Source organism: Silene latifolia, chromosome Y, assembly GCF_048544455.1.
Source record: "Silene latifolia isolate original U9 population chromosome Y, ASM4854445v1, whole genome shotgun sequence".
In the NCBI taxonomy this organism is placed as follows: Eukaryota; Viridiplantae; Streptophyta; class Magnoliopsida; order Caryophyllales; family Caryophyllaceae; genus Silene; species Silene latifolia.
In genome coordinates, this window is record NC_133538.1 from 22,754,000 (window position 1) to 22,826,088 (window position 72,089).

General features: G+C 38.2%; 1 protein-coding gene and 1 non-coding gene across 2 annotated transcripts; both read left to right on the forward strand.

Annotated features, from left to right (window-relative positions):
* The first annotated feature begins 8,106 nt into the window (after positions 1-8,106).
* LOC141635217 (small nucleolar RNA R71) lies at positions 8,107-8,213 on the forward strand. Its single transcript, XR_012539919.1, has one exon. It is a non-coding gene; the product is annotated as a small nucleolar RNA R71 (small nucleolar RNA).
* A 23,776-nt stretch (positions 8,214-31,989) lies between these two features.
* LOC141627720 (uncharacterized) lies at positions 31,990-32,352 on the forward strand. The gene has a single exon (XM_074440945.1). The coding sequence runs from the start codon at positions 31,990-31,992 to the stop codon at positions 32,350-32,352; it is 363 nt and encodes a 120-aa protein (XP_074297046.1).
* The last annotated feature ends 39,737 nt before the right edge of the window (positions 32,353-72,089 follow it).

A 72,089-nucleotide genomic window follows, 5' to 3' on the forward strand; every position in this document is an offset into this window, starting at 1 on the left:
TAAACAACAAGGCATATAAAATGCATTGCAAAAATTGAATAATGTACAAGTTAAAAGAAATGCAAGTTAAGGGGTTAGAATATTTACAAATGATGGTTTAGGGAGGACTCCACCAAACTCTCCTTCTCTTGAGATGTGTCAAGGGGGTAAAGCAAGGACGTTGTTGATGTTTTTGGAGTGTCCCCGACAATAATGCGATCACAATTGTCGATCATGATGATCACATGTTTAAATCTCATTTTTAAGGATACGTAAGGGATTATTTGTTTTATAGTCAACTGATCAACATTAATCGGTAACGATTGGCTTGCTAGAGTTTGACGTTACTGTCGTGGGACGGTGGTGGTCAGTTGATCCCTTAAGGTCACACCTACAGGATGATGCCCTAATCTGTAAAGTTGATTAATTGTATGACGATACATGTTAATAAATTCCTTAAAATTGAACAATTCAATTTGTGAGAGAGAATATTGATATCTTATTATAATGGGATTAAATAAGATTTATTTTATTTATTGAAATATTTTATTACTAAAATTGTTTATTGTTTGTGAAACGATAGAGATGAGAATCAATAGTTAATTATAATTACAAGATGTTGTGAATTATATTTAAATGACCCATTTTATTTATGTGATCAAGTATTACTAGTCAATTTGTTGTATGTAATTTAATTAATTCATAAAATGATATTTATGTGATAAATATGCATTAAATTAATTAATAACATGTATCATACTACATGTGACATATTGTGTGACAAGTGACAAATTGACAAAAATAAAATGGTAGTCCATTTTAAGTTAATGGACCGAAATGAAGAGGGTTAGTGGATGGTGGTGTTTTATTTTAATAAGCTAAAAAAACATCATCATAACACTACTTACCTAGCCTTACATGCCTAAGGTTTTGATAAGAACAAAAGGGAAAAGGGAAGGACCATATATTGGTCTCCCAACCTCCCAAAAACCGTGACCCCCTTTAATATACTAGAGATTTTGTTCTCTACCTATTGAACTCATGCATGTTCATTCATACACATGCATAACTTTCCTCTCTCTCACATTATTGTTCATCTTTCTCTAAAAACTTGAGAAATGATGATCCAAATTGTTCAATCACATTACTAATATTATTAATGTAATATATGAGTATTAGTAATCAATTTTAAGGTAAACTACTAAACAAATATCTAGCACATATTATTTAGTAGAGATAAAGGATAATCTTGGGTGAAATCAAGAGGAGTGGCTTCTATACTTGATGTCTTTGGAGGATCATCCTATTACTCATCATAGCTCAAGAACAAGTGAAGGTAGGAGACCTTACTTGTGCCCATGAACCGAAATATTCAATGTAAGGAACCGGTTTTCCTCTACACTTATTTATATGTTTTGCATGCATAAGATCCTTATGTTTTTATGACTAAAACTTTAAACTAAAATATGTGATATTTACAATATGATTTCCAACAGATGTTGCTCAACGTCTTGAAGAAGTAGTCAAATGCTTGTTCATTATCATGATAGAGATCTTACATAGACTTTGGCACATTGTTGTCTTCATCAATGTAGGAATCCGAGTCAAAGACGTGACAAGGGTCTACATAGCCTTGGTCTAGAGTCATAGCATTCCCAATGTATAGGTTAACAAGTCATTCAAACTCGTCATCCCATAAACTATAAACTTCGCTTGCTTCTTTCCTTATGTTGGGTGGATCATGAGTTGACAAGAGCAACTCCTCTTCCTTGTTAACATGGTCAATGAGGCCTCCATCTATACTTGCCATGGGTGTGCTTTGAAAACTCTCATTCTTGTTGTGAAAAATCACATGCTCTCCGAATAGAGCCATTTCAACATCATCAATATCTTTCTTCCAATTGGGCGGTGTTTCTTTGCCCTTCTCTTTGAGATTTCCATTTTTCACTTAACTTTTGAATAGAGATTCCACCTTCTTCTTGTCACCTTCCCGAGTATAGTGATCAAACATAAAGCATGGCTCAAGCAAGTTGGGAGCTCTCACAGTTTTATCAAGATTAAAGGTGATTGTTTTATCACCAACTTCAAGTGTGAGCATCTCGTGCTTTACATCGATCACCGCTCCGGCGGTGTGTAGGAATGGTCTTCCTAGAATGATTGGAATGTTGGAATGTTCCTCCATGTCAAAAATAACAACGTCCACAAGTATGAAAATCTTTCCAACTCTCACGTGTACATCTTCCCATACCCCTAGTGGTTTCTTTGTTGTTCGGTCCGCCATTTGTAAGGTCATGTTAGTGTATTTAAGCTCTCCCACTCTTAGTCTTTCACATACCGAATATGGCATGACACTTATACTTGCACCTAGATCGCATAGTGCCTTGTTGATTATGGTTTCACCAATGATAAATGGAATGGAGAAGCTTCCCGGATCCTTGATTTTAGGTGGGGAATTCCCTTGAATAATTGCACTACTAATCTTTGTGAAGGCGATGGTTTCCAACTTCCTTATGGACTTCTTCTTGGTAAGGATATCTTTCATGTATTTTGCATAGGCCGTAACATGGTTGATTAGCTCCGTGAATGGTATAGAAAACTCTAAGTTCTTCACAATCTCCACGAACTTTCCAAGTTGCTCATCAACCTTGGCCTTGGCTTGGCGAATTGGGAATGGTACTCTAATTACAATAGGCACTTTCTCCACTTATTTGGCCTTCTCCTCATTTCTCTTCTTTGATGAGTCATTGGTAGTTGGCTCTACCACCTTAGGATTTCTTCTCAATGGTTCAATCACATCACTTTTCATGACATTCTCCTCAAAAATCACTACTACAATATTGATCAAAGAGAACGGTCAAATACCGTTCTTAAAGCCATTTTGGACCGTCCTGTGGCCAAGCGTTCTCTTTTATTTAAGAGCACGGTTAAAATAAAGTTAACCCGGTCATTTTGTAACAACAATAAGAACGGTTGTGCTCTAGAACCGTGCTCTTTGATATATCAAAGAGAACGGTTGAATATAAGATCCGGTCTCTTTGGTAAGGCAGGTCTCTTTGTTAGAGTTATAGATTTTTTGGCGCCTTTGTTCTACCTTTTCAAAGAGAGCAATTGTTATGCTACAACCGTCAAAGTTATTAATTTCAAAGAGAACAGATTTTACAAGTAACCGTTCTCTTTGATCCTGTCATTTTTTTAAAATATTTCTGCTTTTATCGTAACCCTACACACGATTGAATCGTATAGCTCATAAGAATTAAACCTGTTACAATTCAGAAACTCCAATAACTTTTACGCAACAAAAACCTTCAAATATAATTTGAACTATTAGGATAAAACATTAGAAAAAACATACAAAGTTGTTTCATGTTGTTATAAGTACCAAAGATACGCTATCTTGTGCAAAACATAAATAAAATCCTTTAATCCTCATCACTTCGCATCTGAGTGCAAATAAATCGAACATAAAAAAACTGTAATCATCATCTTCAATCACCATTGCTTTTAGGCTTTAATCCGAGTTTCAATTCCGCCCAAATATTCCGCACCTGTAATTGCTTATGTGGAACCGAACAAAAACACTACCTCACTAAACTTGGTGTTCTATTCCTCCTTAATTTTTCTAGAGTATCTACAATGTGTGTTCTGTAAAAGGTAAGGGTACTATGTCGAAAAGTGAAAATTTGAGGGGTAAATATAGAAAATCCCAAGAGTTTATTTATACATTTCGGGATAAGCTGCAATATACAAGTTATTGAAAAAAATATCAAATGCAAATTAGTAATATATATGAGATTTATTTAGAACAGAATAAGCATAATTTTAAACAAAAACACTGTACTTACAACTTTAATTTCAATCCATTCACATTCCGTTCATCTTGTGTTATGTGCTTATACAAGTCTTCTCGTGCTCATGTTCTCTGTATTGCTTCCGTCTCGTCGTATAGCCACTCACTGACTAAGGTGCATTTCCCACATTTCCATAAATTTCCTGCCTTCTGAAGACAACAATCATCACAGTGAAAGCGCCCTACATATATGACCAAATTAAATGAAGTTATCAAATTTTACCGTGATATTAATTTACAAGAAATTATAAAAGCAACACAAGCTTCATTTACAAAAAGAAACTAAAATAACATTGTGAAACTATTATAAACTATCATGTATAGAAGATGTACACAACCAAAGGTGAAACACTCAAAGCTCTTCCGCGATCAAAGTTCGAGCTGAACGGTCTACAACTTGCCAAAATACAAGAACATTGCGATTTTTTTGCTAGGATCACCATCCTCGAGTCTATATGAGTATATCCAAGTTAAACATGACCAAGGTCATTGGCCAAATGTGAGTATCCGACACAAAAGTGCCAATTACCAGGTCTAACCATGTTTTTTTTTTTCTGATAAAATGTAAGAAATAAATTAAAGAAAGAGGGAATATGTACTTCATGGGAATCGAACTTGGGACCATTGGTGTGAAACTTTGAAATTAAGGTACTAAGTGAGTGACTAATTTATGGTAGAAATAATCTTTGAAATGCCACGTCATTGTTTTGTTTCATTAAACGAGCATAAAAATCCCACAATATTTAGTGAGTTGCGATTGACACTCGACAGCTGCAAATACATGGCACATTTAATTACTTGTAAACAAATCATCATAGATTTAAATATTAAACATGTCATATGATTTGAATAAAATACCACCGCTACAAAACTAATGTTCTTGGTCACTCATTAGTGGGTTATTGTTGAGTACCATACTATCATATAACCCAGTTAAAATTCATATGGTGAAGTAGCTTAGTATAATACAATTCAGAATCTTGGCTTTACTCCGGTTAAAATTCAATAATATAGAGTAGAAGGAACGAACCTATTCAGTGAAAGTGCTTTGTCTGAAGGCAGTGTTTCCAGATCCAATATGTCACCTCTGGTAAAGAAATTCACATCTTCCTTGGACACAACAATGATACTAGTCACAATACTATTAGCTTTATTAGCTCAGATGACTGCAAAGTGCGTCCGTATATACATAAATAAGATCAAATACATGGTTATTATCAAATCATCAGTTCTTATCCAAATTCCCGGGGGAAACTTATGATTTTTGATGTTCAGAAACTACTTTAAAATCAACCTGTCTTTGTATTGTCAAATTTTTCAAATTCTTCAGAAACTGCCTGATAGCTTCAATTCTGGCACCCAACATTTATATTATAGGGATGTTGTAGCAACTTGGCTATTAGAATTAGAACAACGGATTTGGGGCTGTTTTGTTGGGCATTTATCAATGAAATAACAATGCACAAAATGATAACTAAATGTATAACTTTAGAGGTTTAGAAATCAGGTGTAAACAACTAAACACCAACAAACAAAAAAAAATCTACTGTTAAATCAGACTATAGTGATATATTGAAGGATTAAAATAATAAGAAGCTCTTTAATCTACACTACATTAATTAAATAGAAGTTCATCATTGAGCATTTTACTGTATAGAATTATGCATCAATTTAGTCTCAAAATGATTTGGGTCAACTTAACTCATCACCAAAATTTAACAACTTAGGTAACCACCAATATTTTAACGAATAGAATGTCGATTTTAGTATTGTCTTAAAGCAATAAACTATCGATTTTTCAGTGTGTCTAGAGTAGTTGTAGGAGCAAGTGATATATTATAGTTGTCTAACTCTAAGGGTTACACCACAATTTGGGTGGATTAACTTGAAAGGGAGTCCTATGTTGCTTCACTTACCCTTACATTCAAGGTAAGTACGTTATGTAACATACTGCTACCACCATGTACTGTCATAAGGAAGGGAATTGTATATTTCGTAGAGCTGTCAAACCGACCCGCTCAGGAGTATATACCCGAATATTACTTGAAATCTGAATTCATCTATTCTACTTGAGTTTTCATGTCTGAATTGACACATTTCCGTAAACATCTTGCTAGTAATAAACCTGATCTATACCCGAACCTGACAGTGACCAACCCCAAATAGACCTACATGAATGCAAAGAGAGTTGATGAGAGGGCACTGACTGACTTGTTTTATACGAACCAAAATGATCCGTCTACTAGTTCTAATAATGTAGGATTCGTGGTGAATGTAGAAAATTACTCTGTTTAACATTGCGAGTGTATATTAGAAGATATTGGAAAATCATGAATCAAGTCAATCAACCCCAATTGCGAGTCCTTCGTCTCACATTAGGCATGTTAACCCATTACTTATTTTGTGGAAATACGAAGTATTAACTTTGTTACATTGTTCATATCTCAACCAATTAACATTGGGCGACAGTGCGGTACAGACACAAACATATTCAACATAAGAAGACAATTATTAATCAATTAATAAACATTAGTCCAAATTTTGATTTTCATCATATAACCCATACCCCTTCTTTCCATTCAATTCGATACATTTTCCTTTTCATGTCAATTCGATTAATTCTATACCGTCACAATATTCAGTCCACCGATTAATTATCGCATTAAAGGGTTAAGAAATATGGTCTTACCTGTAGAATCAGCAGGAAGAAGGATCGGCGACGACGAAGGCGTGCATAACCCGGAGTACGAGAGACCAGGGACAACCAAGGGACGACAAAACGAGTATAGGGAAATCACACCGTGTAAGGGGGAAACCAAACCGTGCTATTGCGGAAAAGACGACGGAGGCGGTGGCAAGCAGCGACAAAGTAGAAGAGTCGGCGAGGGTGGGTTATTAGGCTGCGTGCGTTGGTGATTGGTAGTGGTGAAAGCGATGAAAAAAATAGAAGGGTAAACACAAAACGGCAAGTCAGGGATAGTCCTTAGGATTTAAACGAGAACGGGTGATAATATAAACCGTTCTCTTTGCTTTTTCAAAGAGAATGGTTCTCGATATTAACCGTTCTATTTGAGTTTTTAGGACGGTTGGTAAAACCTAACCGTGCTCTTTGTTAATGTACAAGCACGATTCAAACAAACGACCGTTCTCTATTGGAATTTTATATGCGCGCCCAAACTAAAAATAAAAAAGAGATCGGTTCCGCTTGCAACCGTTCTTTAAGTGGCGTTCTCAAAGCCTTAAATTGTAGTAGTGAATATTCTCTTCAATTGGCATCTTAGGTCCTTCATATCTTGCACCACTCCTCAAGTGGATGGTATTGATGGTCTAATGTCTTGTACAAGGATTACCTTGAGGAGGTAATTGTCTTTTTTGTCTTAGTGAACTTGAAGAAGCCAATTGGGACAATTGAGTCTCCAATATCTTGGTATGAGAAAAGATATTGTTGATGGTAGTGTCATTGACTTGGCTATCCCTTTGCATTTTAGCAAAGAAATCTTGTTGGCTCTTTGCATTGGAGGACCGCTTTTTGAACATCAAAAGCTTGGTCATGAGGTTGATTGTAAGAGGGTTGGTTTTGGTTGAAGTATGGTCTTTGAGTAGGATTTCTCATTGGAGGTGGGGTGTATGTAGGTTGAGGGTTTAGGACATTTTAGCTTTTGTATGAGAAGTTTGGGTGGAATTTGGTTTTTTCATTGTAATAGTTGGAGTAAGGGGTGCCATTCTTGTATGCTTGGAAAGCATTCACTTGCTCACTTGTGCCCCCACATTCTTGTTGATCATGTCCCAAGGTTTCACAATTCTCACATACTCCATTTGGGATAGAGGAAGTCGTCACCATGGCATTGACATGTTGTTTGGGTGATTCAGAAGCTTCATTGAGATTGGCCATGGCTTTCTCCTAATTTCAAGTTTATTGTGTCAATATGGGCACTTAGTTGGGCACCCAAATCAGCACTCAATTGTGTGACGCAGTCAACTTCATGTCTCCCTCCCCTAGTAGCTTTTCTTGGCCTACTATATTGAGAGTTATAAACCGCCTTCTACTCTGTAGCCGCGATGCCATTTAAAATTTAAGTTCATCTCGAATCCTTTTCGCTTCGACTTCAGTGGTAACTTCTTCTTGGTTGAGCAGCTGAACCAGGAGCTCCCTGACGCCAAGTTTGGGCAAGGAAGTTTCCTTCTCTTTAATGAATCTTCCATTATAGACCATGTTGAGCACATTCCTAGAATCTTTATATAACCCATTCCAAAATTGTTGAACAAGGAACCATTCACTTAGTCCATGATGAGGACAAAAGCGACATGTATCTTTGAATCTTTCCCATGCCTCATATAAAGACTCTTCATCTCTTTGTTTTAACCCAGTAATTTGGGCTCTTAACATGTTGGTTATCTCCGAAGGATAGAACTTCTTGTAAAAGGCAAGTGCTAACTTCTTCCATGAATCAATTGCAAGAGTTTCCTTGTCTAGGCTCTTCAACCATTGCTTTGCGGCTCCGATCAAGGAAAAAGGAAACAATACCCATCGAATTTGGTCTTGAGTTACCCCCATTTGATAAATTGCATCACAATAGTTACAGAAAGTCTCCATATACAAATGAGGATCCTTACTAGGCATCCCTCCAAATTGACTTCTCTCAACTGATTGTATGAATGCGGATTTGGTAATGAAATTACCGGTTAATTGGGGTGGTGTTGGAATACTATTTGGTAGGTTCTCCTCGGTTGGTACGGAATGAGATAAAAATTTATGCATTGTAGGTTGATTTTGTGGTTGGTTTGGAATTGGGTTTTCCTCTCCTTCTCTTGCAAAAGGGTTGGTAAACTCAACATTATCTGATTGGACAACACCAATGTGCACAAGTTCTCCAATAGCCAAACTCGTCGAAGTCCCTCTAACGGTTCTTCTAATGTTGGTCAAGGATCTTTCAATCTCAGGATCAATAGGTAAAAGACCGCCTTGTGATGTCCTAGACATGCAAAAAGAAAACAACTAGAAAACAATTAAAACTACCTTGAGGATTTTGACTTCCCCAAGGCTAAGAACGACACAAATAAAAACAACAAATGATAACAATTCAATTGAACACCGTCCCCGGAAACGTCGCCATTTTTTATTCGATCTAAACTTTGTCGTCTAAGCTTACCAATCAAAACAATGACGCAACTTACCTTCAAAAGTATCCATAATTTTTTGGAAGAAGAACTGAAGTTTTCGTAAAATATTTGTGTTTGGGGTTGATGAAAAAAGCAAGCATAAGTCGTTATATATGCAGGAAATAGCGGCGCATTTTTTCGAAAAAAGGTAGGGCCTCATTCACTCGCAGAAAGACTCGCGCTCCTTTGGGCTGCATTTATGGAGTCGCACCTGGACTTATCCTTTTCCAAATGTGTTTTCTCCTGACACACTCTATCCCCTTCCCAATAAACTCGCGCCTCTTATTTTAGTGTTTCACACCCTCACATTGTAAGATTCATTAACCTCTTATTAGACACTTCTAAGAACTTAATAATATTTAGTTTAATCATAAAATAACTAGATCTTATGCATGCATAACAAAATAATACAAAGTAAGAGGAAATCAATCAACTTACAAGGAGGGCCGAAATGGGTATACTAATTAGACATCTTCCAAATTAGTCTTCTTTAAGAAAATCCAAATGCTCCAAGAAAACCCTTAGATCCAATGGTAGGATCTACTCCATAAGGAATTGTACCAAGGTAATCATCCTTAATTCATATGCTAATTTATATACTAGAAATTAGAATACGAGCCCTTAAAATATAATAATATTATTTTATACTACTTCTAGTAATGGTGGAATAATATTAGAGATTTGTGAGATTTTCTTTCTAATTGTTCTTGACAATTTCTTAGAGAGATTATATTGAATTATCAATCTCATAATAATGTAAGAATGAATAATGAATAAGAAGAGAAAAACATCTCATCTTTTGCATAGGGTGGCCGGGTAGGTTGGGGGAAGAGTGCCCAGTCCTTTTTCAATTTTCTCTTCTCAAGAGTTTAGGAATGCAACCCTATGATTAGTAGGGCATCATTGTGTTTCTTCTAATTAAATGAACAAAAACAAAACCAAATCCATATCCACCCCATTTACACGGCACCCTTATGTTAATAAAAGTCTATTTTAAGTTTGTCTATTGTTGAATTTGTGTAGTGTTACGTTTTGGACATGTTACTAGACATGTTATTAAATAATGCATTTTTAACTTATTAAAAATCATTATTTAACAAAATAAATCACATACAAAAATTAACTAGTAATTCATGATTACAAGTACATAAAATGGGTCATAGAGTTATAAATCACAACAACTTGTATTTATAATAAACCATTCATTCTTATTTTAATTGTTTTATAAACAATAAATAAACCTAAGTAATAAAACAATTTAATTACTCAGTACGAATCTTATTTAATCAAATTACAATAAGATATGTATTCTCACTCACAAATTCATTTTTTCAATTTTAAGGAATTAATTAACTTGTGTCAACATACAATTAATTAATTAATCAATTAAGAGTGTTACCCTAGAGGTATGACCTTAAGGGATCAACTGATCACCACCGCCATACGACAGTAATGTCAAACTCTAGTCAGCCAATAATTACCGATTAATGTGGATCAATTGATAATGAAATATTACTTTCCCTCATGCATTCTTAATATGAGATTTAAACATGTGATCGCATTATTGTCGAGGACACATACTCCAACCATCTCCCACTTGTCTGCGACAAGTGTGCATCACCAATTTTCTTGTCCTATTACTATCTCCCGCTCAATGCAAGGTGTCTTGCAGGTTGTAGTTCTATTTGATCATATCATGTGGTTTCCTCAATATGGAGAATAACTGCCTGAACGGAATTAGCTACCATAGATACCTTCCGAGCGTGGCCACGCATTTCCAGTTCATTACTCCTCGAGTGGCCTTGAGATATACGATAAGCCTGACAGGGATGGACAATTCCTATTGCACTTTTCCCTTCGAATAGCCACAACTCATCATGACCCAAAACATGCTCATTTGACCCCAATTACGAAGGTCATAGAGCACGAATCAAAGTCACTCTAAAACTGTGCCATCTTAGGCGAATAGTCTTTAGTCCAAGAATTGACTCATAAGAATACAATAGTAGGTCTTGCCACGACTAGGCTATATAATTTTCCAGAACTATATATGCGATCATTTTCCCGACAGAGTGTCCTATACAGTCTGCCTATGTGATCGACTAGTCATCTCTCATGACTCTATGGCATTTGAACTCGCCATCAATCGGATCACACTCAAGTTACTTCGAGACGTCACCTCATATAAGCAACTAGGGCCGAACACTATGTTAATCCAGTTCACTTTAATGGGGTTCAATGTTGTCTCAACAACCCATTTGGATGTAACAAGGTATAGGATGAGTTAACGATAACTGAAACGATAAATGGGATTATCACATGCGAGTAGTCAATACCATATTACTACCCTATGCCTTATAATCATAAGTGTATTTATTTATACACTTGCCAAATGCAATAAAAGTTTAGCTTGTATGTGAACATACCATGTGTTCAATTGTTCAAACTCTATGAATTGCGATTTCCTTCAATTTCATGTTATCTCTTATAGCATGAACTTTACTAAGTACATATCTAGACTCCATGCTAGAGTCAGGTTCTTTAGCTTGAAAGCAGCTCCTGCTATTATCATATAACTTGTGATGTGGGTTTCGGTGGACATCACTACTTGTAGTTTTTAAAGTACACCACCTAATCACAACGTACTTAGGTTCATTTTGTAGAATCTTGCAATGATTGACAATAAAACACCATTTCTAGTCATTTTCTCCTTAATTCAATAAAATCAGCCTAGGATTTTCATAGATCCTAATGAGTTCGGAAACTTGAGTTTGTGTATCCTTAACACACAACTTAGTATACTTTCAAACTCTAGAACAGACCATTAGTTCTCCTTGAGAATTCATGACGGTTCCTTGAGGCTTACCAGTGACTCTCATATGGGTTAACTTGTTATCGACTTATCATGCTCCAAGCATGTGATTCATCTAGGACATGTTCATTATGGCATACATGATTATACTAATGGCGGAAACATTAGTAATTGAGTTCATGACTCTATCATGGTAATTCTATATTCATCGATATGAATAACCTACTTAACTTGTTGATATCATTAAGATGAAGGATCATTATCAACATAAGATACCCATCTAAGTGCCAATCCAACATCCCATGTTTTAATAGTTTCACATAATGTCCAATATCATCCAGAATTGAAAACCTAAATACTTGTTTATGAAAGACAGTATTTGCTCATCATTCCCAATGAGTAATATGTAATGCAATTCATGAAGGATGATTGCTCCCACTAAACTTCATGTCTAAACATGACTGTCACTAACTCCCACTCAATTCCACATGTTTCATTTTTGACAACTCATTCAAAACATTACATGAATTGGAATAATCATTGCTTTTCTAAGTATTACTTAAAACCATACAAATATGTCATTCACATATCCCTTTCTAAATACCCATTTGGAAAGAAGTTTTAATATCTAACTTATTCATTTTCACAATGAGGTATAGCAATGATTTTAGCATAGTTACCAATTAACATAGCCTTGTAGACATCAACATGCCTATCTATGCAACTCTTGATCATAAAGTTTTATTTACTTTGGATTGGTCTCAACAATCCCAAATAAATCCATTTACTTGCATAGATACCATTTTAGTTTTATAAGGCTCTTAAGTAAAATGTCGAATTTTAAAATCTCTAGGTATAACCACTTCATAGATCAAAATCTTATTTTCCAAGGACATATTCTTTTGTCTTTTCATAAGTCTTAAGTTATCTTAGGAACGCTTTCTTTTGGTCTCCTCACGTCACGAGTCTAACCTAAGAACATCTTCTTTTGGTCTCCTCATGTAGATCCCAAACCTAAGAACATCTTCTTTTGGTCTCCTCACGTAGATCCCATCTAGTCAAGGTTTGTGGCTAAATTTTCTCCCACTCTATCTTTAGAAAAATGCATGTATTTTCTTCAATGATAGCATTATAAGCCACAAACAACTTTGTGCTTATGATAGTAAAGGAGGAAAATATTACACATGATAAATTTAAGTGACTTATTTGAGACATATTGTAAATACATTTTAGTTTCCTAATATGTGAGTTCAATACCTAAACATAACTTTATAATTGATCTTACGCAAGTAAGTTGTTACTTTTAGTAACAATGGCATTGATACTGTCGTTTCATACCAAAAATAAATACCTAAGTACTACTAACAGAAGTCAGCGGTAAGTAGGGTCGATCTCCGCAGGGAGGCGGTTTACTATCTACTTGTCTATTTTATCTGCCTAATGTCACTAATGGGGGTTTGAAATGTTTTGATTAAACTAAAGAGACTAAAGCGAGAGGGAAAAGAATGCGAGAAATTAACAGTAAGAGAAGGGAATATGCCAGGGGTCGGTCTACCGTGGCAGCTACACTAACGGGTCAACTGAGTCAATTAAACTATTGATAAGAAGAGCTATGGTCGTCACCTTTCGGTCCTTGAACCGCCCTAGGGTCTCCTAAGTTAGCTTTCGCCCTAATTAGGTATCACTTATTATAATAAAGCAAGCCTTCCCTTCCAATCTTTCGATCCAGGTCGGGGTTAACTAGATAAATTGGTCTCCTGCATGCATTCATTCAACCTAATGACAATTATATTGCTTAATACAATTCTTATCGCAAGACTAATCTAATCAAGTCAATCCTAACATATTGCTACCACGGCTTCCCTAATCCTAACATATTAAAGGGAATTAGCTACGCATAATGAAATAGAGAACAAGAAATAAAGGAGAAGTAAACATTAAATAAAAGTAAAGAGAAAGAATGAATTACTGAATTATTGATCCTAAAAATAAGGAAGAAATGTGAGTAATAAAGAATAAAGTGTATATGAAAAATGATAAGAGAGGAGAAGCCCCTTAAACTCACGTCCTAACTCCTATTTATAAGAAAATAGGACTATTAATTAACCTAATGACGGAAATAAGCTAAAAAGCCCAAGCCCATAGCGAATCCACTCGATCGAGTGATTTAAAACCACTCGATCGAGTAACTAAAGCTTAAACCACTCGATTGAGTAGAAAATCTACTCGATCGAGTAAACCATAAATTGAATCTACTCGATCGAGTAGAAAAAGGACTCGATCGAGCAAAATTCTACTCGATCGAGCAAAATTCTACTCGATCGAGTACTTTCCAGCAACAGTTTCCTGCTATGCGCACTGAAATTCAAATGGCTACCATTTCTTTGTTACTTGGGCAAACAGGGCGATTTCGGTGGAGTTGGAAAGCTAAGAGGACAAGCTTTCATTTCCAATTGGAATCACCCGAAGATCTGTTGTAGAACTCAAGATATGGCTATTCAAAGTAGGCACTAGCAATTTGAAGGTCTTCCTTTGCTCGCCTAGCTATCTATCTTCTTTGCGCATCTCAAAATAGCTTCATTCCCGCTCCAAACTCACTCTTCCTCCAAATGCATGCTAAACAGACGGTAAAAGGCTTGATTTCACTACTTTCTAGTTCATTCCTGCAAATAAGACAAAACAAACCAAAGTAGCATATTCGGGGCATTTCGTAGCATAAACTACGATAAAAGCGTAGAAATACGTGCATAAATTAGGCTAAAAAGACTATATAAAACGCACGTATCAAATCTCCCCAAACCAAACCTTTACTCGTCCTCGAGTAAACTAAATGCAAACTAATGGAATGGAAAAGATAACTCAGAGCTAGCTACAAATGCCCACTTAACCAATTTAATGCAAGCAAACTAACACTTATAGCAAAGCAGTCAAATGCAAACGAGTTATAGGATGTTCATAAAATAGCTGAACCGTCGACCTTGCAAGACCTTTAATAATGGACTCTCACGGGTCACTCATCTCTCATGAAGCAAAGGGTTAACATATATATGTAAGAGAGAAAGGAAAAAAAAATAGTCGCTCACCTAAACTACGACCCACATAAACATGCATGCAACTAATATGATAGACAATTCTAGCTACCAAACATACATTCCAACCAAACAAGGTCTGTCACAAATAGAGGGCTTACAAAAATATGGTAAAGTGAGGCAATGTGTAAGAAAAGGCAAAACATTTATGGGAATGTGGGTATAGGTGATCAAGCTAGTACCTAAACAAAACCATATATCGACATCCGATTCCAACTCAATTATGAATTAAGCACATGCCCTTTATTTGGCATAAAATCTCACCAAACCGAACTGCAAAAACTCCTCAAATGATATAAGATAGAACATAGGAGCAGAAACAACATTTTTTTTCTCGAATTTTCTTTTCTTTTTCTTTTCCGGTTTCTTTCTCTGATTTTTTCGAATTCTTTTTTTTTTTCATTTATCACGTCCCTTTTTTTCATTTCTTTTTTTCATCATCCTCCTTTTCTTCATAAATTACCAACTCCGAATTAATAGATACAAGCCAAACTTGATACAATAGACAATATACCGCAGAACAATCTAACTAGCTTGACAAGGCAGGCTAAATTTGGGATGTAGCTAAGGGTCAACAGGAAAATTTGGCTAATGTGGAGTTAAATGGGTAAAAATGAAAGAAAGGGAAATTGTAAGCGCCTCCCTGCATGTGACACCAACCACTAACCCGAATGTATGAAGGCAAAAAGCAATTGAATTTCATATACGTGCAAATTAATGGACATGCTATGCAAGGAGTAACTACTCACAATCCTACATGAAACTGGTCATAAATGACACCAGTTTATACGGCTCTAATCCTTAGAAATTATAAGTAGGTTGCCAAAATTTCAGGTCGAGTCTATTCGTTCAGCTAAATTTTAACATAAACTCATAGATATGCAAAAGACAAAGCTAAAAGATAATAGTTCATGCAAGGCTTAAGCAAAAAGACAATTATAGTGCAATATCATTATTGAAATCTACCGTTCCGACTCAACCTATATGCAAAAATAAACGTGATTTCTTTGAATTTTTGAATTTTTCTAATTTTTAGGGAATTTTTAAATTTTTAAGAATAAAAGACAATGCATACATAAATTGAATGTGATAACAGAAATGCAATAAAAACAATATGCAGACGCAGATATAGATGCATAACCTCCCCAAACCAAACTGTACAATGCCCCCATTGTACCCAAACATGGAAAGGAAATGCAAACTAAAAGAGAAAGAGAGTAAATGCGGAAAACTTACAAGAGTACGCAAATAAGGGACCTCCCCAAACCAGCCAGCAACGTGGGAGGTCACTAATAGCTCTGAAACATCATCACAAGAAGCTAATCCAAGAAATGGGCGTCCAAAACAGCTCGATCGAGAGGAATAGTGGTCGATCGAGTAATTATAGTGGTCGATCGAGTAAAATATATATATATTTTTTTTTTATTTTTTTTTTTGAAAGTACTCGATCGAGTAGAATAAGTACTCGATCAAGTGATTTCAGCCGCAAAAGCTCTCGATCGAGTACAAAAAGTACTCGATCGAGTGATCCTTAGTATATTCCTGCAAAAGACGCAATAAAAACACGCATACTGATAAAGTCTATGGTATAAAAACCATTTATTACAACTAAAAAGAAATAGAAAAATAAAATAAATCTCCGGGTTGCCTCCCGGGTAGCGCTAGCTTCGACAGTCCCACTCGACCTTCTTTTTCTTCGAGCCTCCCTAATTAATCACAATCAAAACAGCTCAAAGCGCGCAGCATGATATCGTACATCTGCGCATGTGCTACACAGAAGCATAAGTAGCACCAAAGTGAATTACAAAAATAGGAAATAAAAATATGTAAACATTTAAGTCTAACAAATTTCATATGTGAGCTCCTAAATTTATCCACAAAATAAAGGAGCGCGGGAGCAATTGTCTATATATTAGGGTCACGTTTTAGTTTGACAAGATTAAAACGATAAGGGTGGTGAAAAATCGTTAAATTACGCGTCCACATATGAGGAGGTATAGCTTTAAAAGGAGAAGTACGAATCAAATTAGGCAAAATACTATCAAAACAAACAATAATAAAATTATCGTTCACTACCTCAGGTTGATCGCTCTCAATGACGGAATCATAGATAAAAGAATTTATTACCTCTTCCGTGCTAGGAGTAATTACCGACTCAGCTGCTTCTTCATCAACCTCCTCAATGGATTTCATCCCGTAAATCTCAGCCTCAAGCGCATCCAGCTTGGCTTTGAATAGGGGAGACTCACCGTATCCATTATTATCGTCAAAATTGTCGTCTAAAACGACCCCAAGTAACGCATCAAAGCTCCCAATGGCCAATTCAGTCGATCGAGCAAAATTATTACTCGATCGACCACTTTCCTCCTGATTTTCACTCGATCGAGTAGAAATATCACTCGATCGAGCACTTTCTCCCGGAAAATCACTCGAACGACTAATATTAGTCACTCGATCGAGTGATTCCTCCTGTACAGGGCTGAAATCTTCGTGTGAACTCTTGAAATACGATAGAAATTCGTCATCCGAGTCATAGAAATCATTCTCAGTATTGGGCAACACGGTTTCTTCATGGGAAAAACCGCTCTCGGCAAAATATACCTCTTCTGGTTGCCAATTATCCAACTCAGCTGCTAACTAAGAAATTTCAGACTCGAGCTTATCAATGCGCGCGAAAAATCGTCTATCATATTCCGATACACTGTTATCATAATCTTGCATTTGAGATGCAAGTGTCTCCATTAAAGATTTCAGCTCCGCAATTTCTTCTTTCTGTATATCAGGAAGATCTTGTTGCGGTGGCCATTGATAGGGTGGATGTGGCGGCACAACTACAGCTGCTTGACTAGCTCGACTGCGCTGCTTGAACGCGTAAACTTCGTCATTCTCTGCCAAACAAAAAACTGCATTATGCCTAGCAGCACCACATCTTCCGCAGTAAATCACCGGCTGTTCCATATAATAGGACATTGGTGATGGGTCAAAGGTACTCAAGTCTTCCCTTTGACGATATTTCACCTAGAACTGTCTAGGTAGTACCTGTAAGGCCTATCAAAACAGCACTAAAGAAAAGATTAGAACGACCTCAAGGGAAAAATCCCCTGAGGCTAAAAACAGACAAAAATTAAACAAGTAAATAATTATTTGCCTCCCCGGCAATGGCGCCAAAATTTGATACTGTCGTTTCATACCAAAAATAAATAACTAAGTACTACTAACAGAAGTTAGCGGTAAGTAGGGTCGATCTCCACAGGGAGGCGGTTTATTATCTACTTGTCTATTTTATCTGTCTAATGTCACTAATGGGGGTTTGAAATGTTTTGATTAAACTAAAGAGACTGAAGCGAGAGGGAAAAGAATGCGAGAAATTAACAGTAAGAGAATGGAATATGCTAGGGGTCGGTCTACCGTGGCAGCTACACTAACGGGTCAACTGAGTCAATTAAACTATTGATAAGAAGAGCTATGGTCGTCACCTTTCGGTCCTTGAACCGCCCTAGGGTCTCCTAACTTAGCTTTCGCCCTAATTAGGTATCACCTATTGTAATAAAGCAAGCCTTCCCTTCCAATCTTTCGATCCAGGTCGGGGTTAACTAGATAAATTGGTCTCCTGCATGCATTCATTCAACCTAATGACAATTATATTGCTTAATACAATTCTTATCGCAAGACGAATCTAATCAAGTCAATCCTAACATATTGCTACCACGGCTTCCCTAATCCTAACATATTAAAGGGAATTAGCTATGCATAATGAAATAGAGAACAAGAAATAAAGGAGAAGAAAACATTAAATAAAAGTAAAGAGAAAGAATGAATTACTGAATTATTGATCCGGAAAATAAGGAAGAACACTAGTAACAGTAACAGTGTATATGAAAAATGATAAGAGAGGAGAAGCCCCTTAAACTCACGTCCTAACTCCTATTTATAAGAAAATAGGATTATTAATTAACCTAATGACGAAAATAAGCTAAAAAGCCCAAGCCCATAGCGAATCCACTCGATCGAGTGATTTAAAACCACTCGATCGAGTAACTAAAGCTTAAACCACTCGATCGAGTAGAAAATCTACTCGATTGAGTAAACCATAAATTGAATCTACTTGATCGAGTAGAAAAAGGACTCGTTCGAGCAAAATTCTACTCGATCGAGCAAAATTCTACTCGATCGAGTACTTTCCAGCAAAAGTTTCCTGCTTTGCGCAGTGAAATTCAAATGGCTGTCATTTCTTCGTTACTTGAGAAAACAGGGCGATTCCGGTGGCGTTGGAAAGCTAAGAGGACAAGCTTTTATCTCCAATTGGAGTCACTTGAATATCTGTTGTAGAACTCAAGATATGGATCTTCAAAGTAGGCACTAGCAATTTGAAGTTCTTCCTTTGCTCGCCTAGCTATCTTTCTTCTTTGCGCATCTCAAAATAGCTTCATTCCCGCTCCAAACTCACTCTTCCTCCAAATGTATGCTAAATGGACGGTAAAAGGCTTGATTGCACTACTTTCTGGTTCATTCCTCGAAATAAGACAAAACAAACCAAAGTAGCATATTCGGGGCATTTCGTAGCATAAACTACGATAAAAGCGTAGAAATACGTGCATAAATTAGGCTAAAAAGACTATATAAAATGCACGTATCAGGCATAAGGAAAATCGAATTCATAGCTTATGGACATATAATGATTTAATCATTATAATTGTCTATTTGATCAATTTAAGTTGATAATTTTATGTTTCTCGATGCAAGTAGTGTATGATGACAAATTTAGAATAAACGATACGATAAAGTGACTGACTTGGGTTGCAAACCAAGTCACCTATATCCAAAATAGAACCATTGATTAATGGAAACAAACAAATTTCCAAGTCGAACGAGGAAATCAAAATAGTTCTAAAATTTCAAAAATACAACATGAAACTAAAGACAAAGTAAGCCCTAGCTTCCATAGATCTTGCATCATGGGGGCCTACATATAGCTTCCCTCAAGATCTTCTAGGCTTGCTTTTCTTTGCCCTTATCCTTTCTCGGATTCCCTAATTACAATAAAAAGGGTAAAATCACAACTTGTATCAAAATACAAAAGTTGAGATTGAAAAATAAAAGATGGGGATAGTTATTTACCTACTGGAACAACTTTTCCAGCTTTAATATCGCTAAGATACTTTGGACAATTCCTCTTCCAATGCCCAACACTATTACAATAGTGGCATTTGTCCCCGGACGGGGCACCCTTCTTGGGCTTAGAGGAGCTAGCTTCGAAGGCCTTTCCTTTGTTCTTGCAGGGAGTTTGCTTCTTTCCCTTATTGCCACCTTTCTTAAAATTCCCTTTGCTCCTATGATTAATGTTGAGCACATCCTTGGTGCTGCTAACACTTAGCCCCATGTCCTTCTCGGCTTGCACAAGAATTTTGTGCAATTCATCGAGGGAAACTTTCAAGTTTTGCATATTAAAAGTCACCCTGAATTGAACATATGCCTTAACCTTGCTCAAGGAGTGAAGAATTCGATCAATGATGAGTTCTTCGGGAATTTCTACCTTTTCCATCTTTAGAGTCTCAACATGCTCCATCAACTTGAGCAAATGAGGGCTAACTTTTTGGCCCTCCTTGATGTTGAGATCGAAGAATGCGGATGCGGCTTCATATTTAATGATCCTCGGAGCTTTTGAAAACATGGTCACAAGTTTCGTATAGATCTCATATGCGGTGCTATTCTTTATAGCACTCCTTTGGAGTTCGGCCTCCATAGAGAAGATCAACAAATTTTTAATCGCGGCTGACTCCTTTTGGTAAGTCTCGTAGGATTGCCTAGCGGCGGGGGTAGACCTTGCGGTAGGTGCGGCGGGAGAGGCCTCAGTAAGGTAACGAAACTTTTCGTCACCCTCCGCGGCCAAGCGAAGTTGTGCGTCCCTCGGAGAAATTGGACCCATTCTTTTTTAATTTATATCGATACATGAAGGATCGGAGCGAGGAAACATTGGTAAGAGTGTTCGAGCTAGTGTTTGCGGATGAATTTGGAGTTGTCATTGCGATTGAGAAACAATTTTTTGACTACAAAAAAAAGGAAGTGAAGGAATTAATAAACATCTATCGTTTTAATAATTCTTGTAAACATTTTAAACAAGTTTTTAAACATTTATATAGTGACCTCTACCCAACTACTCTAATTGATTCCGAGATCCAAATTCATATTAACTCGGGCACGGTGATACCCGTCGTGAGGTGTCAAAAATAAATTTATAATTTCCAACTACAACTATAGCTAGCGGCAGTCGGGTCGAACCACAGAGAGGCAGGCGTAAATTCTAGTTGTTTAAATTCAGTCTAAGGAAACAATAAGGTGGGGGGGTTTAATTGGATTGGTCTATAGCTAATGAGCGATAAAATAAAGTAAACTAAGCAAATAGATGAAATCAAATATAAAAGGAGGTACTAGGATGGTCGGTTCGTTATAGCTTCGACAAAGATACTAAACAGGTCTAAATCGAACACAAGTTAGGCGGGAAACAAGAGGTCCTCTCGGTCCACTCTTAACAAATAGCATCTTTCGATCTCGCTATAGGTCTCTAATATCACTAATACTGACTCTCGTCCTGAAAAGTGACTAACGGTCTAAACTCTACTTATCTTTCGATCTCAGCACAGTTTAGTCATCTTAATTGGTGATCTAACAACTTTCCCTATCTTTCGATCTAATGGGTCAGTCATAAATTAAGCATCTAACTGGTCGCATGCATTCGATTCGTTAAATACATCATTAAAATCAATTAAAACGGATGGTAACCTCACGTGGACAGTCGATCGACCGGGTAAGGCAGTCGATCGACTGACACGCGATTCAGTCTAATTTAATACTACGCCGCCTACGCCATAACTCCCCTACATCCAAGCACAAACTATTTAGCTACTCATGCTGAAGGTGATAACAACAATAATACTAGGGCATAAAAGTACTGAATTCATAATTAAAGCGGTAGGACAAACAATTAACATGCAACAATAAAATGGTTTCGGGAATCTAACTAGCAATTCTTTACTAATAACGAAATAGAAGTGAATTGAAATAGGGCAGAAGAATACCGAGAATAGCAGAAGAACGATTAAGAACAAGAGCGAAAATTCCAATGCTAAACAATATTCCAAACCCTAATAAAACTCAATGTTACTATGTAAAACTTAATGTAAAAACTTGATAAAAATCGGATCCCTAAAACTGGTGTTCTAAGTTACGTTATATAGCAAACATACGTAACTTTTATTTCCAAAACCTAAACTCAATGGGCTTGCGCTTCCTCGGTCTTTTAATTCTCGTCTGGAATAGCAGTTTGGTCGATCGACTGCTAGGACTGGTCGATCGACCGGTCTTCAGTATACAGTAGCTTCCGGAACCCGCAGGTTGGTCGATCGACTGATGGCAGTGGTCGATCGACTGCTTGAGCTGCTACTTGACTTCTATAATCTTGTGGATTTGTCTTTTGGGCCTTGAATTGCGCACCAAGCTCGTTCCTTAAGCGAATACTTCACGTCAAATGCAATGCAAGATACTCGGGGATGGATTTAGGTCGATTTCCGCTAGATTCTTCACATTTCTGCAATAATGTACAGAAATACGGAATTAGACGGAAATAGGGAGAAATGGCAGCTTAAACTACACAAATGAGCTCTGAAATGCGTGTAAAATGGGATGTAAAACATCATATAAAAGACACGCATCACACGGTGAGCCGATTCATCACTAATCAATATAACTCGGTGGATTAACTCTTTAATTGATTCTACTACTAGAACTCTCAGTCGATAAAATTACTTTAATATTTATCTTAAGCCCGGAAAACATGCGGCTATAGTCGCGAATATTTCCGTTGAGCTCAATCCAAATTTCGATGTAATAACAATTTACTACCCACTTACCCAACGTAACAAGTTTAGCATCCCGGTAAGCCGAGCCTACTTCCTTATGAAATTGGGATTCATGGTTCTACTATTTGGTAAGGCTAATTCTCAATTATAATTTAGTGAGAGGTCTTGTCAACTTATTATCTATCACGTTATAAGTGAACTAAAGCGGTGAACTACGATAATTATAATTGACACGGTCGATGACTCGATAAAATGATATGCATGTGTAGTTATGGCGATTTGGCTATGCATGCAAACATATAAAACAAATGCAAAGCAAAACAATAAAATCCTAGTGAAATTATTTAAACTTCCTAGCACGTAATCTCACACAAACTCATTTCTCTGAAATTTGTTTTTTAAATTTCACATTAAAATTTAGTGGCGACTCCTTTCAACGATGTATTTCCCTTTTCCACAATTTGGCGACTTCACTGGGACTGTGATACTCGAAAAGGAAAATGATGGCTATTAGGATTATCTAGGACATGTCTTTTTTTCATTTATCATGCATAAACCCAAATGAGACTCTGGGATTCGGACCATTTCTCCCCTTGGGTCGATTTCAAGATAGGGAAATGACGTCCACTGTGCCAGACTTAATGGTTAAGGTGGTTTTGCTAATCAGTGACTCGCCATATCGCACAGTGTGTATGGTGAGTTAGCCGTTTCCTGACAGAGTGGAATCATTGGCATGGACCCGATTTAGATGACCGACCGAGACTTAGAAGAGTCTACGCTCATGCATAACATCCTTAATATGCGAATGACTAATTGTGTTTGCTGAGTCGGTTTTTGTTTTTAAACCTTTTCGACATTTTTAGTCAAAATAGTTGTCTTTTTTGGAAAAAAATCAAGTCGTTTTTCAATGCCTGTCAATTTCGACAATTTTGGTCCCTTTTACCCATGATTTTCGAAAAATTCAAGCTCCACTTCGTTCGAACATTTTTGAAGCGAAATTCTATCCAAATTCGTTCGAATTTTCGGCCCAAAAATGAAGTTTTTAAGCCGTTATGTTGCCCATTTCAAATATGGATTTTAAAATATCTGTTTTCAAATCGATCCAATTCAGTTCCTGAACCACAACCGAGCATGAGATGCGTCAAGTATTGAGTAGTGTCTAAGCCATGTAAGGTCATTCGTTGTCATGTCCCACGAAGTCTAGGACACGATCCATGACGGTCACCCAAGTTCACATCTTGAATTCGAGTCGAGTAGGTCTAAGTTAAATCACGAGAAACGTCTCAACCAGGCTATTTTGGGCATTTTCAAGAAGCCCATGGGCCAAGCACGGTCCAATAAAGAGTTTAATAACACGAAGCCCAGTTTAGAATCGAGTCGTTATGTTGTCAGTCTCGTTTGAATCACGAGTCTAAGTCGAGTCGATGTCTAAATCAAACCACGAGTCGAATCGGTGTCTAATATGAACCGTGAGTCGAGCCCATGGCCAGATAAGCCCAAGTTCTTATTGAGTCGAGTCTTTGGGGTGTGCAGGTTTGTGTTCGATTATTGCTTGGTTCGAGGCTTTCTTGTAGAAAGGCCACCGAAAACTCGATTTCAAACAATAGAAGACGCTGTCAACAAGCTTACCCAGGCCGTAAACGTCATGATGGCTCAAATGGAACTAATTGAATCCAAGTTGAGAAGTAAAGCATCTTCACTCACCCCGCCCATGACTGATTTGGAGAAACGGTTCAAGTTCATCGAGGACCGTCTGAAACTGTCCTAGAGGAAGGACAACCATGATGAAAATGCTAGGGTGTATACCCCAATTCAAGGCAAGCTACCCACCAACTTTGTGCTCATTGATATCCCCAAATTCAAGGGCACAGAGAACCCAGTCCTTCATGCTAAAGCTTATAAGGAGTAAATATCCTTAAAGGGAGTGCCCGCTGATATGCTCTCCCAAATTTTTGCCCAATCCTTGGAAGAACACCCGAAGGCATGGTTTTACTATATTGAACATAAGAACTTCGCTATATTCGAAGATATCACCACGGAGTTCTGTAAATATTATGCTGATAATATGTAAATACAAACCAGCATGAGAACACTAGAAGTTCTGACCCAGAAAGAAAATGAAGTGTTTACTGATTTCCACTTGAGGTGGCACGCAGAAAGCGTGAAACTTGCTAGAAAGCCGTAATAAAGTGAAATGGTAGACAAGTTCGTAAAGAATCTATAGCCCGTTTACCATGAAGCAGTCAAGTATTAAAACTTTAATTCCTTTAAGGAGTTGGCCAAAATTGGGAGAAAAGTTGAAGATGATGTTATAAAGGAAGAAAATGGATGACCTAAGAGGTATACAGGGTCTCTTCCTGAAAGGGTAAGGCTTCAGTAACAAGTCATTTTGTGGAGGCTGTCCATCTGCTAGAAGGACAGTCGAAGGGGCCACAGCGCCATAATTTTTGGGCATTCACTGATATCGGATGTACCTATACTTATGCTCTCCAAAGGTTGATAGCCCAGGGAAAGCTGAAGCCTATTGGTCCAACTCCGGACCCTCCTATTGAAAAACAAGGTAAAGGGTGATAGCCAGATGCCCTAGTGTGTCTTTCACCAAGCGATTGGTCATGATACTAAAAGGTGCTTTAGATTAAAGCACGAAATCCAAGATATAATTGAGAACGGAATGCTCCCAATCCCAGCTTCAAGGCCCAATAACGTTACTAACCCATTCGGTGATCATGCTAATCACGTCACTGTTGGAGATATTGTTGATTATTCCCATCTCATTCGTCCATGTTTTCTAAAAGGGGTGTTTGTTGGGAAAATATTTATAGATTGCGCCAAATTCATGTTGAACTTCGAGAATGAAATTGAAGTCGAAAACTTTGCCGTTGACTGTACTCCTTATATTTTAGGGAGTGCTAATGAAATCAATTGGGTCTGGGCTGATGATGAAGATGATGTATACCTTACCAAAGGTGCCGCTTTTCCGCATACCCAAGAAGAAATATTGAAAGTGAGAAAGGATGCTCTCGAGTGTAACCACTTGACTCGTTCGAGGCGCCCATATCGCGTGGAGAGGGCTAGCCATACCTCTAATTTTAAGGATGTTTTCTAGAAAAGACGTCGTCTAAAGAGCCTGCAACAGTCGAGGTTCTTGGTTAAGGGTCGACCTCAAAGGATTCCCCTATCAAGCAATTCCAAAAGACTTAATCAGAAAATGCAGCTTGGGAACGATCACTCGAGCAAGAGTATGATAGGGTAAACAAGCTAATAAAGGACAGAGTTTCCCAACCTTGGTACATAGAACTTCAACGGTATCGAGAAGAAAACAGGCAGATACAAGCTTCACGCTATTTGGATTTCATCAAAAATCCCTCTGGACCTATGGTCCTTCATAGCGTGAATAAAAGATCACCAATACACCGAGTGCTCTCTTCAGAAGATTTGATGGTCGGGTACATATTACCCAGGTGTAGTTGGGATGCAGCCACTGTATGTAAAGCAACAAAGGTTTGGCTTCAATGGTTATTCAAATTGGCAAAGAGGATGTCAGACGTAGTATGGAAAGCAAACACGGACCAAGATATTTACTATGCCACGGAGAAGAGGTTCTATTGCCCCTGAGGCGAACTTTTCAAGCTAGATGATGATTCTGGATCTGAGCCTGAGTCTGAGTCTGGGTCTGATCTCCGTCTTAGGGTTGAGTCTAAGGAGTCAAGTGTTGAAAACACCCCTTACCCAGTCTTTCCTTCTCATCTACGCCTTCCTAGTCCTAGCAGTCCGGGGCCTGTCCCAAATGCTCATATCTCACAGCTGACCTCTGATCAGTTGGCTCAAATATTGGCACAATTTGCGCAGTTTCAAATCAATAATAATAAAAATCAGTTTGCTTACGACTCGTTTTATTTACATTGCAATTCAATTTTTGAAAATGATTGTTTTAGTAATGACATTGAGAATGAGGTCGAAGATGAAAAGATTGAAGATGATGATGAGCTTTCAGCACCTCCACAACTGGTTAAAGGGTTAGAGGAATAAAATCAGAAAAATTCGTTGGTCGAGGATACCAAAACAATCAATGTAGGAACCTTGATAGAACCACGAGAGCTCAAAATATGGTATACCTTAGATCCTACAGAAAAGCAAGGGTTTGTTAATCTATTGGGTTAGTTCAAGCATGTATTTGCATGGTCTTATAGAGATATGCCGGGAATCGACAGGGAAATCACGAATCATCAAATCCCAGTTAAACCAGGTTTTAAGCAAGTAAAACAGAAGCTACGCAGAATGCGAATCGAGTGGTCCATAAGAGTCAAAGAAGAAATTGACAAACAATTCAAAGCCGGGTTTATCAAAGTGTCGGAATACTCAGATTGTCTTGCTAACGTAGTGCCAGTGCCGAAGAAAGACGGGAAAGTTCGACTTTGTGTAGATTTTCGTGACCTGAACAATGCAAGTCCGAAGGAAGATTTCCCTCTACCTCACATTGATATATTGGTAGACAATACCGCCAATCATGCCCTCTTATCTTTCATGGATGGGTATGCTGGCTACAATCAGATAAAGATGGGGGAAGAAGATATACATAAAATAGTCTTTACCTCACAGTGGGGTACCTATTGTTACACGGTGATACCTTTCGGTTTGATAAATGCCGGGGTGACATGTCAAAGAACAGCAACGATGTTCCTACATGTCATGATGCACCAAGAAGTGGAATTTTATGTCGTTGACATGATCGTGAAGTCAAAAAAGCATAGTGGTCATCTCGAAGATTTGAGAATGTTTTTCGAGAGGTTACGAAAATACAAGATCAGACTGAACCCATAGAAATTCGCATTTGGAGTTACTTCTGGCAAATTTTTGGCCGAAATCGTTAGCCACCGAGGCATCAAATTTGACTCATCAAAGAGTAAGCCATAATGGAAATACCTTATCCCGAAACCGAGAAGCAAAACCGATGGTTTCTAGGCCGTGTACAGTACATAAGCCGATTTGTTGCTAAGTTAACGATGATATACGAGCCGATCTTTAAGAAATTGAGGGCCGTGGGACATGAAATATGGGATGATCAATGTCAAGCCGCATTTGACAAAGTCAAGGATGTTCTATCCTCACTGCCAGTTTTTAGCCCCACCTATATCTGGGCTACCTTTATCGTTTTATCTAACCGTAACAGATACCGCAAAGAAGGCAATGCTAGCCCAAACTGTCAACAAACAAGAAAGGGCTATTTACTACATTAGTAAAAAGTTTTTGGAATATGAAGTGAAGTACACACCTCTAGAGAAGACGTGTTTTTAATCAAGGCAACCAAGAAGTTAAGACACTATAAGCTCAATTATAGTGTGAGTGTCTATTCGATGAAGGATCTAATGAAGTACCTGTTTGAAAAACCGGTGCTCAATGGTAGAATGTAGAGATGGACTCTTATGCTATCCGAGTTTGATCTCAAATACGTACCCTTAAAAGCAATTAAGGGAAGGGTATAGCCGATTTCCTTGCGGATAACCCAATCGAAGAAATTCAGATAGTGGATACTTGGTCATTTCCCGACAATGATGTGATTCATATAGAAGATGATCTGTGGGAGCTATACTTTGATGGAACATCGAATTATATGGGATACGGGGTCGGAATTCTCACAATCTCTCCGAAGGGTGAACACGTTCCGGTTTCAATCAAATTGGACTTTAACGTGAAGAATTATGCCCCTAAATATGAGGCATGTTTGTTGGGCTTGCGTAGCGCGCTCGATTTGGGCGTGAAGAAGCTTTTGGTACACGGGGATTCCCCCCTTGTGATTAATCAAGTAGTTGGGTCGTGGAATATCAAAAGTGATAGTTTGGCCCCATTCCAAGCAAGGATCGAAGAATTAGAATGATACTTCGATGATGTCAAATATGTTCATCTTCCGCGAGATGAATATAAATTTGCAGATGCACTATCAAAACTGGCCGCGTTAATAAATATTCCCGAGTATATGGACCGTATGCCAATTCGTGTTGAAAGAAGATCATCACCCTCTTATGTGAATATAATTAATGATATCGAAGAAAGTGAAGCTGAGCCTTGGTATATAGCTATTCTAAGGTACAAAGAAACGGAAGAATACCCAATCGACCTTGATGTACGAGGGAAGCGTGCCTTAAGAATGCTGGCATCCTAATTCATTAAAGCTGATTATGGGCAGTAATACAAAAGAACGGCCCAAGGTGTTCTATTGCGATGTGTTGATAAATTGACCGCCGATAAAATTATGGAAGAATCCCATGACGGAGAGTATCGGCCACACATGAATGCGCACTTGTTGGTTTGAAAAATCATGAGGTTGGGTTACTATTGGACAACTATGGAGACAGATTGTCGGAGATGTGCCAGGCATTGCCATAATTACCAGACTTTTGCAAATGTTCAACATGTACCACCCTCTATGTTGTATACCATGACGTCACCCTGGCCATGTTCAACCTGGGGGATCGATATTATTGGAAAAGTAAACCCATCCGAAACGAGAGGACATTGCTTTATCCTTGTTGCAAACGACTACTTTACGAAATAGGTAGAAGCTAAGTCTTATAGAGAACTCAAGGCGAAGCAAGTGGCAAAATTCATTTAGAATGAGATCATTTGCCAATATAGAGTACCAAATGAGTTCATCAGTGATCACGGGAATCTTTTTCAAGCTGAAACTAAAACTATACTTTAGAAGTATAAGATAAAGCACCACATGTCGTCACCTTATCGACCATAGACAAATGGTGCGGTAGAGGCTGCTAACAAAATGGTTGCTGCTATTTTAAGAAAGATGTCGGATAATTACCATGAATGGCTCGATAAGATACCATTCGCATTGTGGGGGTACTGTACCTCAATTAGAAAAGCCACATGATTAACTCCCTATTACTTGGTTTATGGAATGGAGGCAGTTCAACCAATTGAATTGGAAGTACCGTCTTTCTGGAAAGTCAAGTTTCCGGAGTGGATTAGGTTAAAGCCCGATATGACTCTTTAGTGATGCTCAATGAACGTCATTTGAACGCGTTCTATCATATCTAACTCTATCAGAAGAGGATAGATAGAGCTTTTAACAAGAAGGTGAAACCACGAGGAATCAAGGAAGGAGATTTGATTCTAAAATCAGTTCACGCTCTAGTACCAGCGGACTCAAGGGATAAATTCAAGCCAAATTGGACTGGCCCATATTTGGTAAAGGAGATTTTATCGGGAGGTGTCGTTCGGTTGACAAATCTGGACGGAAATGACTTTGCAAATCCTACAAATTTGGATTAGTTGAAGAAGTACAACCCTTGAAAAGGTCTCATTCTCAAATGTTATGAAATAATATTCGAATTGCTTTGTTCTTAGAATAAGTCATAAGTTGTGGACATTTGTTGACGCTGCATGAAATATTTTCAATGGGAGAACTACGTACCCGGTTTGATTCTGTTGCAAAGAAGATATGTAGGCAACTCTCAAAAGAGTACAACCGGAAACTTTGTAATGCAAAAATGAATTTTTATGCATAAATTGGAATTTATAATAAATAGTAGTTTTTTATTTATTCTTTATTTCCTGGCGAAGCTCATTAAAAAGTTTATTTTGGGCTATGCTCATCACACACAAGTAGAAGGAAAGCACCCAACATAATAGAAGATAATAGAGAGAAGAAAAAGTTAAGCAGCTAAGTCCTAGCCTAAGCCGAACCCGGGTCGCGAGGCCCATCACGTCGAGATGATGTCTCACCCATCATCACCCTAGCCCGTTTCATCGAAGGAGTCACGTCTTCTTCACGCGGGCCAAGTCGGTTTTTCACACTCGGTCGAGGACCAAGCCTGTCAGCCAAAGATGGCCTATTGCTAGTCGTCGAACCCATCCTTTGCCACCAAACACTTGGAGGCTTAGGTTCAGTCCTAGAGTTCTTGTCGGTCCCAGTTCCAGACTAAGAAAGGGTCGAGAATTTTTCTTTGAAGTAAGATTGGTTCAGCAAGATATCTTGGTGATACTTCCATTCCACAGCATCATCCTTCCGCAGTTTCCTTCTACGCTTTGAGAATGTTTTTCGAGAGGTTACGAAAATACAAGATGAGACTGAACCTGCAGAAATGCGCATTTGGAGTTACTTCTGGCAAACTTTTGGCCGAAATCGTTAGCCACCATGGCATCAAAGTTGACCCGTCAAAGATTAAAGCCATAATGGGAATACCTTATCCCGAGACCGAGAAGCAAAACCGATGGTTTCTAGGCCGTGTACAGTACATAAGCCGCTTTGTTACTAAGTTAACGATGATATGCGAGCCGATCTTTAAGAAATTGAGGGCCGTGGGACATGAAATATGGGATGATCAATGTCAAGCCGCATTTGACAAAGTCAAGGATGTTCTATCCTCCCCGCCAGTTTTTAGCCCACCTATATCTGGGCTACCTTTATCGTTTTATCTAACCGTAACAGATACCGCAAAGGGGGCTATGCTAGCCCAAACTGTCAACAAAGAAGAAAGGGCTATTTACTACATTAGTAAAAAGTTCTTGGAATATGAAGTGAAGAACACACCTTTAGAAAAGACGTGTTTTTAATCAGGGCAACCAAGAAGTTAAGACACTATAAGCTCAGTTATGGTGTGAGTGTATTCGATGATGGATCGAATGAAGTAGCTGTTTGAAAAACCGGTGCGCAATGGTAGAATGTCGAGATGGACTCTTATGCTATCCTAGTTTGATCTCAAATACGTACCCTTAAAAGAAATTAAGGGAAGGGTAGTGTCCGATTTCCTTGCTGACAACCCAATCAAAGAAATTGAGATTGTGGATACTTGGTCATTTCCCAACGAAGATGTGATTCATATAGAAGATGATGTGTGAGAGCCATACTTTGATGGAACATTGAATTATATGGGATACGGGGTCGGAATTCTCCCAATCTCTCTGAAGGGTGAACACTTTCCGGTTTCAATCAAATTGGACATTAACGTGACGAATAATGCCCCGAAATATGAGGCATGTTTTTTGGGTTTACGTAGCGCGCTCGATTTGGGCGTGAATGAGCTTTAGGTACACGGGGATTCCTCCCTTGTGATTAATCAAGTAGTTGGGTCGTGAAAAATCAAAAGTGATAGTTTGGCCCCATACCAAGCAAGGATCGAAGAATTAGAATGATACTTCGATGATGTCAAATATGTTCATCTTCCGCGAGATGAAAATCAATTTGCAGATGCACTATCAAAACTGGCCGCGTTAATTAATATTCCCGAGTATATGGACCGTATGCCAATTTGTGTTGAAAGAAGATCGTCACCCTCTTATGTGAATGCAATTGATGATACCGATGAAAGTGAAGTTGAGCCTTGGTATATGGCTATTCTAAGGTACAAAGAAACGGAAGAATACCGTATCGACCTTGATGTACTAGGGAAGCGTGCCTTAAGAATTCTGGCATCCCAATTTGTTAATGCTGATGATGGGCAGTTATACAAAAGAACGACCCAAGGTGTTCTGTTGCGATGTGTTGATAAATTGACCGCCGATAAAGTTATGGAAGAAGCCCATGACGGAGAGTATCGGCCACACATGAATGCGCACATGTTGGTTCGAAAAATCATGAGGTTGGGTTACTATTGAACAACCATGGAGACAGATTGTCGTAGATGTGTCAGGCATTGCAATAATTACCAGATTTTCGCAAATGTTCAACATGTACCACCCTCTATGTTGTATACCATGACGTCACCCTGGCCATTTTCAACCTGGGGATCGATATTATTGGAAAGGTAACCCATCCGGAACGAGAGGACATTGCTGTATCCTTGTTGCAATCGACTACTTGACGAAATGGGTTGAAGCTAAGTCTTATAGAGAACTCAAGGCGAAGCAAGTGGCAAAATTCATTCAGAATGAGATCATTTGCCAATATAGAGTACCACATGAGTTCATCAGTGATCACGGGAATCATTTTTAAGCTAAAACTAAAACTATACTTTAGAGGTATAAGATAAAGCACCACAAGTCGTCACCCTATCGACCACAGACAAACGGTGCGGCAGAGGCTGCTATCAAAATGGCTGCTGCTATTTTGAGAAAGATGCCGGATAATTACCGTGAATGGCTCGATAAGATACCATTCGCGTTGTGGGGATACCGTACCTCAATTAGAAAAGCCACAGGAGTTACTCCCTACTACTTGGTTTATGGAATGGAGGCAGTTCAACCAGTTGAATTGGAAGTAATGTCTTTCTGGAAAGTCAAGTTGCCGAAGCGGATTGGGTTAAAGCCCGATATGACTCTTTAGTGATGGTCAATGAACGTCATTTGAATGCGTTCTATCATGTCTAACTCTATCAGAAGAGGATTGAGAGAGCTTTTAACAAGAAGGTGAAACCACGAGGAATCAAGGAAGGAGATTGATTCTAAAATCAGTTCGAGCTCTACTACCAGCAGACCCAAGGGGTATATTCAAGCCAAATTGGACAAGCCCATATTTGGTAAAGAAAATTTTGTCGGGAGGTGTTGTTCGGTTGACGGATCTGGACGGAAATGACTTTGGAAATCCTACAAATTTGGATCAGTTGAAGAAGTAAAACCCTTGAAAAGGCCTCATTCTCAAATATTATGAAATAATATTCGAATTGCTTTGTTTTTAGAATAAGTCATAAGTTGTTGACATTTGTTGACGCTGCATGAAATATTTTCAATGGGAGAACTACGTACCCGGTTTGATTCTGTTGCAAAGAAGATACGTAGGAAACTCTCTAAAAGAGTACAACCGTAAACTTTATAATGCAAAAATGAATTTTTATGCATAAATTGGAATTTATAATAAATAGTAGTTTTTTATTTATTCTTTATTTCCGAGCGAAGCTCACTACAAAGTTTATTTTGGGCTATGCCCATCACACACAAGCAGAAGGAAAGCACCCAACATAATAGAAGATAATAGATAGTAGAAAAAGCTAAGCTAAGTCCTAGCCTAAGCCGAACCCGGGTCGCGAGGCCCATCACGTCGAGATGATGTCTCACCCATCATCACCCTAGCCCGTTTCTTTGAATGAGTCACGTCTTCTTCACGTGGGCCCAGACGGTCTTTTACACTCGGTCGAGGACCAAGCCTGTCAGCCAAAGACGGCATATTGCTAGCCGTCGAACCCAACCTTTGCCAAACACTTGGAGGCTTAGGTTCAGTCCTAGAGTTCTTGTCGGTCCCAGGTCCTGACTGAGAAAGGGTCGAGAATTATTCTTTGAAGTAAGATTTGTTCAGCAAGATGTCTTGGTGATACTTCCAATCCACAGCATCGTCCTTCCGCAGTTTCCTTCTAACTTCAAACGTTGGTTCGGTATCCCATTTAAGATAAGAGGGAGAAACCCATGTCATTTCTGGTGGATCTATAATATGCCAAATAGTCCTACAATTCCAAGCCTAGAGCCAAGCTTAACACTTAGAGAGGGTAACATCGAATATTGGCCCACGAGCAGCTTCAACGGCTGGAACAGTCTGTCGGCGGCCGAATTGACGAAGTACTCGGTCGGGCTAGATATAGATGAACTGATCTTGGCCCGACAGTGTGATGTATATTATTTTATTAATATCTGAAAGACCCGTGAATGAGTCCATTGAAAGCCAAGGTAAGACCCCACGAATATGGGACCCTGCCCCAATAGTCAACATCTCAAGCAAATAAGGCGACCTTTGGCCGAATACGCACATCAGTGGTCGAGAGCTGAAGCTGCTCACATGATATTTCTTGGATGGTTGGGCAGATAATCGAAGTCTTTCAAAGAGCCATATTTGTTTAGCATAAGTAGTTAAAAAGCCGAAAAAAAGAAGAAGAAAAAGGGGTGAAAAAGAAAAAAAGAAGAAAAGAAAAAGAAAATAAGGAGGCAACACATCTAGGAAGCCCTAGAGTGCCGCCGAAGCAAGGTGTCATGTTGGCCTCGGTTTACACGCCCCTCAGGCCGGATGGCTGCCTGCCTCGGGCTTTGTGCTCAACTCATGTTGATGTCGTCGACTTTTGATTTACTTCGCGCGCCGGAATGGTCAATTTAGATTTGTACCCCTAGCGAGTTGATAGATGTTCACACACCTTTAGTAGGCTAAGTTTTTTTATGGGTCGTATGAAGTACGAGTCGCATCTCGATAGTTGCGTTCTGGGAATAATATCGTTGGAAAAATCAATAATCCTCAGCGGAAGATCTCTATCTCGAAATTCAAATTTAAAATTTTCAGGTCGAAGACCTAAGCTATTTTAAAGATCATCCAATCTTTTGCAAAATATCGATGATTAAAGTAATCATATATCCACGACGGATACTCCCGATTTCAAACTCAGAATCCAGGACTAAGGCCAGATTCTTCAAAAGTCGTTCAAATCCAAGGTCGAAGACTCAATCTTTTTCCGAAGTGATCTAATTTTCGAAGGTCGATGACCTTGCTGAAGGGTAATATCCGTATAATACCCTTTAATTATAGGATTATAACGCAAAAATTATATGTAGTTTATAGTCATGAAACGAAAATAACAAGGAAACGACAAAGATATAGAAATAACCTTCGGTCCTAGTGCAAAAGGCAATGAGAGATCAAGTTAGATCTCCTCCTAATCGTTGCACCCAAGATGTCCGAGTAATGCCCTTGTGCTAGAGAGAATCCCCTAATTGCCTTGCAATATCGAGGGGATTGTTTTGTGAGTTTGTGTTGGATGAGAGATCCGGGATTCAGGAGGCACAATTCCCAAAACCCTAATTATTTTAGCAAAATGAATTAGGTTAGACAAGAGGAGAAGACTCCCCTTTTGTCTATGGGAGCCTCGGCCAAACCGAGTGAGAGGAGCCCAAATGGGCTTTTCATTTTCTCTTCACTTAAACTCGTGGTCCGGTCCATAACTCGCTAAGTGTATATGACGCGGTTTCATTATAAATCACATTATCGGTTATCGGAAATTAAGGCATCAACTAATAATACGGGTTAGTTGAATTATTAATACATGTCCGACAAAACAGTATTGTATAATTATATTCAATATACATTTAATTAAATATAAAACGCTTATATTCAATTTTACAAATTAATTGCTTAATTCGCCTTAGCCATTTTTATTTAATCCGTATTAAATAAAATATCTCAACATCACATTTTAACTAATTATTAGTTAAATAACTCAGACTAACTGGTTAGTCAAAATTGGCATCTACATGACTGTATTTTCATACCGTCACATCACTCAAACGTATCCTATAGGTGTGACTTTTAGGGACCAGTTGATCACCGCCATCAATATGACAATAACGTCAAACTTATCTAGCAAGCCAACCGTTATTGATAAACGTGGATCAACTGATTATGATACAAAGTATACCCTTTGATCCTTTTAGAGATTTATAAGTCCTTGCACTAACTGTTAAGGACACCAACCCCAACAAGCTCCCACTTGTCCGTACAAGTGTATGTGCAATGACGTTATCCGCACTAACTGGAGGACACAGCTCCAACAAACTCCCACTTGTCCGTACAAGTGTATGTGCGATAACCGATTCTCATATTCATTTAAAATTTCTCCCACTCAATGTAAAACAATTTGCGGATCCGGATCCACAAAGGTCGTATTTTACAATCGATCTGGATCTAGAGTGGTTTCCCCGACTAGAGAGTAACTTAACCGATAAAACGAATCCGTATCCGAGCATGGCCATGCATTTCGATTCTGACTCCTCGAGTGGCCCTGAGAAATATCGAGTACCTGATAAAGGCTGAATATTTCCTTCAACTCGAACTCCTTCCGATCTAAGCACAGCATGAAATGACCCAGAAACAATCTACTTGGCCCCCTGTTACGGATGACCGTGAGAAAGAAACCAAAGTCACCCAAAATCTGCCTTTGTCTCTAGAGACAGTCGATAGTCAAAAGAATCGACTCTTAGGATCACTATGGAGGTCCTATCCACGACCGGGCACCGAATGTTATAAAACATTTAGGACTCCACGTCGTTGTCACAATTGTGTCCTGCGAAATATCCGTATAAATCGCCTCTGTGATTGGTCACCAACTTTGTTGACTTATGGCTCGTTGAACCCACCATCAACCAACGTCACAAAATAATTGCCAGAGTTATCAGCTCATGTGGGCAATTAAGGACTGAAAAATATAATGTTCGTTCAGTTCACTTTGTGGTGTTCAAAATTTGTCGTACAAATCCACATGAAAAACAAAATATATATAAAATATCAAAACGATGATGTTGTATAGGGTACAAAAGCGAATGAATCTAATCCATAAAAGAGTACTACAACTTAGGAACACGTTTAATTCCCATGGAATTTACGTGCCCTTCATGCTTATCTTGTCGTAATGCTTTAGTGAGAGGATCTGCTATGTTATCATCTGTAGCAATCTTTTCTATCACTACTGCCTTTTGCTCCACGTAATCCCGGATTAGATGAGCTTTCCGTTGTACATGTCTAGACTTGTTGCTAGACTTTGGCTCCTTAGCTTGGAAGATGGCACCACTATTGTCGCAATAGATGGTGATCGGGTCATTCGAACTGGGCACTACAGATAGCCCATGTAAGAATTGACGCATCCATATCGCTTCCTTTGTAGCTTCGTACGCGGCATAGTACTCGGACTCGATCGTAGAATCTGTAATAACATTTGTTTCGAACTCTTCCACTGATCGAAGGCGCCATTAAGAGTAAAAACGAATCCAGTCCGAGATTTCGAGTCATCACGATCCGTTTGGAAGCTAGCATCTGCACAGAATCGGTTCTTGCGCATAGCTTTTGTTCGCCTCCATAAGTCAATGCCCAATCTTTAGTCCTCCGTAGGTACTTAAGAATGTTCTTGACAGCCAACCAATGTGATTCACCTGGATGCTGTTGGAATCGACTTGTCATACTCAATGCATATGCCACGTCCGGACGTGTGCATATCATGGCATACATGATTGATCCTATTGCCGAGGCATAAGGTATCCGTGCCATGCGCTCTTTTTCTTCCGGTGTCTCTGGTGCCTGAGACTTGCTCAAATGCACCCCTGGAGACATATGAAGGAACCCCTTCTTGGAGTTAGTCATGCTGAATCTCTCTAGGACTTTGTCTATGTAAGACTCCTGACTGAGAGATAGCATCCGTCGTGATCTATCTCGATAGATACGGATGCCTAGAATTCTTTGTGCCTCTCCCAGATCTTTCATCTGGAAATGGTTTTTCAACCATACTTTCACCGAAGTTAAGAGAGGTATGTCATTCCCAATCAGGAGTATGTCGTCAACATACAATATTAGGAAGACAATCTTGCTCCCACTCGACTTGATATATAGACATGGTTCCTCGACCGATCGAGTAAATCCATTTTCTTTTATCACTTGGTCGAAGCGATGATTCCAACTCCTTGATGCTTGCTTAAGTCCATAAATGGAACGCTTAAGCTTGCACACTTTCTTAGGATGTGCTGGATCGATGAAACCTTCGGGTTGTACCATGTACAACTCTTCCTCCAAAAAACCGTTTAAGAAGGCGGTTTTCACGTCCATTTGCCAAATTTCATAGTCATGAAAAGCGGCAATCGCTAAGATAATCCGAATGGAACGCAGCATGACTACGGGTGCAAAAATCTCATCGTAGTGCAAACCTGGCACTTGGGTGAAACCTTTAGCAACTAGTCGTGCTTTGTAGATATCTTGTCGACCTTCCACAGAGAATGCTTTATCTTGTAAAGCCATTTGCATTGAAGGGGACGAACCTTGGCAGGTAAGTAAAAAAGATCCCATACGTTGTTCTCATACATAGAGTCCATCTCGGATTGCATGGCCTCAAGCCATAGCTTTGAGTCAGAACTAGTCATGGCACCTTTATAGGTTGCGGGTTCACTACTCGTTAAGAGTAGAATGTCATCTATGTCATGTTCCTCGACCAGACCAATGTATCTGTCTGGAGGAATAGAGACTCTTCCCGACCTCCTAGGTTCCTCAGGAATATTCACTGCAGCCGGGATTGAAGGAATAGGTTCTTCCAATGGTTGCTCGGTGTTTGGTTCTGGAATCTCCGACAGGGTCGAAGGTTCTATCACTCTTTGCATTCTCGAGAAATTCCTTCTCTAAGAATGTCGCACTAGCCGCAAAAAAAACACGTTGTTCGGTTGGCGAATAGAAGTAATGACCACGTGTTCCTTTAGGATAACCTATAAAGTATGTCTTGACCGATCGCGGGCCGAGCTTATCTTCAGGTCTCCACTTGACATAAGCCTCGCAGCCCCAAACCCGTATAAAGGACAAGTTAGGGACCGTTCCCTTCCATAGTTCATATGGAGTCTTGTCAACAGCTTTAGACGGACTTCGGTTAAGTATTAGAGCAAAATGACAAAGAGCATAACCCCATAATGAATCAGGTAAAACCGTGTGACTCATCATGGATCGAACCATATCAAGTAGTGTTCGATTTCTCCGTTCGGACACACCATTCAATTGAGGTGTTCCAGGTGGAGTTAACTGTAGGGCGATCCCACAGTCTTTAAGGTGTTGATCAAACTCGTGAGAAAGATACTCGCCACCACGATCTGAACGTAGTGTTTTTATCTTTCTACCAAGTAGGTTCTGTACCCTATTTTGGTATTCTTTGAATTTCTCAAAGGATTCACTTTTGTGCTTCATTAAGTAGACATAGCCATATCTACTTAAATCATCCGTGAAAGTGATGAAATACCTATAGCCTTCTCGTGCGGTGATTGACATAGGACCACATACATCCGTGTGTATGAGACCTAATAGGTCGCAGCCGCATTCCAACACCTTTGAAGGAAATACGAGTCATCTTACCGATGAGACATGATTCACACGTGCCAAATGATTGAAAATCAAAGGCCGAGATAGCTCCATTTTTAATGAGCTGTTTTACGCGTTTCTCATTAATGTGTCCCATACGGCAGTGCCATAGATACGTTTGATCTTTGTCACCAACCTTTAACTTTTTATTCATTACGTGTAATATTTCGGTTGCGTCGATCTAAAACATAAATTCCGTTCATGGAGACTGCCTTGCCATAAATCATATCGTGTAAAGAGAAAATGCAAGCATTATTTTCTATTACAAATGAAAAACCAAGTTTGTCAAGTGCGAAACGAAATAATGTTTTTGGAAAGACTAGGAACATAATAGCAGTCATATAATGACAACTCAAATCCGCTGGGAAGCTGGATCACATATGTCCCCTTTGAGATGGCAGCCACTCTTGCTCCATTCCCAACACGCAGGTCCACCTCACCCTTTACGAGAGGCTCGAGATTTCGGAGGCCCTGCACATGATTACACAGATGAGAACCACAACCAGTATCTAGTACCCAAGTTCCGTAACTTGCATGGTTAATCTCAATCATATGAATAAAAGTAGAAGAAGAAGACATACCAACAGGTTTAACGCGACCCGCTTTTATGTCCTCATGATAAACAGGACATGTCCGCCTCCAATGCCCATCTTGTGGCGGTGATGGCATTCCATGTTTTCATTCTTGCTCTTTGTCGCGCCTGATGAGTTGCTCGACTCACCAGGACCACTCTTTCCTGAACCCGACTTCTTGAACTTCGCCTTACCTACTGCTAGGTTTGCCTGAGCTTTGCCCTTACCCTTTCCCTTGTTTGTCACAACGAGAACATCCTGTTTCATGCTCCCACCGAACTTCATGTCCTTCTCGGTGCACGAGGAGGGAGTGCCATTCATGGGGAGTTTTCTTCAAATCATTCATATAGTAATTCGCTCTAAATTGCGAATAACCATCGTGGAGTGAGTGAAGTATGCGGTCGATCACAATGTTCTCGCCGATCTTACAATCAAAGGTCTCCGACTTCTCGACATTCTCAATCATGCGAGAATGTGTGGGCTAACAGTTGGCCCTTTCGAGTCTCGCATCAAAGAAGCGAGTGGTATGCTCATAGGTCACGATTCTCGGTGCTTTCGAGAATTCCTTGGTGAGCGTGGTGAAAATCTTGTTTGCACCTTGGGCTATGAAGCGTTTCTGCAAATTGGGTTCCATTGCAAAAATGAGTACGTTTTTAATCGCACCCGCTTCCAAGGCGAAATCGTTATACTTGTCGATCTCGTTAACTCCAGCCGTGGGCCTGGTGTGACGGCATGGGCTCAAGCAGAACTGAAGCTTCCGTCGCCAGCGGCAGCATTCCGTAATGCTGCCTCCCAGTCCGCGAAGTTTGATCCATCATTCTTCAGTCGAGTTGACTGATTCATCTGATTCATGAAGATCCGAAGCCAGGACTCACGGTCCAATGTGGCACTAGGCATTGGGTCGTTCAAGTGACCAGCCATTTGTTATTTGCAGTTAAAGAACGTGATCTACATTGAAAAAGAAAGAAAAACAAAACGAAATAAGCAACTCATCGAGGTGATTTAAGTCTATTTTAAAATTCATTTTAACGTGTAGACTCAATGCACTTGCATAATTGATCTCCCTCAAGAATGATACAAGTGATCCCAAGACTCAATTTCTGTAAATTGATAAGCCAACTGTTTAGCTAATTCTTCTGGAAGAACTCTTGGTCGATAGATTTCCGTATATCCTATCTATAGTCCACCATAGTCACAGGATCGTACGAGTGACCATAGTGTTGAGATAAAATAGGTCAATCGGTTCCAACTTACCCGACGTAGAAGGGGTCATATTATGCCTACCGACGAAGAAGGGACTCATTGGAGTTTGACCTATAAAGACCGTTCTCAATTTTTGTTTATACGAGGAAGATCCCATCAACTTAGTTATAATTCATTTTAAGTGAACGAATAACTAGCGTCTGCGTGAATGAATTAATTTGGGTGATGGCTTAAAATCGTGTGACATGCGAATGTCAAAGAAAACTAACTCGTGACCTCTATATGTGTCAGTTTTCATGCAATTATTAGGTGGTTTGGTTTTTAGGCGGAATATGATGCATACTATCGTTACAAGAATAAATAAATGAATGCAATACGTAAATAAAATTTCCTAGTGTGGCCTATCCTAGTAAAAAGAACAAAATACAACTTTGGAATCCACCGTTGGACCCGAAAAGCTTGTCTTGGTGTTCCATCTTTGTCCATGTAGCGGGAGTGAGCATCCGGTCTCCATCTTTAGTCTTCTCAAAAATTACAATTTAAAATTTACAAATATAAACCTATTTACATTCTAAATAAAAACTGTAATTAAAAGAAATAAAATGGAGATACGAGATCTCAAAATACAACCAAGACCGTGTTCCATCATTACGGTAACACGTTCTACTAAGGCCACACTAAGTTACAACTGTTTGCAAAATAATTAAATACGTAATTAAAAGGCATTCAAAACATTCAAAATATAAACAAGAACGATAAATTAAAATGCATCAACTAAAAATTAAATTTATTCGTGACATAATTCCGTAATTATGTTAAATTTTTATCCAAACCACCAAAGATAATTAAAATTACATGACAAAACCGCTTTAGTCAAGTTAATTTTAATCCGAGATAATCCGTTACAATAAATCGTTTTAAAGTAACTTTAATTTACGTGGGTGAACCGTTTCACTAACAAGCGAGAGCATAAAAACGTTTTATGCATTAAAAGGGCCGAAAAAAAAACAGAAATTTTTTTTTTTTTTCTTACTGTACTGCTGTACGTGAACAGTACCAGTACCCCAAAAATTTTTTTTTTTTTTTTTAAATGCTGTAAAAAAAACGGGAGCATCAAAAAGCAAAAAAAATTTTACACGGCTCAAAACGTGAGCAATGAAATATCAAAACAAAACGGTTTGATAAAACACAATTGCAATTTTAATCTAATCCGTATAGAAATCATACTACAATTGTTAATCTTCAACATATTGCAATAATTATCGGTTAAAATTACAACATGTGAAGAACGATTGAAAACAAGAGATCAAACGATCTAACAAAATTTTGTGGCACGCAAATCAATGCAATAAAAACAGAAAACAGGCCGTGTATAGGGAAGGCCACACGGTTTTCATAAAAAAAAACAGATTTGCCGAAAAAAAAAAATTGCCACACGAAATTTTATGCAATTATTTTGACCGATCTTTAACATATAGCGATGAATATCGATTACATAGACAATATGTAAAGATCAAAAAGTAAACAATCATCACCGTGTAAACTAGACACGGATCCCAAGGCACAAAACAACAACAAAACGCAGCAAAAAAAAAAAATTATTGCCGAGAAAAAAAATTTGTGCCGTGACAAATTTTTACCCAAAAATCATCGTTTCAACAATCGTTTGATGAAAAACACATATAAAAATTTACGTAACCTGGCTCTGATACCACTTGAAGGGTAATATCCGTATAATACCCTTTAATTATAGGATTATAACGCAAAAATTATATGTAGTTTATAGTCATGAAACGAAAATAACAAGGAAACGACAAAGATATAGAAATAACCTTCGGTCCTAGTGCAAAAGGCAATGAGAGATCAAGTTAGATCTCCTCCTAATCGTTGCACCCAAGATGTCCGAGTAATGCCCTTGTGCTAGAGAGAATCCCCTAATTGCCTTGCAATATCGAGGGGATTGTTTTGTGAGTTTGTGTTGGATGAGAGATCCGGGATTCAGGAGGCACAATTCCCAAAACCCTAATTATTTTAGCAAAATGAATTAGGTTAGACAAGAGGAGAGGACTCCCCTTTTGTCTATGGGAGCCTCGGCCAAACCGAGTGAGAGGAGCCCAAATGGGCTTTTCATTTTCTCTTCACTTAAACTCGTGGTCCGGTCCATAACTCGCTAAGTGTATATGACGCGGTTTCATTATAAACTGTTATCGGTTATCGGAAATTAAGGCATCAACTAATAATACGGGTTAGTTGAATTATTAATACATGTCCGACAAAACAGTATTGTATAATTATATTCAATATACATTTAATTAAATATAAAACGCTTATATTCAATTTTACAAATTAATTGCTTAATTCGCCTTAGCCATTTTTATTTAATCCGTATTAAATAAAATATCTCAACATCACATTTTAACTAATTATTAGTCAAATAACTCAGACTAACTGGTTAGTCAAAATTGGCATCTACATGACTGTATTTTCATACCGTCACATCACTCAAACGTATCCTATAGGTGTGACTTTTAGGGACCAGTTGATCACCGCCATCTGTATGACAATAACGTCAAACTTATCTAGCAAGCCAACCGTTATTGATAAACGTGGATCAACTGATTATGATACAAAGTATACCCTTTGATCCTTTTAGAGATTTATAAGTCCTTACACTAACTGTTAAGGACACCAACCCCAACACTTGCTGTGTTTTTATGTGAGTTTTATCGATTTATGTGTTGTTTTCCCGTGTCTCGAGTGCAGTAGGAAATGCTTCAACTGAGCGCACTAAAGCCGTTGGCTTCAGAGACCATGATCATGATAAACAGATGACATCTACCGACGATTAAATTCAATTCGATGAAGAATTCCGCAGCTGTGCCGAATTACAATGCGGGTTTGATTCCGTCACAACGGATACATAGGCTCCTAAGGAAAAGGCTCAACCCACCCTTAATTCAAATGTTGGGTCGATGACCAAAAATGATATCGGTTCGATGACCCATGATTATTCGATGTGTCGAGGTGAATATCAATCCCCAACGAAGTTCAAGGTATGATCCCTTCTTATGGTTAGCGAGCTTATATACGCAGGTCTAATGGACCCTAAACGACCCGTGGAATCTTCAAGGTTAGAGGGACCTGGGGGATACTTTGACTAGCGCCTTGTCTAAGCCTCAGTCAAAGTGGGGGCTCTAAAGATACCCGTATCTGTCGATATTGGCATCTATGGAAATCCCGTTAAACACCCGATGATGATAGGACAACATGTATTCGTCAGTTGGCATTGTTGTTGGTTGCAGCTCATTTTACAATGTTGAATGGACGTCGTCGACGGTTTAATTTTAAATGAAATTTAAAATTATTTTTTCGAATTTATCTTATTGAAGATAAAATACATTTTTGTTGTTGAGAATTTATTTTGATTTGAAAAATCATTTCAAAAATGAGTCGTTTTAAAGTTGATTTGGAAAAATCGATTTAAAGTGGTTTTGGATGCTTATTTCTATACAAAGCCTTTTCTGTGTGTCATTTGGACAAGAATACCAGCAAGCAACAGTGGCATGGCACTCACCATACCCCGTACTGTTCCTAGGCTCGAACCCCCACAGCAGCATATCCCCCACCCTTTTTTTCGTCCTTTTGTCCAAGAATTACCCCTTCTCTAAGTCACGAATCCATCTAATTTTTTAGCCTACATTCAACTTAGGATATAGTTCCTTCCAAACCCTCCAAAATATCTTCATTTTAGCAGCCAAAACCGAGCCTTTACCCCCTCCACAAGTCATTTACAAACCCTACATTTCCACTCCTATAAATACCTCCCATCCACCACCATTTGAAGTGGTTGGAAAAACAATTATACCAAACCCTCAAGCACACACCCACACATCCTAAGAATACCCTAGAATCCAGTAGCAAACCACAAGAAAAATCGACTCAAAACCTAGCTCGAATCCTTTCGAATAACCGAGTACTAACTACTCGGCCTTCGCAAGTTTTCCAGCCGAACCACCCCTCAGAAATCCTCAATTTTTGTGCCATTCTGTTCAGAAAGACCAAGCCTCACTTAAATATTAAAAAACTAGACTCTCCCAATATTCTAAAACATATTTGCAATCAAAAAATCGTTGAGAAACGAATTCACAAATCAATTTTCAAAACAGCCTTTTTTTCGAAAAAAAACGTTGGTTTCAGCATTGTTATTTATTCGAAGACGACCCCTCAGGATAAGATCTACAGTCGGATACGAGACAATAATTTGTCAACAATATATGTAGGCTGAGGGTGCAATATAATCCCTCCTTCTCCCTTTTATTTCAGGTTTAATAGTTTTATTTCGCATTTATATCACATTGTTTAAATCGAACTAGAATAGTATGAGTATAAGTTAAAGTACCATTACAACACCCGCGTTGACTCGAGTTTAAAAGGCATAATTCATCTAAAGTGATCGATTTGCCTCGCTCGGTTACATATCCTCGTGTTGGAAGAGGGCAATTCTTTAAAAATGAGTTTCTTTCGACTTGTAAAACGTTTGTTGTTTCTTGTTGTCTGTCGCGCGTGGTTCGGCCCTTTGGCCTTATTTTTCTCGACTTGTTTTTATTAACTATGGCACAATTCTTGAGGAAAGACTTGCTAAGAAACCTTTTTAAATTGATGATTTAAATTAATGTGACAATTCTCAAGTTCATTAGACATTTTAGGACAGGAATGCTTAAGATGTAAATGAATCGATCAACATGTAAATGAAATTTATAACTTATTCTAATCAAAATGAATCCATCTTTATACCACCTATTTCTCGTCAGTATGGAAGTGTATGCTTATCATCCTCCCGTTTTACACTCGATGACTAAATTTGACGATTTTTTTACTCGAGTTTTGCCTTGAAAACCGTGTATAATCACACGCTTTTTCTCTTTGTTTTGTTGCTCAATTTTTTATATTTTGACGATGTTTTTTTCATAAATAGTGGCTGTCTATTTTAAAATGAAGTTTTAGTTTGTTATTTTATGTTAATAGCATGTTTGTTGTTTGCATAGTTGAATTTTGTTGCGTAGTTTTTTATCAAAAAGAAGTTGTACAGTAGGATACTCGATCGAGTTGGTCAGTACTCGATCGAGTATCCATGTTTTGGTTGCTCTTTTGACTCGGGTTTAAGTTCTTTTGCTTCTGTAGTTGGATACTCGATCGAGTGACCCCAATACTCGATCGAGTGTCCTCTATTTCACTACATAGTTATTTCGTTTTATTTGTTTATATTTGCCTATTCGCTTGTGTAATAGTGTATCCCTCGAATTATTGCATATCACGTGAATGAATAAAAGCTTCACCTAGATTAGGCCTTGTATGACCTATATTTTCGACCGTGGCTAGTTGTTTAGGGCGCCTAGATTCACGTGACTCGTTGCTTTGTTGTTCGGTTGCTTTCGTTTTTTGTTGTTTGGTTGCATTCGTTGTTTGTTGTTTGGTTGCATTCGTTGTTTGTTGTTTGGTTGTATTCGGTGTTAGTTGTATGGTTGTATTCGTTGCTCGTTGTTTGCCTACTTGTTGTTATAGTTGTTTTATGAACTAACCCTAACGTTTGTTCATCTTTCTTATGCTAAGCATAAGAATTTCTATCTCTCCTTTTGATTCCGTTGTTGTTTATTTAGAGTGAAATTCACATGCTAAATCACTTGACGAGTTTTATGCATTAAACGACTTAGAAACTTGCTTCAGATGTTAGGAATTAACATAACGGTTGCATTTTCACATGTGCTCATATCCAAAATAGCCATCCTTTTCCATGTGTAGAGACCATTATTGCAACGGGCGGGGTTGAGTGTTTTTTTTAATGAAATTATTTAAACTTTCTAATACGTAATCTCACCGAAATCATTTCTCTAAAGTTTGGTCTCGAAATTTCACCATAAAATTTAGTGGCAACTCCTTTCAACGACGTAAAATGGTTTTTTGAAAAGGAACATTTGCGTGGATGAACTTCCCTTGTCCACACCACCAATACCCTATGTCAGACCTTATCAATCGGGTAAACCACTCCCTAGTTCTAAGGGACAAGCTTGAGTTCGCCTACAATCAAGGTGTGAGACCCACTCAACGTACTAGCTTTTGTCCGGAGATGGGAATACTTCGGGAGTCTTTAAAGCTTAGGATATCCAACAATCAGATTGGGGTACTAGAATCCCTCATAATGATGGACACTTGCTTGGTCCTTAGGCGGGACCTCACTATGCCGCCTGGAGTTTCTTTTGCGATACTTATCAAGGAGGTGGAGGCGGTGCTTAAAAAGGAAGTGGGAGCGGAGGAGGAGCGTCGGGTATGGCATCGAGACCTATGAATTATGATGGCGGCTATACTAATGTCGTGGTTCAGAATGCGGAAACGGACATCTCGGGAGAGACACAGAGTAAGGAACGTAGCACCCGAAGAGTGAAATCGCCGGTCAATAAAGAAGGAGCCTTGGTCCGGTGGGCAAAGAGACTTGGTAAGAGGAGGAAGTCATCCAATTAGACTTGGTTGTTTTGAGTCAGATTAGCTTAACATGTGCCTCGAAAGAGACTTGAACATTTTATTTCTTGGTATGTAATCTTGGCCATAAGGCCAAAATGTGTTTACTTTTGAGATAGGCAATGGTGTGGTAGTTACCATTGGAGTTATTTGCATTTATATGATGAAGTACATAGAAATTGGAGACCATTTCTTTAAGCTCGAGGCTGCCCAGCGCTACTCGGCGGAGTGCCCCATCCACTCGAGCGAGTGCTCCGTTACTTGGTCGAGTGGCCCATTCCACTCGATCGAGTGACCTTTTTGTGCCCCATTTTGCAAGTTTTCGACCAAGTATCGAGTAGATACTCATGTTTAGTGACCATAATGGTCCCTTGGTGATTTGATGAACATAAAAAGGGTTTATATGATTGACTTTTGTGAATTGTTTACATTTGACCATAGTACTTAGTGTGTTATAATTGCTTGAGATGTTGTTATTATTACTTAAAGTATCATTATTCAAAGTGTGTATAATTAATCAATAGCAATGTGACATGACTAAACAGATGACGTAGGCAAGTGATAATCTTTTGTGACATGTGAAGATTCCATGACTTTATAGTGGGTAACATTTGTGAATTTCATGATAGTCGCTTGATATACAAGCAAATTTTGTGATGGTTATAGACGAAATACTTGCATGAAGTGAAAATATACATAAATATATGTGCGATCATGTGATACATTTGGCGCGGTATATGCGTGACTTAAGGATAGTAATTCAGTTCTACTAGAATACGTAACCTATGACGTGGTACCCGTCATTTCATTCTTTTTTATATGTTCTTAAGTATCTTATGAGTATACCCATGTGTTGTCAGTGTTGAACATAGGGACGAAATTCTCTTTTAGGGGGAGTGAATATAACAATTAGGAAGTTAAAGAAAGAAACCGAGCATTCTGAGAGCGACAATGTCAAGGGAACCTTGAGTTGGAAAGAGTTTGTATGTAAAATAGTGAATACGGTAAGGGCGTGGGGAAAGAGAGAAGACTTGATAGTTGGTAATTAATGAGACGGAGAGAGACACTTAAGAGAACGGTAGAAAAAAGGGAGAGTGAGGGGAACTTCAGGGACGAAGATCATTTTAAGGGGGGAAAATTGTAATACTCGGATTATTTGAGACCCGCAAAAGAACCTCGGGATGCGTGAGAGACCTACAAAGGACCTAGTTGAGTATTAGATGGACCAAGTGAGTGCACACTAGACCAAACCTAGTGGGGCTGCAGTGGACCAAGTTGAGGGTTTACTTGATCAGGTGGCTGACACTTGGTCGAGTGGGCAAGCACTTGACCGAGTGAGTGGCACTCGACCGAGTGGACTCGGCACTTGACCGAGTGCCACTGTACAACACCGGATAAACACCAATTTCGGGATTACACCTTATCTTATCCAATAATTTCCTCCTCCTTCCTTCTTACTCTAAACTCTCTCCCTTCTATCTAAAACCCTAACAAACACACTCTCATAGGATTCAAGCATGATTTTATGGATTTGTCATCTTCTTCTATCCTTCCTCCTACCTTGATGAGACGGTTTCATGAGACAGAATCGAGTCAGATTCAAGTAGCTTTTAAAGATATGCTAAAAGGCATATTTGTGTGTCTTGTACATCATTTTCATATTATGAGTTTTATTGTATCACATGGTAATGCTTGAGGATCTTGGTGAGTCTCTTATGTTTTTGGAAATGCATTATAATATGATATTGGTTAAAATGACTTATTGAGCTGGAATATTGAGGAATTGGCATTCATATTGCATTTGCAACCGTGCATCATGATGAGTCGATAAGTGGCATGTTATGTGGTATGTTGCATGATTTGTGTATGTCATGTACATTGGAGGACATGGTGGATATGATTGGTTACTTGTTGTTGAGGAGACGTAAGACGGTTGGGAGACTGTCTTACGCTTGAGACATCTCTCGGAGCTTCCCACTCCAAGAGGGATGTGCACATAAATGACTTGAGTACGCAGGGACCTGTGTGGTTGAGACACGACGTCTGGCAGGGGATCCGCTTGGTTTCCGGACCCGGTACATCTCGGTGTGTCCTGGTACCTTTTTGTGAGGTGTGGTTTCGTAGGCGTGTCCCTGGCACCGGTGGTTATGAGTACGTCTGGGGGTGTCCCGGTACCGGCGTGGTGATTGTATAATGTTGCCTCAATCATATCATTGGCATGTTGCATATTTATCTAACATGTTGTGTCGTATGTTTATTTATTGATACTCACGTGTTGTGTGTCTGTGTAATTTGTCACCTATTTCCGGGGTGGCCTATGTGATGTTTCTATCCATATGATATTTCCGATCATATGGGGAGCAGTTTATGTACAGGTTGGTTTGATGTGACGCGGGAGACGGGACGAGCATCGGACTTAGAGCCGAGTAGCATAGGTTGATAACTTAGATGGTAGACAAGTTGTATAATGTCTAGTTCACATTTATTATTCATTTATTCATTCATTTGTAAATCACTAAACTTGTTATTTATTTAAGTTGTATCTTATTTGCAACTCCGATTCACCGCCTCGGGAAACTGAGATGGTAACATCCTCCCATTACCATGGCTGAGTAAGAATGGGGTATTACACCATGCATATTGTTGATTAGGGAGAAAGAAGTCGTTGTAGGTGTCGTAAGCTATAAATGAACTCAACTCCGAGACCTAAGTCTCTCTGGGTATTGTAAAACATAAATCAACTCAATTCCAACACATATATAGTTGTTCGTATGACTCATTAATGTGATTATACAATGTTTCCCCTTTGAACCCATGACACCCTATTATTTTTAATCAATTGTTTATATCTCTATTTTTTTGCCTTCCTTTCATTTGTTTACATTTTCATCATAAAAGTTTAGTTTACATCTCAAATCCAATCGTGACACCAAGACATAGCTACTTTGCATTAGATAACAATTTGATAAAGGATCCCTTGGGATCCAACCACTACTTACTCCTTTACTAAGTAGTTTGTTGAGTTTATTAATATTTTTTGATTTGGTTGTTGGCGACGTGACCCTACCAAAAAAATGGTGTCGTTGCCGAGGACGGTGCATTGTTGAGTTGTTATCTTTTATTGCTTTGTAGTTGTGTCTTTATCTACCTTGGTGAAACTACTTCCTCAAGGTATTCCTTACCTTTTTTTCTTAGTTTACATTGCAAGATGGACTTTATAGATTGTTGTCCACAGGACCATGTGATCACTACCCTCATCAACGATCCCTTGGAAGCTTTATCGGCCTTAGAAGCAAGTGAGGCCAAAGATAGGCATTGTGAAATGGAGGTAGATCTCTTGGAGGCCGCTCTAGCCAACAAGGAACTTACTTATGAGCAATCAATGGAGGTGGAAAGCATTATCAACAAACCACCTCAAGAAAGTAAGGTGGAAAGTGAGGTACAATCTCCATCTTTAAAACCCCCTCCCCCAAATTTAAGGTATGCTTACCTTGATGAGTCAAAAACCAAACCCGTAATCGTTAATGAAATACTTGATGAAAGTTAATTGAAATATTTGCTTGACGTATTAAGGAAACATAAAAGTGCTGTAGGTTATATTCTAGATGATATTAAGGGTATAAGCCTCAAATTTTGCATGCATAGGATACATCTAGAAGATGATCATAGACCTACTATCCAAGTTCAAAGGACACCAAACTCCAACATAATAGAAGTTCTAAAAGGAGAGGTAATGAAATTACTTGATGTGGGAATTATTTTTCCTATCTCGGACTCTTTGTGGGTTAGCCTCGTTTAAGTGCTACCAAAGAAAGGAGGTACCAGGGTGGTAAAAAATGGTAAAAACGAGCTAATACCCACAAGGATAGTCACGGGATGGTGAATGTGCATTGATTATCGTAATTTGAATTCCGCAAGAAGAAAGGATCATTTCCCTTACCCATTCATTGATCAAATGTTTGAAAGGCTTGCTTCCAATCAGTTCTTTTGTTACCTCGATGGATACTCGGGATTTTTTAAATCCCGATACATTCGGATGACCAACACAAAACCACCTTCACATGCCCCTATGGTACTTTTGCTTATCGAAGAATGCCCTTCGGGGTATGTAATGCTCTCGCCACATTCGAACGTTGTATGATGAGTGTCTTTTCCGACTTTATAGAAACCATAATGAAAGTACATAGGGACGATTTTAGTGTTTATGGAAAAGATTTTGAGTCATGTTTGCAAAATTTGTCTCTTGTCTTACAGAAATGAGAGGGTGTGAGTCTTCTACTTAATTGGGAGACGTGTCTTAGGCCATTTGATTTCAGAAAAGGGCATCGAAGTTGATAAAGCTAAAGTTGAGGTGATAGAGAAGTTGCCTCTACCCGTAAACGTCAAAGGGGTGAGGAGCTCTCTCGGTCACGCGGGGGTTTCCCGTCGTTTCATAAAAGACTTTTCAAAAATTGCAAAACCCCTTACTCAACTTTTGCTTAAGGATGCCCCGTTCCATTTTACTCATGAGTGTGTTGAAACCTTTGATATGATCAAAGAAGCTCTAATATTGGCACCAATCATACAACCACCAAATTGGGAGTTGCCATTCGAGATAATATGTGATGCAAGCAACTATACTGTTGGTGAGCAAGACTCTTGATGCTACTTAAGTCAATTACGACACTGCGTAAAAGGAGCTCTTTGCCATAGTCTATGCATTGGACAAATTCCGGTCTTACTTACTTTGATCCAAAGTGATAGTATTTTCTGATCATTTTGCCTTTTGACATCTCTTGGTTAAGAAGGAATCGAAACCACGCTTACTAAGTTGGATTTTATTACTTCAAGCATTCTATTTAGAAATAAGGGACAAGAAAGGGGCAGGGAATGTGGTAGCGGATCACTTATCAAGAATCCGGTTTGACACCATTGAGAATGATACACCAATTAATGACTCTTTTCCCCCATGATGTTTTGATGGCTATTCACACTCAATTAGAAATGCAAACTACTCCGTGGTTTGCCGACTTGGCCAATTATATTGTTGGAGGAGTCCTCACACCGGGTTTGAATCATCAACAAAGAAAACGATTCCTCTTTGAAATAAAAAGATACTTTTGGGACGACCCAAACTTGTACAAAGAGTGTAGTGATGGCTTGTACCGAAAATGTGTGACCCAATAAGAAGTCCAAGGAGTTTTGGAAGGTTGCCATTCATCTTCATATGGAGGAAACCATGGAGCTAGAAGAAGGGTTGCGAAAGTCTTGCAATCGAGGTTCTATCGGCCCCCAATGTTTGAAGATGCTTAAGAATTCATACTTCAATGTGACTCTTTGCAAAGAATAATAAATATATCTTGGATGAATGAGAATCCACAACGAAGAATATTTGAAGTTGAAATCTTTGATGTATGGGACATCGACTACCAAGGTCCATTCATATCCTCTCAAGGCAATAAGTACATTCTCGTTGCAGTTAACTACGTGACTAAGTGGGTAGAAGCAATTGCTACCCCCACTAAGCTCTTGAAAAATAAAATATGCCCAAGATTTGGAGTTCCTAGAGCCGTAATAAGTGATGTTGGAACACATTTCTATGAGAAGAAACTTGCCTCCCACTTGACAAAATATAGAGTTCAACATAGAACCGGCTTGGGGTACCATCCCCAAACAAGCGGTCAAGTTGAAGTTTCAAATAGAGAGATCAAACAAATTCTTAAGAAGATGGTTAACAAGACTCATAAAGATTGGAGCATGAAGTTTGACGACTCGCTTCGGGCTTATAGGACGGCCTATAAGACACCCATAGGAGCATCATCCTACAATTTGGTCTATGGCAAGGCATGCCACTTGCCTATTGAGCTAGAATACAAGGCCTTTTGAGCAATCAAAGCTCTCAATCTCAATCTCAAGTTAAGTGGGGAGAAGAGAATCTTAGAAATCCAAGAGTTAGAGGAACTCCCGACTTCACTCTTATGAGAATCCGAAGATCTAAAAGGAGCGCAACAAAATGCTTCATGACAAAAGGATTAATCAAAAGGCCTTGCATAGGGGAGATAAATTCCTCTTATACAACTCTTGGTATAGACTCTTCTCGGGAAAGTTGAACTCACGGTGGTCAGGCCCTTTGTGATCTCCGATCTTGGGAAGTACGGCGATTTCGAGATAATGTCATAAAAAGGAAATAGATTCAAAGTTAATGGCCAAAGGATCAAGCCGTAATATGAACGTGCTTTCATAGGAGAGGTTGAGGCAATCCGCCTAGAGCCCCTCCTACCTTGACGAAGGTTTGAATTGGAGGAGAGTTTGGTGGGGTCCTCCCTAAACCACCATTTGTAAATATACTAACCTCTTAACTTGAATTCATTTAATTTCCTGCTTTTAAGTTTTTACATTGCATTTTTTATGCTTTGTTGTAACATATTTTTGACATGAGAGCAAGTGAAGGAGGGTTATTAATTGTGTTTCAAGTGTGTAGGATGTAAAAATCAGGTGTGGGGACGCTTATGTCTAGGCTAGACGAGTCCCATGATAAGAAGTTCGAAAAAGGAAGATTTGATGAGCAATGAGGAAGAGTCCCCACAAGTTGGCCTCAAATTATGGGAGTAGAAGCCAATAGGGAAGGACGAATGAACCTTTCAGCAGAGCTCGTGGAAGCTGTCTCAAGTTTGGACGAGCTCGCCTGTGAAGAAGTTTTCCCAGTCGTCCGAATCGTGGGAGCCGAATTGTTGGAATATGTGTCCTCAACAATAGTACGATCACATGATTTAATATCATAATTAAATCTCATATTAAGAATGCGTAAGGGATGGTTCATTATATACTCAACTGATCAACATTAATTGGTAACGATTGGCTGGCTAGAGTTTGACGTTACTGTCGTAGGACGGTGGTGATCAGTTGATCCCTTTAGGTCATACCTAAAGGATGATGCCCTTATCTGTAAAGTTGATTAATTGTATGACGATATAAGTTAATCAATTCCTTAAAATTGAATAATTCATTTGTGACAGAGAATATTGATATCTTATTGTAATAGGATTAAATAAGATTTATTTTAGTAATTTAAATACTTTATTACTAAAATTGTTTATTGTTTGTGAAACAATTGAGAAAAGAATGAATGGTTGATTATAATTACAAGATGTTGTGAATTATAATTAAATGACCCATTTTATTTATGTGATCAAGTATCACTAGTCATTTTGTTGAATGTAACTTAATTAATTTATAAAATGATATTTATATGATAAATATGCATTAAATTAATTAATAACATGTAACATACTACATGTGACATATTGTGTGACAAATGACAAATTGACAAAATGAAATGGTAGTCCATTTTATGAGGAGAAACCGGTTTTGGGTAGTATCAAATGGCTTTTGTTTGTTTGCATTTGTTCATAGTGTATGACATATGTGAAGAGTACACTAGCCTAGTCTTACACCTAATGTTTAGATAAGAACAAAAGGGAAAAAGTGAAGGACCATATATTGGTCACCTTCCCTCCCCAAAATCGGTACACCCTTCTTATTCTTAGGGGACTTTTGTTTTTATTTCATTCTCTTCATGCATGTTCAAGACATTCACATGCATTTTTCTCTCTACTCTTTCATCTTTCTCCAAAATTAGAGAAATCATGATCCAAATTGTTCAATCAAATTACTAATATTATTAGTGTAATATATGAGTATTAGTAATCAATTTTAAGGTAGACTACTAAACAAATATCTAGCAAATATTATTTAGTAGAGATAAGGGCTAATCTTGGGTGAAATCAAGAGGAGAATCTCTACAATGGGATTTTTGGAGGATCATCCAACAAATTAAGCTCAAGAACAAGTGAAGGAAGGTGACCTTACTTGTGCCCATATTTTCGAACCAACCAACATTGTAAGGGACATCGTTTTTCCTCATAAGTCTCTTATTTTGTTATGCATGCACTAGATCTAAAGAACAAATAATTAAAATGTTAATTAGTTCACTTTTAGAGGAGTCTTATAAGAGGTATATAAACCTAACATGTGGTATCAGAGCATAGGATGTTGCATGCATAATCGGTTATTGTTTTTCCAAGTTAAAATGTTATCATATAAAACTAAAAATTTGAGTTTTATGAAGATAAAGCAACGAAAATTTTTGCATGTTATATATTCTGGTCCTAAAATTTTTTTAGGGCATTTTTATGATTTATGGAAATTTATTGCTTATTTTAATGAATTTTAGTGATTTTATGATATTTTTATGAGTAAAATGAACTTTTATTCACTAAAATAAGTTAACCTTCACTACTGGCATAACATATTAGTTTAATGTGACTATTATTTCATGATTTATGAATTTTTTGTGTTAAAATAGCATAAATGGAGGTTAAATGACTAAAAATGGTTAAACATACTCTCTGACCTTGAAACTTTTATATGACCTCACATGTATATTTTACAAGTCGTGTGTAAAAGCTAGTATTAATTGGATTAATATTTCATGATTAATGATTTTTATGAGATAAAAATGGATTAAAAGAGGTAAAATGATTAAAAATAGTTAAATTTCGAATTAGGCCATGAAACTTTAATATGTTATCACATGCATGATTTACAGAGTGTATGTAAATTTTGAGATCAAATGATCTCATTTAGCATGTTTTATGAATTTTTAGAGTAAAAATGGCATAAATAGTGACTATTTTAGCATAAAAAGCTAAAATGAATTACATGGCAAGAGAAAATTATTTTAGGTTGCATAAATATCCCAATAATCAGATATAAGGTTTTAAAATTGATTGGATTAAGTTTTGGATACTTTAGAATTTTTATGAGATAAAACCGATTAAATGCAACTATATTTTTTCAAAATTAATTCCAAAATTTTAACCATGATTTTTGACATTATAAGTGTCATGGAAATATTCCAGAATGTTCAAAAATTTAAAATTGCAATTTTGAAATTATTGTAATTTAATTTGGATTTATTTCATAAATATTATAATTTTAAGGTAAAAAATGACCATAAAACTTAAATCAAGTTGCATTATTGTCAAAAATTGAGTGATGACTAATTTTTTAGTCCTATGAGTGTTAGGATATTTAACTTGAGCTTAGATGTGATTTAAGTGTTAATTTGTGATTTTAAGAAGCTATTATCACGCATTTCATAAAACCGGGTTATATATATACCACCTAAGTTAAATAGAGCAATTTGGTACATAATTTGGTATGATATATACATATTATAATGCTGCATATTTCAATTGTTGAATGTCTTTTATTTATATAATTTTGAATTATGTAATTTTATCTTAGTATGGCCTTAATTTTAATCGATATTACTCGTAATGAAAGGGAATATTGATTCGGTTGTAATTTAATGTGATCTCGAATCACTTTTATTTTTATTAGTTTTTCCATTTTACAAATGTATAATAGGATTAGTTTTGTATTTTTATTATTATTTGTAATTATGGAGTTTCATCAAGACGGTGCCATTCGGAGAGGCGTTCCGACAAAGATTGTGTTCTTGGGAGGCATGCCACTTGAAGATTCAAGGGACCAAAGGAGTTGGTTTCCGAATATGTAATAGATTATTTGATTTTCTATTTTAGGAAGGCCATACTAGGAATTTATTATTATTGCTTTGCATTTCTTTTAATATGTTGCATGCATTGCAAAATCGCCATAACAACAAATGCATATCTATCGAGTCATCGACCGTGTCAATTATAATTATCGTAGTTCACCCCTTTAGTTCACTTAAAACGTGATAGATAATAAATTGACAAGACCTCTCACTTTTAATAATTGAGAATTAGCCTTACCAAATAGTAGAAACCATGAATCCCAATTTCATAAGGAAGTACACTCGGCTCACCGGGGTGCTAAACTTGTTACATTGGGTAAGTGGGTAATATAATGTTATTACATCGAAACTTGGATTGAGCTCAACCGAGGTATTCGTGACCGTAGTCGCATGTGTTCCGGGCTAAAGATAAATATTAGAGTAATTTTTATCGACCGAGAGTTCTAGAAGTAGAATCGATTGAGAGGTTAATCCACCGAGTTATATTAATGAGGGATGACTCGGATCACCGTACCCGAATTAATACGAATTTGGATCTCGGAATCATTTATAATAGTTGGGTAGAGGTCACTATATAAATGCAATACTTGTTTACAAGTATTATTAAAACGATAGATGTTAATTATTTCCTTCATTTCCGTTTTTGTAGTTATTTATTTGCAATGGATTCATCTAATAATCCTACACCGATCACAATTAATTCATGGCTCCAATCATTCAAAGAAAAATGCTCCGAGTATGACAATGATACGATTAGAGAATTACATTGTGGCATTAGTTAGGATGTAAATCTTTGCTTCTTTACCACCTCCACACCATCCACTCCAATTTAAATGCCCACCACTTTGGTAAGAAAATCTTGTGAAGAAAATCTCACTAAACCCAAAGCATCCTTGTTTGAAGAAACAAGGAGAAATATTAAATTCAGTGGGATTTCTAGCAAGAGTGTCCTTGCAACTGAAAGGAGTATTGGTATTATTAAGGGAAGGCAAAGATAGGTAAGAAACACAAACCTGATAATGAATTGGAAATGGATAGTGAGACTACCACAACCAAAACCAAAAGGGTGCCCAATCTTATGAAAAATGTCATTATTGTAATGTCATGGGCTATTGGAAGCGAAATTGCCCCAAGTATTTGGGAGATATCAAAGTTGGACTTATTACTCCAAGTGGGACATGGAAATGTGGAAAACCCAAACAAGAGTGATATAAATCTCCGACAAGGAAATGGAGCTAGGGTAGCCGCCACTTCGAGAGAGAACTATGTACTTGTTTTAGCTAATAGCTTTGAGTTGTAATTTACATAATTGTTATTATGTACCCACTTTGTCTAAAATATTATTTCCATTTCTATGTGAGACATGAAAGGATTTATATTTTGCCATCAAAGATGTATTTTGTTGAAAATAGACAGGGGTGTGAGCCATGTCACTTATCTTTATGATATACAAGTTTTAGAAACATCCAACTCAAGCAAAGATATCTTCATAATACGATCCAAAAGGACGCAAACTATTAATCCAAATGATTTGTACATTTGGCTTTTTCAATTAGGTCACATAAATGAGAAACGCATTAAAAGGCTAGTGTCGACTAGATTTATTGCACCATTTGACTTTCAATCATATGGAATATGCGAATCTTATCTCCATCGCAAAATGATTTGCACTCTCTTTAGTGGTAAAGGTACACGAGCAAGAAATTTGTTGGAACTAATACATGCTGATGTATGTGTTCTAATGAGTATCACCGAAAAGGTAATTTATGAATACTTTGTCACTTTTACCGATGATTTAAGTAGAAATGGGTATGTTTACTTAATCAATTATAAAGTGAAGCATTTGTGAAATTTCTAAATGACTTAGAGAACCAATTGAACAAAGTACTTAAGCATTACGATTCGATCATAGTGTCAAAGATCTAAGTAATAAATTTGATTTATTAAAGAAGGATTATGACTTAGTGTCACTACCCATAAGATCAAACTAATATGAGTCGATTTGAGTTGTTGAACTCAATTTTGAGAATTTGCAATCCAAAACGGACACGTAATTCTAAACGGATGGTCAACCATGAGATACCTGAAATAGAGAGTCTATTTAACATATGACATGGATCAGACTAGCATATAACATGAATCAAGATGTCATGATAGGGATGGCCTTTTGTGAGCTAATGCATAATCCAGAAAAACTCCTAGTACTCCGCCATATATATGTTTGTAACTCACAAATCTATCTCTCAAGAAGATAGATGTATTTCTGAGAGATAGAGTAGGAGTAGATTGGATCGTCACAAACATGTCTTATAGTGTTACTTTGTTTAAGTAATGGGACTATAATCTATAAAGATAGAATGGAAGTATAGTTCAGTGGGAGTTTATCACACATGTCTTGTTGTTAAAATGTCGCTTTGCGAAAAGCAATGGTATTATGACCTTGTCCCAAATTGACCTTGTTATATACGAGTCATAGCATTACAATCCGAAAATTGTTACTCAAGAGTAGATTTACTTTAAGGCGAGGGTCTCCTTAAAGTTGAATAGAGCTTTAGAGTACTCAAATGCATAAGATTGACATACAGATGTTGATCATGATAAATTATGTTAGGAATCACCGCATTTCATTTTAATGAAGAATGGCAAATAAAAATTCGCTTTTCTAAAATGGGAATTTAGAAAAGGGTGTGTTTGGAACACAAAACCTTAGATAAAGATCTAAGAATCCTAACATATTATGCGTAGCTTTCTTAAGTGATCCTATGATGGTCTTAAGCAAGCATTAAAGGATTATACTTTTCGTTCATGTGATAATAGTGAATGGTTTCATTCGCATGATTGAAGAATCATGATTATACATGAATTTAAGTGGGAGATAGAATTGTTTTTCAATGTCTTATATGTTGATAACATATTACTTATTGAGAATAATGTACCAATGCTCTCTTCTGTGAAAGAGTGATTGGAGACTTGGAAAGGGATGCAAAGTATTCTAGATTTTGAATCTATGTGAGAGAATATTGGCATAGAATTGAGAGTCTTATGAGGCTATTCATGTTGATGGAAGTGGAATTACTATGATGGAGTCATAGTCGTTCACTGAACCTATTAAGTTGTTGATTACATGAAATTGATTGCTAATGTTTCCGCCATTAGAATTATCATGTATGCCAATAGACGCACATGCCATGATGTAATATATGCTAAGAGCATAATAAGTCAATAACAATATAATTCCCATGATATGGCTTGTGAGAGCCTTAAAGAACATCCTTGAGATTCTTGGAAAGAATCAAGGATTCGTTCATATGGTTGGATGATAAACTAAGTTATGAGTTAAAGGGTTGCACAAACTTTAGTTTCCAAACCGAAAAGGATTTGTTGAAATCCTAGGATGTCTTATTGACTTAGGAGTAAGAGACTAGAAAAGTGTTTTAGTTTCGCGCATTGCAAATTCTACAAATGGAATCTAAGTAAATTGTGATAAAATGCTCAACGTAGGGATTAAGGGTGAATCCCTCCACAAATGACTTTATCACAAGTTATGCGATAACAGTGGGAGCATCTTTCAAGTTAAAGAGCCCAAGTCTAGCAAGAATACTAGACAAATACTAAGAGAAAAATTCAAGTTATTAGAAATAACATTGAATAGAAGGAAATAACAATTGAAAAACTTGGAATATATGGATATAGGGTATATCCACTTGCCAAGCTTTTATTGCATTTTAACTAGTGTTAATGGTACACTATAGACTATGAGATATGAAGTAGTAATAGTGTATTGATTATTCATACATGATAATCGCATTTATCGTTTGAGTTTTATTAAACTCACCCGTTACCTTGTCGTATCCAAATGGGTTGTAGAGACAAATTAAACCCCATTAAAGTAAACTGGATTGACATGGTATTCGCCCCTAGTTACTTGTATGAGGTGACGTCTCGAAGTGACTAGAGTGTGATGCGATTTATGGCAAGTTCAAGTGCCATAGAGTCATATGGGATGACTAGTCGATCACATAGGCAGACTGTATGGGACACTCTGTCAGGCAGTGACCGCTTATAGAGTTCTGGTAATTCATAAAGCCTGGTCGTGGCAAGAGCTACTATAGTATTCTTATGTGTCAATTCTGTTGACTATAGACTATTCACCCAAGTTGGCACAAATTTCTGATTAGCTTTGATTTATGCTCTACGACTGTCGTAAATCAGATCAAATGGGTATATTTTGGGCTATGATGAATTGTGGCTGAACAAAGGGAAAAGTGCGACAGGAATTATCCACCCCTTGTCAGGGTTGTTTGAAATCTCAAGGCCACTCGAGGAATAGTGAACTGAAAATGCGTGGCCACGCAGTGCGATAGGAATTATCCACCCCTTGTCAGGGTTGTTTGAAATCTCAAGGCCACTCGAGGAATAGTGAACTGGAAATGCGTGGCCACGATCGGAAGGTATTTACGGTAGATAATTTTGGTCAGACAGTTACACTCCAGATCGAGGGAACCTCTCAAGATATGATCAATTGGAAGTACAGCCTGCAAGACACCTTGTATTGAGTGGGGAGATTGTAATAGGACAAGAGAATTGGTGACGCACACTTGTCTCGGACAAGTGGGAGATTGTTGGAATATGTGTCCTCAACAATAGTGCGATCACACGATTTAATATCATAATTAAATCTCATATTAAGAATACATAAGGGATGATTCATTATATAGTCAACTGATCAACATTATTCGGTAACGATTGGTTTGCTAGAGTTTGACGTTACTGTCGTAGGACGATGGTGATCAGTTGATCCCTTAAGGTCACACCTAAAGGATGATGCCCTTATCTTTAAAGTTGATTAATTGTATGACGATACAAGTTAATCAATTCCTTAAAATTAAACAATTCATTTGTGAGAGATAATATTGATATCTTATTGTAATAGGATTAAATAAGATTTATTTTAGTAATTTAAATACTTTATTACTAAAATTGTTTATTGTTTGTGAAACAATTGAGAAAAGAATGAATGGTTGATTATAATTAGAAGATGTTGTGAATTATAATTAAATGACCCATTTTATTTATGTGATCAAGTATCACTAGTCAATTTATTGAATGTAACTTAATTAATTTATAAAATGATATTTATGTGATAAATATGCATTAAATTAATTAATAACATGTAACATACTACATGTGACATATTGTGTGACAAATGACAAATTGACAAAATAAAATGGTAGTCCATTTTATGAGGAGAAACCGGTTTTGGGTAGTATCAAAAGTCTTTTATTTGTTTGCATTTTGTTCATAGTGTATGAGATATGTGATGAGTACACTAGCCTAGTCTTACACCTAATGTTTAGATAAGAACAAAAGGGAAAAAGTGAAAGACTATATATTGGTCCCCGTCCGTCCCCAAAACCGGAACACCCTTCTTATTCTTAGGGGACTTTTGTTTTTATTTCATTCTCTTCATGGATATTCAAGACATTCACATGCATTTTTCTCTCTACTCTTTCATCTTTCTCCATAATTAGAGAAATCGTGATCCAAATTATTCAATCAAATTACTAATATTATTAGTGTAATATATGAGTATTAGTAATAAATTTTAAGGTAGACTACTAAACAAATATCTAGCAAATATTATTTAGTAGAGATAAGGGCTAATCTTGGGTGCAATCAAGAGGAGAATCTCCACATTGAGATTTTTGGAGGATCATCCAACACATTAAGCTCCAGAACAAGTGAAGGAAGGTGACCTTACTTGTGCCCATATTTTCGAACCAACCAACAATGTAAGGGACATTGTTTTTCCTCATAAGTCTCTTATTTTATTATGCACGCACTAGATCTAAATAACAAATAATTAAATTGTTAATTAGTTCACTTTTAGAGAAGTCTAATAAGAAGTATATAAACCTAACACGAAACCCGCTCGAGCGAGCAACAAATTTGCTCGTGGAAGCTGACATGAGCTCGGGCGAGCTCAGCTGTGAAGAGAAAATGTCCTCCTACCCAGCTCGCCCGACCACGACCTTGCTCGTGGGAGGTGACCTGTGCAACCCGATAAAGCACGGGTGTAATACTTCGTATTTAATAATTATATAAAATATTTTATTGGATTTAGAAAGTTGGGCTTGAGACAGAATAATAATAATGGAATAATAATAATAATAATAATAATTGGATTGTAATAATAATAATAATATGCAATACGATACATATGTGTATATATGTGTGCCATACTAGGTACCCACATATATATACCCTTCACCCTACCTTATCCACCAAACCCTATCCATTTTTAATCCACCAAAATCAACCATCAAATTAGAGAGAGGAAAGAAGAGAGAAAAAGAGAAGAAAAGGGAGATTATCTTTTGTCCCTCCGCCTCGAGTTCGTAAGGTAAGATCGTCTTATGCTAGCCTATATGATATTTACTTTATACCTTTGACCCGTCCTAACAATGAGTCATCTTTAACCTGTCTTGGACGACCATTGGACTGCCGTTGACCGCCCATATAGGGCTTTGACCCAGTAGAAAAAAGGGGTTTTGGAGGTATTTTGTGAATCGGGTTAGGGCTGCTATTTTATGGGAGTTTCGGGTCGGTTTGGGTACGGATTTTGCGTGGTTATTGTTGAGGTGGTGAAGGGAGTTGAGGGGTGGTCACGGTTGGTAAATATAAGGGCTTTGGTGGTTGGAAAACCGAGGAAAAAAGGGTGTCGAGTGAAGTTTGTTGTTGTTGTTATCAGTTGTTTGTTGTTCTTGCTGTTGGGTAGAGTGTTTGTTGTGCGTGGCGCGTGCGGTGGCGCCGTGATGGACAGGAATGGCTGGGCCCACCGTGGTTAGGGGGACCCACGGTAGGGCTGTGGTGTTGTCATTGGTGTTGTTGTTGTGCTTTTTGTGGTCGTTGGTTGGTGTCGTTGAGGTGGCCGGCTGCCACTATTACGGTTGCCATGGTGGTGGCTGTGGTGGCAGTGGCGGTTCACGGTGGTATGGTAGTGGTTGAGTGAGTCGGGTTTTGGGTAGCGTACAAGACGGGTTTAATTAGTCGTATTTGTATAAATAGAATAGTATATTTATATGTATTTATATACGTAATAGAATGGTATATTTAAACGTATTTGTATTAGTATCGTACTTTAGGAAATGGGTTTTGTGAGACGGTTTTACGAGACGGGCCTAGCTTGTCTGATGGTTCGCTTATGCGAGTTTGCTGTGAGGTAGGATATCCTACTTAGTTTCATTGTCGCACTTATTTATAAAATGAGTCTTTTATCATTCATTTGCATTGAGTGAGTCGGTAATTGGCATGTTATATGGTATATCGTATTTGTCGTGTTGTCTTGTATGTCGGAGGACATGGGGGTTTGATTGGTTACTTGTTTTGCAGACGTAAGACGGTTGGGAGACCGTCTTGCACTTAAGTCGCCTCTTGGAGCTTCCCACTCAAAGAGGAATGGGCACATTAATAGCTTGAGTTACGGAGGGACTCGTGTGGTTGAGGCACGACGTCTAGCACGGGATCCGGTTCGCTTCCGGACCTAGTACGTCTGGGCGTGTGATGCGGTCGTTTCTGCACCAAAAATAATTTACCTAAGAACTACTAGCAGAAGCTAGTGGCAAGTAGGGTCGAATCCACAGGAAGGCTATTGTATCTGTTCTAGGTTCGCTTATTCGGTCACAAACGGGATTTTGAAAATGATTTCTAAACTACAACAAGAAAAGGGAAGAGAGAAGGGCAAGAGAAATAAAGAGTAGATCAAGGGAAAAGAAACAGCTAAGACAGTCGGTTCACCATAATTAATCAAGTCTAACAATCTGGTCTCAGGTCAAAACTAATACGATGTATGGGGTAGCGAATATCTCCTTTCGGTCTCAATTCACCCTAAACCGACAATAGCTTAGCTTTCGCCCTCACTATCGTGCCCTAATGTATCGCTGCGAGTCTCACCCTTTCCAACCTTTCGGTCTAGGTCAAGGTTTACTACGGTCTATAGGCTAATTGCGTCGACTCAATTAAACTATAGCAATTAAATACAACAATTAACAACATAGATTATAATAGCATGAACCTGATAAGGTGATTACTATTCTATCATAATCGCGGATCCCCTAAGTCCTAGCGAGGAAATTAGTTACGCATAATAAAGGACCAAAGCATAAAAGAAGAAAAGAGAGAAGGAATTAAGATTAATACCGATAAATAATGATTGCAAGAGTTTAGATCCGGAAAATAAATAAGAATGGAAGACGGACTTTCCTCCGTTTCCTCGCTACAAAAACAGTGATAAGGCGTGAGAGAGTAAGAGAGCTTAATTCTGACTTCTCGCCTCTTATTTATACTAAAACTAACTTAAACAAACCTAATTACAAAACGGAATTAAAGCCCACGCGATAACCCCTCTCGATCGAGTCACTAGACCTCTCGATCGAGTACATAAGCTCTCGATCGAGTACATAAGCTCTCGATTGATCAAGATGCAAAAAGAAGGGCTCTCGATCGAGCTCAGCGCGTAACTCTCCTTTGCGCACCAAACTTAAAATGGCCGCCATTTCTTCGTTACTTGGACAAATAGGGCGTGGTTGGTGGCGTTGGAAAGTTAAGAGGATAAGCTTTCAACTCCAGCTGGAATAACCTTAATAGCTGTTGCAGAACTCGAGATATGGCTCTTACAAGCAGGAACTAGCAAATTGAAGCACTCTCTTGGCTCGCCTAACTTCTTTACTCCAATGCGCATCTCAAAATAGCACTTTCCAAGCTCTGACTCAACTCATCTCCTAAATTCATGCGTAGGGACATGTTTTAGGCTTGATTATGATCTTTTCCTGCTCGTATCTGCAAATAATACAAAACAAACCCAAGTAGACTATTCGGGGAATATTTGTAGTAAAATTACTACGAAATAAGCATGGAAATGCGTGCTAATATGGCCTAAAAGGTCTATGTAAAATGCACGCATCAAACTTTCCCAAACCAAACCCTTGCTTATCCTCAAGCAAACTCATGCAATTAACTAAAGACTAACTAGAAAGGAGTAAAACACGGACAAACTGAAAACCGTCGACTTGAACCAATTTAATGCTCATGAATCAACTACTAAAAGCTCAATATCACGCAAACGAACTTATGCATGTTTTAAAAAGATGTTGAACGTTTGACCTTGCAAGACTTCAAAATTGGACTCTTCCGGGTCACTCTTCTCTCAACAAAGCAAATGGTAAGCAAATTATATGTAAAAGAGAAAGAAGAAATAACAGTCGCTCACCTAACTGCGACCAACACAATCGTGCATGCAATATAGTATGATAAGTAATTCTAACTACCGTACGCATACATTCCAACCGTTCAGGATCAATCACATGCCGAATACTTGCAAAAGTTTGGATAAGTGAGGTAATGGGTAGAAAGGCGCAAAATAATATTGGATAAGGGGAGTTAAAGCGTTAAGCTAGAACCTATCAAACCAAATAAATCCATCCGACTTACTACTCCAATAATAATAAACTCAGTACCATCCTTGGCATAAAACTCACTAAAATCCAAATAGAAGATGAATCGGAAACAAAAAGCCAATTAGCTTATTATGCGCTAACAATTCCCTCACAAATACAAATTAGAACTTGGGAATTTCACTTTTCTTTTCTTTTTCATTTTTTCCTCTTTTTTTCGATCTCTTTTTTTTCATCTCTTGATTTTCAGCTAATATTTCCATATAACCAATTCCGACATCAACTTCTAAATTCTCCATAACAAATGAATATAAACCAAAAAAGGTACGATAAACATGTACCACAAAACAACACTAAACTAGCTCAACGCAAGGTAGGCTAAGATTTGGGTGTAGTTTATGGGTCAACTGGCAGTTTTGGCTAAAAGTGGAGTTAATGGGTAAGAATGAGAAAAAGGAAATTGCAAGTACTCTCCAACCCGTGACACCATCCACTAACCCGAATTTATGCAGGCAAAAAGCAATTAAATGTCATACTTGTGCAAATTAATGTTACACGACATGCAGGGAGTAACTATTCACAATCCTAAATAAACTGCTAATAAATGACACCAGTTAAATCAGCTCTAAGCCTCAGAAAGTAATGTAGTTTGCCAAAATTTCAGTCAAGTCTACTTGTTCAACAAATTTTGAAACGAAATTCGAGAAGTTGCAAAAGACTTTTGCTAAAAGATGTGAAACAATGCAAGGCTCAAGCAAAAAAAAACAATTATCAGCAATGAATTACTCCAATCCGACTCAATCTAATATGCAAAATTAAACGTAATATTTTTGGTTTTTTCGAAATTTTTTTGATTTTTATGAATTTTTCTATTTTTGAAATTAAACAACAATGCATGCAGAAATTGAAACGTGATTACATAAATGCAGTAAAAACAATATGCAGACACGATATGGATGCATACCCTCCCCAAACCAAACTGTACAATGTCCCCATTGAACAAAGTAAAGGAAAAGAAAATGCAAACTAAAGAGAGGATGAGTCGGAAACTTACAAAAGCGCGCAAACCACGGACCTCCCCAAACCGAACCAGACATGGGAGGTGCAGGTACTCGATCGACAAAACAGCCGCTCGATCGAGTACATATGGCCAGCTTTTCTCTCGATCGACCAAGGAAGGAGCTCGATCGAGGGCATGAAAATTGGGACTGCTCGATCGAGTAAGGAGGTACTCGATCGAGTGCTTCAGGTGGCTTTGTCGCTCGATCGAGTAAGTAAAGACTCAACCGAATCCTTTGTCGCATCAGCAAGCTACAAAATAGCGTAGTTGTACCCGCAATCAACTAATAACGTCCCAAAAATACCGCCAAATACCAAGGCTAAAAATTCCGCAGTTTATTAAGTACACAACGAAATAAAAACGAAAGTATGAAAAAGTAACAATAAAAAAAAAGTAAAAACTCGGGTTGCCTCCCGGACAGCGCTAGTTTTCGGATAGGTCCCAGCTTGACCATCTTTCGTCAGCAAATCCACGGCCTCCTACTCGGCTTCTGACTGAATGCAGTTATTTCAGCCATTAAGAGCTTCACAATCGGCCCCCCTAAGCACAGCAACAACACGGCAGCGGCTTATTATAGCGTCCAACACTCTTCTATCAACCCTTTTCCGCACTTTCTTCTTTGGCGGGATAGAATCTTGCGATCCCCTTCCCGGGTCCTTCAACTTCACTAGACCTGCGCAAGAAGAAACAGAATGATTTTCCTCCAAATTGCTCCCGAGTTGGGGCGGGGGCGTTAATTCAAAAGCAGTATATGAATTAACGGAAGGCATAACACAAATTATATCGGGGTCAACAAAAGAAATATTACCTTTTAATGCGTTGGAATGACCTTCGTTTACCTTCTCATCGCTAGTCGGGACAACCTCGGGTGATGAAACAGTGCTGTCCAAAGTTACTGTGCTCGATAGAGTGAATAAATCACTCGATCGAGTCCCTTCTTCACCAAAACCAATCGATCGAGCAATGTGGTCGCTCGATCCAGAACCCTCTTCAACAAACCCACTCGATAGAGCAACTAAGTCACTCGATCGAGGGAAATCCTCATCCCAATCAGTCGATCGAGTTGTTTCAGTTGCTCGATCGACCAACTCCATAGCTGAATCAGAAGCAGCAACATTGAAGACTTTCTCGAAATCCGAGTCATAAATAACATCCTCTGGCTCAGTTGTCAATTGCGCAAATTGATGCACAAGACCTTTGATAGAGGCCTCTCTTGCTTCTTCAACTTGTTGCTTTTGAAGAGTAAGTGTCGCTATTAGCGACTTTAATTCATCCATCTCTTCATTTTGGACAGCAGGAGGGGGAGTTTGTTGTTGTGGCGGTGAATTTGAATAATAAGGCTCTTGGTAGCCTTGTTGATAGTACGGATGTGGCGGTGTATAACTGCAAGGTGGGAACGAAACATAGTGACTTTGCTTATACTGTTGATAAGCATAAACTTGGTCACGATCTGCAAAACAGTAAACTGCATCGTGTCCCACGGTGCCACATCTCTCAAAAAATACCACCTGTTGCTCCGATGAACGGAACATAGGTGGAATCCTCCGAAGTACCACCGATAGGACCTGTAATACCTATCAAAACAACACTAGCAAAGGAGATAAGAACTGCCGCAGGGAATAAAATTCCCTGAGGCGGAAAGAAATAAACGAAATAAAAAACAGATAAGGCAATTGCCTCCCCGGCAACGACTCCAAAATTTGATGCGGTCGTTTCTGCACCAAAAATAATTTACCTAAGAACTACTAGCAGAAGCTTGTGGCAAGTAGGGTCGAATCCACAGGAAGGCTATTGTATCTATTCTAGGTTCGCTTATTCGGTCACAAACGGGATTTTGAAAATGATTTCTAAACTACAACAAGAAAAGGGAAGAGAGAAGGGCAAGAGAAATAAAGAGTAGATCAAGGGAAAGGAAACAGCTAAGACAGTCGGTTCACCATAATTAATCAAGTCTAACAATCTGGTCACAGGTCAAAACAAATACGATCGATGGGGTAGCGAATATCTCCTTTCGGTCTCAATTCACCCTAAAGCGAAAATAGCTTAGCTTTCGCCCTCACTATCGTGCCCTAATGTATCGCTGCGATTCTCACCCTTTCCAACCTTTCGGTCCAGGTCAAGGTTTACTACGGTCTATAGGCTAATTGCGTCGACTCAATTAAACTATAGCAATTAAATACAACAATTAACAACATAGATTATAATAGCATGAACCTGATAAGGTGATTACTATTCTATCATAATCGCGGATCCCCTAAGTCCTAGCGAGGAAATTAGTTACGCATAATAAAGGACCAAAGCATAAAAGAAGAAAAAAGAGAAGGAATTAAGATTAATACCGATGAATTATGATTGCAAGAGTTTAGATCCGGATAATAAATAAGAATGGAAGATGGAGTTTCCTCTGTTTCCTCGCTACAGGAACAGTGATAAGGCGTGAGAGAGTAAGAGAGCTTAATTTTGACTTCTCGCCTCTTATTTAAACTAAAACTAACTTAAACAAATCTAATTACAAAACGGAATTAAAGCCCACGAGATAACCCCTCTCGATCGAGTCACTAGACCTCTCGATCGAGTACATAAGCTCTCTATCGATCAAGATGCAAAAAGAAGGGCTCTCGATCGAGCTCAGCGCGTAACTCTGCTTTGCGCACCAAACTTCAAATGGCCGCCATTTATTCGTTACTTGGACAAATAGGGCGTGGTTGGTGGAGTTGGAAATCTAAGAGGATAAGCTTTCACCTCCAACTAGAATCACCTTAATAGCTGTTGTAGAACTCGAGATATGGCTCTTACAAGCAGGAACTAGCAAATTGAAGCACTCTCTTGGCTCGCCTAACTTCCTTACTCCAATGCGCATCTCAAAATAGCACTTTCCAAGCTCTGACTCAACTCATCTCCTAAATGCATGCGTAGGGACATGTTTTAGACTTGATTATTATCTTCTCCTGCTCATATCTGCAAATAATACAAAACAAACCCAAGTAGACTATTGGGGGGATATTTGTAGTAAAATTACTACGAAATAAGCATGGAAATTCGTGATAATATGGCCTAAAAGGTCTATGTAAAATGCACGCATCAGCGTGTCCCGGTACCTGTTTTTGATTGTTGGTATGTCTGGGCGTGTCCCGGTACTAGTGTGGTTATCGGTATGTCTGGGCGTGTCCCGGTACCAGTGTGGTTATCGGTATGTCTGGGCGTATCCCTGTACCGTGGTGGTGGTTATTGACGTGGTTCATTCATATCATAGTTATGTTGTATGTTCACACACTCGAGTCGAGTCACACTTAATTTATTTAATGAAACTGACGTTTGTGAGTTTGTGTCGTTGTCATCTATCTCTTTTGGGGTGGCCTGTGTCGATACATATGATATCCTTTGCTCATATGGGGATCAGGTTAAGTACAGGTTGTTTGGATAGTATGCGAGAGACGGGAAGAGCTTGATGTATCACGAGACGAGTCTAGTGGGCTAGAAGAGTATAGATGTCGTGAGTTGTACTTTTATTCATTTGTTTACATTTTATGTAATTCATTAAACTTTACATTAATAAAATGTTCTTTGATTGAAGTTTTGAAACCCTACCTCGGGAAACCGAGGTGGTAACGCTTCAATTTTCTTGGCCAGATAGTTGGGGCGTTATAAAGTGGTATCAGAGCGTTGATTTTGGAACCTAAAACCAATTAACCAAAAATGAATTTAGGAGAGTCTAAGTAAAATGAACCCGACGTCAGTACAATAGGAGATCGGTTTTGGATGAGTAGGCTGTAACACCTCCATATTCAGAGGAGCCTTAACTAGGCCTTCCTTAGCATATAAGGGCGTTACCATCTCGGTTGCCCGAGGATAGTAATTATCAAATGTCGATAAGAGAACTATTATGTTATATTACAAGTGATTTAAACCAACAAACAATATAAAGGTACAACTCAAAGCTACACTTTAAAGCTATTGAATCTCGTGAAGACTCATCCCTGCCCGGACGCCAGCTATCAACAAGATCAACACCTTCTAAGACCGACTGCTCACCATAAGGAACAACGGCAGACACATAACAAACAAATAACCACACAAGGTCAGTACTGAGATAAGATACGACAATAACAATACAGCTATCAACACAATACAACGCTATCAAACACACACACAATCACACTAATCCGACCAACCTCTGTCACTGACT

Excerpts from the sequence above, each read along its gene's own strand:
- LOC141627720 (XM_074440945.1), top strand. The coding sequence starts at position 31,990 with ATGGACCGTATGCCAATTTGTGTTGAAAGAAGATCGTCACCCTCTTAT.